Raw genomic sequence first — 71,931 nt, 5'->3', positions numbered from 1 at the left:
ACAGCTATTCGTCATAACAAAGTTAATGTAGATCATAGATCATAGTATAAAGGACGACAACGAAAAACAAATACAACCGTGGAAAACAAAATGTCACTCAGTTTGACTATTCATACCCAAATTTGGCAACCGTTGCCCCTTAGAGGAAGCTAAAGACATGTAACAAAGAAAAATTCAGAAAGCCACTGTTTACATACGGGAATGCAAAAGCATTACCTTTTATTTCAAGCAGTGAGATCCGCAGTGTTTGGTGGTAGGCCTGTCATGGTTGTATCATATTTTGTTCTGATTAGGTAGTAGTAGTAGTAGTAGTAGTAGTGGTAGTAGTAGTAGTAGTAGTAGTGGTAGTAGTAGTAGTAGTAGTAGTGGTGGTAGTCAGGGGCGTAGCCAGGGGGAGTGTTACAATGTCAGAACACTCAGCAGGTATTTTCCGAGGAGTGCATTCCCCCCTCTGTCAACTCAGCGTTTTGGCCTTCTTTTCATCCACCCTGTTCACACTCCGCATCGGTATACAGTAGAACCCCGCTGTTACTTTCCTCAGGGCTGCGTTTTCCAGGCTGTTGCGTTGTTTTTAGATGCAGAGCATCTCATTCACTCGCCTTGTCCCTCCGGCGTCGTCGGCGTTGTCCGCCCCTCCCCCATTCTCCTCGCCGTGCCAGCTGCGCTCTCCGCCGCTCACCCCCTCTCCTCTCCGATAGCGAACACTCTCTCGCGAGGGGCATTGGATTGGATTCGATTGGATTGGCTTGGACTGGCTTGGCTTGGCTTGGCTTTGGATTGGATTGGATTTGGATTGGATTAAAGTGGATTGTGTTGGATTGTGTTGCGTCATAGCCGCGGCAGACGCGCTGGCGCCGGCGCATGTGCAGTACTCTCTCTTCCGCGGTTTCCTCTCCTTCGGGCGCGCTGCGCATATAACCGGTGTGCCGTTCTCCGGTGAAGCAACATCCACGCTTGGCTCAAACACCTAGAGTCCACGCCGCTTTACAAGTACGCCAACGTCGTCATCGACTGGGACCGGCTTACGCAGTCCCCTCAACGTTATGCGCGCTATAAAACGCGTTCCCTTCGCCGTTCCGCCTATGCGTCGCATCTACACAGGGGTTCCCGCGAGGGGTGGGAGTTTTAAATGCAGAGCATTTCTTTAACTCACATGTAGCGTCCGCCGTGCGTCCGCAACAGCTCAGCGCGCAGGTGCGCCCTCTCCCCCACTCCTCCTCTTCCGCATCACGCTACCCTCCTCGCTCTCAACAACAGGTCCGCACCCCTCCCCCTACACTATATAAAAAAATAATACTTAGCGGCGCCTGGTTTCGATCCCACGACCCTGCGGGCGGAACGCAATGTACAGCGTGCTCTACCCACTGCGCCACAAAGCCGACACAGATTCAAAGGCTACGAACGCGCCTTATATCCTTGACTCATCCAAACTACGTCAAGAAGCTGCTGATACAACGCATTCACTACCTGTGGGCGGAACGCGAGGTACACGGTGCTCTTCCCACTGCGCCACAAAGCCGACACAGAATGGAAGGCTACGAACGCGCCTTATATCCTTGACTCATTCAAACTACGTCAAGAAGCTGCTGATACAACGCATTCACTACCACCAACTCCCCAAACACTAAACGTTAACGCAATACACCCACCCCCTATGCGATGCATTTACTCGAGTCCCGCTCGCGGGGAGATGGGCCCAATTTTTTTTATCTAGTCCCGGCGCAGCTCGCGTAGAGTCCCATGTATTAAAATCCTCACTGTTACGCCGTGGCTCAGGGTACGTTCCCGGATCATTCGTCGTAATCCGACACTCCGAAGTCCCCCGGGCAACATGCGTGCACCGCCATTTTCACGTTTGACCAACCTTGGCCAGGCTTGGCTACGGAGCTGACTGCATGAAGCTGCACGCCGGTGCGATTCGCTAGCACTAGGCGGCCCTATGTTACTCTACGCATCCACCATCATCCCTGCGCTTACAGCGGAAGTTTCACTTCGGAACGCCGGAAGTGCGGCTTTGCCATAAAAACACCACCGCATAAATAGCACGAGCTCCCGTCGTCATCGTGCGCTTCAAGCATTGAGAACCCCGTTGAATTTGCATCCGCGAACTTCGTCGGGCCTTGATGGCGTCGCGAAAACTGGTGGCGCTTTCCCTTCAGGAAAAGCTCGTCGTACTAAACGCAGTAGACAAGCAGCCAGCGCGGAAGAGAGTCGACATCACTGGGGACCTTGCATTGCCACGCGTAATGTTTTTCAGCGATCGCACTATGGCTAATAGGCTCGGCCAAGCGCCTAAGAGAGCCACGCATATACGCCGTTGGTGTAAATCTGCTTTGCTGATTCTGTAATTAGCGTGCTCAGATTACTCATCCACGCAGCCAGATGGCGCCCTCCTATTGCCCTGGTTATAATCTTTTTACCTGGGCGTCGTGTCCCTCTTCCCTCTGTTATTCTAAGACTGTACGGCTCGGCCAATCGTCCTTGTTCGCAGTATATACGCGCTTCTGGCACAAGCACGCTTTGCTCCTGTCTTAATTAGCATGGCCAAAATAGTTCTGTAGGCCTCAAGTTGTGCGATTGTGTCCTGTCGCAACCACCACGGAACATTTATTTTTATGTTGTTTTCGTTTTCTCTTTGGTTTTGTTCTCCTTTAATAAGCTATTTGCGAGGTACTCCGGAGGGTGATTGTTATCTCTTCTCTTTTTTCCCTCGTCATTGTAAACCTTGCATTATGGCTATTAGCATAAACGTGCTTTGATACTTCTCTAACTAGCATGCTCAAATTACTCCTGTAGGCAAGTATCAATACACACGTCTAACGCACGCTGTGAGGTCCAATGCCACAAGTATTTCATTATGTCCACCTTTTGTCAGCTAAAAGCACGGATCGATGATGGTGCAGGGTTTGACAATGCAGGAAAAAACTGATAATGCAAGGAATGCATGTTGAACTGCAGTTCTGTATACGAGCCGGGTTAGAATGCCAGACCTGTTTAATTTGCTATGCTTTGCTTTTATTCTCTTGTCGCACTGTCGGCTATTTTTCGAACTATCTTTTGGTAACGCCAGGCTCGGAAGGCCGCATTTCTGCTTAATGGTACATTTAATGCTTTCACATCCGGAACCACTGCTTTAGACTAGCGAGGGTTAATAAACAATGTTGCACGTGCGTTTTTTCGAAAAATTAAAGCAGTTCCACTCAACGTGAAAGCTCTCGAAGTGCAGAGCAATGTTTCACCAGGGGGAATTTGGCGAACTCGCCTGACTCGTTTCAGTGCCAGCCTGGCGTTGATACCGAAAGTAGTCAAGAGACAGTGCCACAGCCCCCGAAAAGGCCTAGCCACGAGGAAGCAGCTGGTCTTTCTGGCGCATTGTCTGGCGGCGGGGGTAGTGTTGTGCCCGAGCGCCCAGCCCAAACCGCCCGCGGCAGACGTGCCCCAACCTGAAGGCGCCGCAAAGTCGCCTTCACAACGTTCCCCTACGCAATGGCTACGGTCGAATTAAGCCTCGGACGAACGGCCCGCGGAAGACACGCAACAACACGCCTGGAGACGGCGCCGCTGAGTCGCCCCCCCCCTTTCCGCGTCGTGGCGGCTCGGCTGACGCAATCGCTTCGCCTCCATTCGTCGAATTAAAACTACGGCCAATGAGAGACCTGATTGCAGGGATTCGAACCGCTCGCGGCCGCAACGGACCCCCCGAGGGTATAAAACAGCCCGGAAGAACAGCGAGTGCGGCGCTTTTCGGTGGTACCGAACTGAGACGTGCCGTCGCCTTTGTGCGAGCCATGCAAAGCTTTTGTTACCGTTGTACATACTGTATATAAATGTTGCTTCAACTCTTCCTCGGCTCGAGAACTTCATCGCTCTGCTATGCGCCGCGTCCATAGCGGACGGACGATTCTAAGGTCGCAGCACAGGTGACTCAGCTGAGATGGCCCAGTCCCAACAACCTGGAGGAGCTGCAACAACAAGCCGGGCGCCTGAAGTGCTTCGCACTTAAGCAACGTTGCACTTAAGTGCAGTCTGATAGAGCAGCCTGAGTTCACACCCGACGAACTCTCCGTGCTGCCGAAGGAAAATCCATGCAAGACAACTCGGTAATAGTTCGGGCCCGTTGGTTGTACATGGGAAAGAATGGAAGCGCTAACAGAGCAAGGACACGGGCATAGACACCCACAAGGCGCTAATGTGTTTACGGACTTTTTCTTGTTGTGTTAGGGCTTCATTCTTTGTTAAGAGAAGAGGCTCTAGTTTTTTTTCAGAGAAAAAGGGATAGTGGCTTTCAGACTCCCCCAGACAGTCTGAACGGAAAATTCCGTCTTTTTGCCCCAGTTACAGTATTACTCTGTTACCAGTGGTCAGTCGTGTTAAATTATTGCCGGCAGCATTGCAGAGAACAAGTCTGAGACTCTAATTTCAATCACAAAGTATTTTGTTTCATGGATGTCTGAAATAATTTGTGGAGAAGAAGGTGTCTTGAAGGAAAGAACCCTTGCGCTCCAGAACGTGCGTCTTTCATACGTCGATCTTACACGGTCGCTTCCTGGCAGTGCTCTTGGCGCGCAGCAAAAGAGCTCTAAAGCAGGGTCTTAAAAATAGCCGTCTTACGAGAGGCTGTTCTTCATTTTTTTTTTGAAGTCACGGCATCACTCAGGTCAAACGCCAGGAATAGCGGCACTTAAAGCCATTCAAATGTTTTTCGCTCTTTGTACGCCGATGTTTTGCGAATGCAAGCTCTGTTGAGAAATTTGTTGCAGTGACTTACGCATTTTTTTCGAGGTCGAATAGCATTTATTGTAACTAGCGAATTCAATAACAAGGGCATTCTATGAGTAGAAAAGCGCGCAACACTTGCCGTATGATTTAGGGTACACTTTTTTTTGCTGTGAAGAGTTCGAGTAATTCCTACACATAATTATATGTTTCTTGCACTAAGAAAGAAAAGAAATGCGAGCACTAATCAAATTTAATAGCATGTTAGAGTGCTCAAAAAATCAGCCAGTTCTCAAACCAGAAGCTTGGGTAGTGCATAAAAAACAACAACGGCACACTATTTGCTCTGTTTTGCCTTGTGCTCAGGGGCGGATAACGCCAACCCGCGTTGCGCACCAAACTATCGGTTGGATGCTGTTTGACTGCCCAATTCGTTCCCTGAATGCGACACCCCTTGCACAAGCTGCAGGTGGTGCTGGGTAGCTCGCACCGCGTCCCTACAAACTGGATACGACCTTGGATGTCTTGCGACCACACTGATCACAGTCACTTTGATTTTTTTCACCTCTGAACGTCGACAGACTGTACACTGTGCGGTATTTTTTATACTGCGCTGAGCAGGCACGGCCAGTGTTTGAGCGAACGCGGCAAAGCGTTGAGTGCTTCGAAGTTCGCCACCGCCGGCGCAGCGCGAAGCACTGCATAACCATAGCAGGCGAAAGGCAGTTAACTCCACCTCTGGTGATGGTTGCGCACTGTCGCAAAATTCCCGCGGCGCTCGTCGGGGCTACTCGTGGCAGAAGTTGTGGCACTACTCGGAACTGTTACCCCTAACAGTGGCCGCACCTGTACAATAGGATGGTTGCGGTAATGAAAATATCCATAGTATATCCTGCCGCACGTCAGACGCTCGATTGAGAGGAGCTTGGCAATCAGCGTGTGCAGTGCGTACCGAGGTACGTTCCATGGATTTGCATCGGAGATTGGGGCTTAGGGCCGCGGGCGCCCTGGGAATAATGGGATAAGACAGTGGGAATAAAAGATTAAGATAAACTTACCTTTGACGGGGAGCCATACCTGGGGAACATTGCCAGTTGCTGACACCCCAAAGTTAAGACCTTTATGTTAAGACCTAGTTAAGACCTAGATGGTAATAGTTTCCGTTGACCCTAAATGATGCTGGATTATGACGACACTTGACCAGTGAGGAACTTAGTTGAGCAGTGCCATGCAATGCTGCTCGACGCTGCCAAGAAAGAGTGGCACTGAAACAGGTGGCGGGAACACACGGTTTGGCCTTTTGCGTAGAGCACGAGCTTCCGTAAAGAAAGGTGAGCAGGGAAGAAGGCGAAATGACGATAATATGTTTAGCAGTGTTCTTATATATAGTATGTGCTCACCTAAATATTATGTTTGAGTGGTTTGGGTCAGCTCAGAAGTAAGCCTTTTGGTACCTTACGTATACGTTTCGAATAGCAAATGTTAGAAGCAGAGCATTAACCGTAAGATCTTGGACAATGCTGACCGGTTGATCCGTATAAAGGCAGATGTTACCTGGTGGGAAATGAGAGTTTTGAGTTGGTCAACTGGTCTGGTGGTTCTTTCAAGGTGGACTAGTCACATCATGGACCAGTCACATCACAAGGCGGATACATTTAGCGCGCATGGTCTATTATCAGGGAGGAAAATGTTTAAATTCTATCCTGCGTACTTATAGGCGGCAAGCTACTCAATGGCAGTGAATAAAGAACGCGTAAAGCATAAGCACTTAAATTTATTGCATGCGTAGTGACATCCCTATTTGAGCGTTTACTACTTAAACTCAAAGTTCAGGAACCTTGAGTTGTTCCGCAAAAAAATGAAGGAAGATCACACTAAGGCGTTTGAAGGTATCGAAGCTGTACGAAACAGCAGCGCTTTTCCTCTTTTTCGCCTCACGGCTTTGTTAAAGCCTCGCCGCTGTACGAGGGACTACAGCTAGATGTTCGTCTTGCTCTGTCGCACACGGTTCTGAGCCGTACGTGGCCTCATCGCCTTCATTCGTGGCGCGCGCTCTTCGCGGCAGTGGCGGCCTTCTCGCCTTCCTCCACCACGTCCCGCGCACGGGTCCCGCGCATGTCTCCTTTCCCTCCTCGCCTATACTTCCCCTGTCACTTGTCTCTTCCCGCAATCGGGCCGCTGCTCCGTGCCGGGCACTTGCGGAAGGAGGTGTGGTTTGACCTGTAGTGGTCAAGGGGCAAAACTGGTCACCCCGCAAAGACTGCCCGAGGTACCGTAGCGCATAGAGTTTCACACTTATATACACTAGAGGGGAACCTGGCGCCACTGTGTAGGGGCGCCGCGCTTCGGCGAGCGTTCCGTCATGTACCGGGCAGGCGCGTTCCACTTGTTCTTGGCATGGCTCATGAACCGGCTGAAAAGTTGGCTCTGGCTGCAAAAAAGCAACAATATTACTGTAGAAGGTTCATCAAATTTGTGTTGTTATTGTAAAATTGAACCTCCAAGAAGATTAATTTGTCAGCGATTATGTCGGAGCTTCAGGCACGATGACCAAGAAAAACAATGTTGCCCGTTTTTGTTGATTTTGGCTTCGAGACAAAAAACAAGCCTTTGTGGCTAGCTAAGCCAAGTAGGCGAGGAACATCGCTAGCGGCAATGGCGCCGCCCAAGGCGGCCCGCGACTGCAGCGACAGATTTCCCTCTAGTATATATTAGTATGAAACTATGCCGTAGTGCACCCTGCGCTACAAAAAAAAGGATCCAACCTTTTATTGCCTGCCGTCAACACTCAACTTAGCACCGGCAACTGGAAAGAAACTCGCAAGAGGTCAGAGGATAAAAGTACTGAATTTTTGTGATGCCGAAAATCATGTGAACCAATGTTTAAATATAACAGCTGAATGGAAAAAGAGGGCCTGCTGAGATTGCATGACTGCTAAAATTAAAATTATATAGCGTAATTTTATAACATCAGTGATGTGACTACCATCTCCTTTCAATTTGCACTGTGACTAAAGGTGGGCATTACCAAGGCTCATAATCACCATGCACTCTATGCAGCTCTGGTGTATTGTACTAGAAAAGCACCAAGAAAGACATGTCTCTTCAACAATTCCGAACGTATTTTATTCAAAACATGTTAAAGATGTAACGCGTGGTAACCAGCAGTTCATGCGATAGACCTAGTAGTGCCTAGAAGAAGAGAAAAAGTCGTTGTTGCACTGTCACTGTGAGGCTGATAATGAAAGCATTTAGGAACAGCGCTGTGCCACAAAGTCCAGCTTAAAGGCAGCCCTATCTAGGCGAGGGACCATCACCTAAATAGTGGAATTGCGCCGGTCGAAGGCTCAGCTAAGCGAAAATTCGCGAGTGATTAAGATACAGATGGGTCCTTGATGCGTAGCTTTGTAAAGCGAGGAACTGTAAAGATAAAGCCCTGTAAAATCTAAGCACTCTCAGAACCATAGGGCAATATCTCTTCGTGCCTCAATCTGTAGAAGATTATGGTCCGTTTGTTAAGAATTCCTGAAGTTGTGTCTGTAAACGCTGTTTTATTGTTTATAGTGTAGATTAAGCTCTCCTATACTTTTTGTTTGCTCGGTGACGGTTTATTAAAGATAAATCTTTCTGACAACCACACGTCGAGCCCTTTAAGTGAGATGAATATCTGAATGTTTTGGCGGTGTTTAAATGAACGTTCCACCATCAGTTGCGCTTTAGGACACTACACATTTGCAAACACTAAAGTGCTCAGAATACGTTACCTTACCTTTTGTAACCAGACTAACAATTTTACAAAGTGATACGATATGCTTTTATGTACAAGCTGCATTCATGAACGAATTAACATCGACAAAGCGAATGTTAGTGGCTAAAAGAGAGGTCTATGTACAGAAATGGCGAAGTATTTTACAAGTTTAATGTCCGCCCGTGCTCACCCGCTACTCTTAACACTATCCGTACGTTTCTCAATTTTCTCAATTCGTAGCCAGCCCGAGAATACGTGCATGACAACGTGTATGACATAAACAGTGTGAAAAAGCGACAACTAAAGACAAAATATTCCGGATGTGGAATATGGAGCGAAAAACGAAAGCGCATGTTTCTAAAATCAAGACCTGCCCTGGTCTACGCAAGTACGCTGAAAATAAGCCATGTGCTAGCTGCTTTGAAGTGTTTCTTTCTCTTTGGGTTTACAGCTTAAACAAAGACGTCCGGGTTGCCATGGCTACTTCTTTTTCGTATGACCTACCTTTTAAATTTACTGTCATTACAAGAGTAAAAAGAGGTCAAATAAGGTTCATTTTCTCATCCCACAGAAGACCTTTTTCGATACACTGAACATTTTTGTTCGGTCAATCGAAGGCTCCAGGTTGCATACTGACAAAAAGCCTGCGTCCCCTCACTCATTCATTCAACGTGGCCGATACTTAAGACGAAAAGTCGATCTCTTGCAGCATCAAGCACCATTTACTGCTAAGAGCATAGTGCGGAATCAATTGGATACAAGGTGATTTCCATCAATATTGAAAACTTGCGCGCAGAAAGTAGCTATAGTGCTCATATTCTAAGCATCTGTTAACTTTCTGTTATCTAGGTTTCAATATCGACGATTGTAGGCGATGCACTGAATGATTGCATGCTTTTATGACATTAAAATTACTGAGTGACATTTGTTCGCACGCTATATCATTTTGCATGTAGGAACTGGTGCAAAGTGACACTTCAGTCATACTTTCCAGATGAAGGGTGTGCGAAGCAACAACAATACCAATTGAGCGGGTACTGCGTTTTCGAAGTTTCCTTAATGCTGAAAAAGATTGTTTACCTTGGAATTCCCGCAAAAATAAATATTTTGTGCCCAAGAAGGTTGTTCAAGACAAATATCCCTTCTCGCACTATCCCTTGTTCAGCTCTCAGACGAAAAAAAAAACACTTTTCTTTGCTTGCCGTTACCTCAACTGGGTTGTCACGCCGCTAGTCCCAATAAGCCACAACGTGTGGGTACAAGCGAGTTGGTAATCCATTATAACTCCGTTAAGCGCAGTAAAGAAAACAGAAAAACACAAGACCAGGGAGACAAGGACGAGTGCGACAAGTGCGAGCCTATATACGATGCGTGCTCCGTCATTTTTCGAGGCGCGGATCAGCGCACGCGAGAGATTGTTGAGGTCGCGCAAATGCAGCGTATAGGTGACTGTGTCAGTACGACTTCCATATCTTTGAGCTCGAAAGAGCTGGCCTTCTTGGATACGCATTTACCTCACGTGCGTGCTTAACGGGTGCGTGGGGGGCTGTGTAGTGACGTGATAAACTTCGTAGTCATTTTAGCGTGTTGTACTTCTTTTCCATTTAAATGTGCCATGGTTGTTATTAGAATTCAGTTGTAAGAGCGCTCGTCCTTGTCTCCCTGGTCCTGTGTTTTCTTCACTGCGCTTAACGGAGTTATAACCAATGAATTGCGTTCCTCGATTCCTTGTCGAATTGCTTTCGTTCCTAGTCTTCAAGTCAGCTGAACCGCGGCTCAGTCTAGTGAATTAATGCACAAGTTTACTGGTCATTCACTCCACCACGCCGAATGGATAGATGGTACAACTGTGGGTTTGGTGGACAACAGGAACCTCGTCTGACATGCCAGCATATCCTGAAATTAGGGGTTTTTCTCAGGAACATATAAGTAATTTTACGAGTTCAATATTTAGCAGACAGCAAAGTAACTTTGCAGGAATCGCCAGTAGTTTTGTGTAATTCCTCGTGATCATGTACCACCTACAGGATTGCGCCTAATACTGGTAGAACCATGTGTCAAACGTGTTTAACTCGATGCAAAATTTCGTCTTGAATTCTAGCTGTGCATGACAATTTTGCAGGAAATTTCATAAATTTTGCAGTATTAAAACTAATGTGATGGTTAAAAATCTGTACGTCTTGCAAGAACAAGATGTTTTCTTGGGCTTCAAAGGTTCGGGAAAAGTGCGCAGGTTTCATCTGTGTGCGTGTGCTTTCGATTGAATGATGCTGTCATCCAGTGGAGCGCGCCTCACTCACGCAGTGAGTCATGCGCAATTTTCTTTGGTTCTGGCTTGAAGGGAAGAAAAAATAAAGACATAAATATTTCAGGGCCTGATACGTGTCGCATAAACGTACGGACATTGTTAAGAGCTTGCACGTGGAAAGAACTATGCATGTTTTACGACGATGAAATGGCACGTCGATACTCTGCTAATGCTCGGAATATTAGCATTGCAGAACACGAGACGCATATAATGTCTGGTACCTGTCATGCGGTGGACATCGCTGACCGCGCAGGTGGTTCCAATTCTGCGGCACAACTCATTCAACTTTAGTGATTGCGTGATCAAACCAGTGCGTGATTTCCTTCATCGCAAGTCAAGAGTTGCGCGCAATATTTAAACGTTTAGTTCTATGCCATAGAGTATGTTTTCTATGAAGAGGGTCGGTGAATTGAGATGGAAAGTGTGAGTACCTGAGCGCACTGTAAACGCAAGGAAGCTCATACTGCTGCTCTACGACATCTGCAGAAAACCCGTCAAATATACCTATACCTAAAACTGTGTTCGCACAGGATCTTGCTCTAGCGGTAGGAAAAATTATTTAAAATTACAGAGATGCACTTACAAACGCGGCAGATCCTCCTCTTTCAGAGATCTCAAGAATCTGTCGCAAAGTCACTGAAAGATAATTAGGCTTCCCGTCATCCCCTGCAAAGACGACTGTTAGGTCCACAGGAACTTCCTGCGCACTTATACGAGGCCAGAATCCTGAAAAGTTTGAATAGCGACTGAAACTGAAATGTGGAGAGATGCACAACAGGATCATTTCCACTTTGACGAACGATGCTTCGTAGGCACGTCGGTTCCACCGCGTCTGATCACACCTCGGCAGCGCCCAGCTATACACAAGCGCACCAACACACACACTTTCGCACACACGCGCACACATCAACATCTGTTGCATCCGTGGCTGCCACACTTGTAAGGACGGGTTTCCACTGGGGCTCTGGCGCAGTGGTCGGTGATGGTGCCCTTCGAAGATGTTATGGTGGGAGGCGTTGTTTGGTGGTCTTCTCTGCGCCTGCAACATCAAGGTAAGTTTTGTGATTACATAAAAATGCCCTCTTGGCTTTCATGCAAGCCACTATTTTGGAAAGAATTTACTTCAGATCGGTCCGATTGACTGTCATGCGGGATCGCGTTGACGGCTGTATTGGTGCGTTCGAAAATAATTAGGTTGAAACCACTGCAGACTACGATATCACACAGGAATATCATGGCCAAATTCAGAAAGTAGTTTGGAACACCTTGTGTCGTGCCGGATGATGGTAGCATTTCGTAATGGGGGGCCAAAGCACGTAGTAAATATGATTTCTGATTTCCAGTTTACTGTATAGAGCACCGGCTGATGGTAGCCTTTCATAAGGTGGGGCCAAATCATGTTGTGAATACGACTCCTAATTTTGATTTGCCGGATGCCAAGTTACTGTATAGGTAACTTCTACAAACATACTTTCTTAAACATAGCTGTTGAACTGGAAACTACTTCTGGGATGACTTCGGGGATCTATACTCCCGTGCGTGACTCTTTTTCTAGTATGAAACAGAATTTCTGACTATTCTTAAAAAAAAAATACTGTGCGCCGGTACTTTTTGTTCACATTCACATTTTGTTCACAAAGTCGAAGGTGAAGACACTTTATCTCTCTGATGTTGCAATGCTTTTGTTAGCGCTGCTTTCTAACCGATTGTCTGTGGCCTGTGAAAGCCACGTGCCACCACCATCTTGATTGAGTCAACATGCACTTACCTTTCGTAATGCTATACTGTTGAACCTATTGACGGACTCTTAGGCAGTTACGTATTGGGTTTACATTTGCTTTCATACGGAATTTCGTGATACAGAAAGTAGACTGATAGCTCCATAACATTTTAGTCATTTCCAGTAACTTTATTTGTATCGAAAATTCGTTTTCATTTAAAGTGACAGTTTCCCCTTCAGGAAGTGTAGCGAAAAACTAACGTTTGTCTGCCTGGGGGAAATACTGCCGGTCGAGTCGATAATACTGTGTAACGCCCTGAAATGTGGCCAATGGTATGGACTGCGCTTGTCCTCCAGGGGCCTGGGAGGAGAGTGCGGAGGCTCTTGTCATTAAATCCACAGTATATGCCCCTCATGCACGTGTTGCTGTGTCATCACCAACAGGAAATCTTTCGCCTAGACGTATCTTGAATGCCTCAATAACGTATAGAGCATACGCAGCATTGGATACTTTAGAATCTTTTGCAGTATTTCTTATGCGAAAATTGTATCCGGTCATTCAACACCAGAGTGTTCGTCGAAGTGTACCGTTGAAAGACCTTCATTTGGGTACAGTTCCTGAGTCAAACGTTGCGTGGCTCAAGCTCCAGTGGCGTCCTGTCCTCGCCCAGGGGCTCTTCGCACACTGGTCTGACCTGCGCCATGGGCAGGTGCTCCGCAGCTGCTGAGGACCCATCACTGTGAATTCCTTCGACAGTTTAGAAAAGGTACAGGCGAAATAATGCATCACGCCAGGTTGTGGTGAGGCAGCACTCATCCGTTTACATAGGAGCATCTCCAGTATGTATGGGTTTACGTACCTAGCTTAGCATCACTATATCGGAAGGACCCGGCACTTCAAATGAGGTCAACTAACACTAACCTTCGGTGTTCCCTCATCGCTTTCTTTTATATGTGATAATCACACGGGTTGCGGCTAAAAGCTTGCAAGCATATTACAATCAAGGCAACGTTATACCCTCATTTAGTCCAACGCTAAACAGTCTACGTACTCTTACTGTTCTGGGGTCACATGCATAAACCTAACACAGCCGAGTAATAGTGACTTTTCTATGGATGTTGAAATAGGCTGGCGGTAAGAATAATACAATTTTCAAAGTAACAAATCTAGCTTATCTTTACTTTGCCAGTTGTTAGCACTCGCTGGTTAAGTTTGTTGGTGAAGCAGTGTCTTTCTTAGTGGCCGTATGAGCGTTCGTAAATATGTAATCAGGCAAGGGGAGGAACAGGATGCTAATAACGGAAAGCTTGCTGAAAGCCAGAAATGTGCAGGGTCAAAATTGAGGATCCTCTTGCAAGTACGTGATTGCAATTACGTTAAGGTGTACGCTCTGGCATCAACCTTAACCCGCCGCAGTCTAACCTGAACCGGGCTTTGCTTTTACGCTTTGTTAGCACTGCCTCCCCGCTCCAGATGGGCGAGGTATTCGCTGAGAGGAGTGACGAGCTATGGACTCGCCTTGGTTGATGAGGACCTAGTGATGGGGGGCGCGTCACTTGAGGATGAACTTCTTCCAGAAGCGGCAGTGGTCGGCGTGCAGACCCTTGCCTAGCCGGAACCTCCTGGGACTCAGCTCCATGTGCACCGGATTGAGATCCGAGTAGCGCGGCCACTCCGTGCCGTTCATGGAGGGCGGCTTCCTGAAAGGCGGTCAGACTGCGCGTCAGCGAAGGCGACGGGAAGGATGAAACGTGAGCCGGAAAAATTGGGGGCAGCCCAACTGCACAAGGAGAGCATCATTTTAGTGCCAAAGCACCGCACGACTCGTGAATAGTCGATGGTTCGACGAAAGCTCAACTCGACAAGTCTCAGTGAACAAGGAACCCGTATTGGGTTCGGAAACATCGAATGCTTTTCACACTTGTCAGCGTCCGCTTGGTTTCTTCGTTTCTTCACGACTCGTGAATGAATGAATGAATGAATGAATGAATGAATGAATGAATGAATGAATCAGGTTTTTTGTTGTTGCTGATGGATGGAGTGCCTATTCAGTTCATGGCACCACTGAGTCTGGCCTACACTTTGATCTTAGCCAAAAGGCCACTCGCTCTATTTTATTCATTTACTTAACTTTATTTCGAGTTTTTTTCCTTGAATTTCATTGCGTGCCATTTTTATTTAACTTTTTTTCTCTCTATTGCTGCTTTCCCGATCTCTCACATTCACTTCACTGCATTGTAATCACCCCCATCTGGCGTAGCAAGCACTGCCGGTAGCAGAGCTGACCTCTCCAGTCTACATTAAAGAGTTCTCTCTCCCGCTCTCTCTCTCTCTCTCTCTCTCTCTCTCTCTCTCTCTCTGAGTCTGGCCTCGTGAGTAAAACCCAAAGGCATCGTTGTTCATCGTGCACAGCGGTGCTACCACCCACCATTACAAATAAAAAAAAATACGACGTAGCAAAATATAAAAATACGTCAAAGAAGCTCGGATTGACACTTCAAATATCCCAAGTATGCTCCTGCAGACAATGTAAATTAGTGGCGTTGAGAAAAAATGTCTACATTTCTGTCTGAGTGAGATCCGCTCGAAAACAGACGAGCGCCCTATTACGCCACGACGGATCTGAAACTTTTAAATCGTCGGCTACGCATAACGGCAATTGAAAACCTTTATTTTGATCAAGCTAAGTACTACAGCTAACTTGCTATAATAGTATGGGTAATAGAAAAAAATCTTTTTCCATTCATCGGTACTTATAAACCCCTCTCGGCGATTTTTCCGGTGAGTCCTGCCAAAAATGACTTTGCTCCACGAAACTAAGCGCACTGCGTCACCTCTGAGTACATTAGAGCCCTGAATACCCGGGGTATATCTTAGGCTTAGAGCCGACTCGGCGCTGTTCAACATTTTTTTTTTAATATTCAGGGGCTTCAAGTGTGGTAAACAGATTGCCTGGATGGCTTTCAAGGCTATGTTGTAGTATAGTGTAGTATGCCGATGTTGTAAAGCTCGTCTGACCTCATCAAAAGCTGAATTCTGTGAGGCCGTGGTGCGAAAGGGGATGAACGGCGGCTGTGATGTGTACATACATCTACGTTAGTTGAAAATTGGGGCCATACATTTTTTGCACCGCGTACGGCCGATACATCAATTTATAGCGTGCAAAACGTCCCAACAGCAGTAAGTGTTTACCCGGGGTCCTGTGTTCTTTACGCAAAATCCAGGTTGAAACAGCATTGATTGGAGTCAATAAACACACAATACAAAAAAAAACCCCATGTTCGTTTTCTTAATACTAAGGCGCACTTTAAATAAATAAATAAATAAATAAATAAATAAATGAAACTTTACTGACACAAGGATAGGGACTCGGCCTATGTGGGAGTGGGTGGGGAGGGTGGTGTCAATTCGGGAAAACTTTACATTTTCAGATGAACGCCAGATGAATAAATAAATAAATAAACTTTTATTCGACAAGAAACGCGTTAGACATGTTAGAAGAGCTGGAGGAAGGGGGATAGATTGTGTTTTCACTCAGTCTTCACGGCCAGATGCCTTCAAGAACGTGTCGTGGCACTTAATGGATAGTAAGAGTAGCCAGTGACAAATTAACTAAAACTTAAATTTGGGGACTTTGTATAAATTTGCGCTACTGCTGCCCATAAAAATCGAGTGATGGCTAAAATGTATGTCGCTCACGACGTGAACGTCGTGTAGGGAAACAAGCCGACGACGTGGATCGCCTCCGAGGTGCACGATCACGCCAATTGTTGCCCCTTGGATGTCTGTTGCATGCCTTAATCTTTCATGTTCCAGTCGGGTATTTCCCGCTAGGATTCGAGCAGATCAACATAGTCAGTTTTTCTTCCTGAAGAACCAATTTAAATAAACTATTGTAAGACCCTCCGTTATACATCTTGTTGTAAGTGCTCCCGTTATACATCTTTTCTTCGGTATTTTTGTGTGAAATTTTGTTTACATTCAGTTCCTCGGAACAATATCTTCGTTTCTTGCACCATCTAGCTTTTCTTACGGCCATTTTAGAGAGGGAGAGATAGAGACAGAGAGTCGGAAAAGTAGGAGGAAGCAGTGTAGAAGGTAAGGGACGTTAGGAGTCTGGAATACTGGGGTGAGTTGGAACCTTAGCAGTGATCCATGATGTGTAGGCGCTACGAGCCTTGTAAGTCGGGGTGAGGTGAACGAAGCAGTCGGACGGCTCCATACTGCTCGCGAGAAACCGATTTGATTAGAGTAGCATGCAAGGGAAAATATCAAGGAGGAGGGGGAATTCAAGTTATGGAGTTTTACGCGGCCAAGCTGCACCTGCGCTATGAGACGCATCGTTGTGGAAGGCTAGGAATTCATTTTTACCAGATCAGAATTTTCAACATGCACCGAAATCTCGTCAAGGCGGCGTTTTCGCTTGTCGCCCCCTACACAAAAGTAGCCGTGGGGGGGGGGGGGGGGGGGAGGTTAGATTGAGTGGGGCTGATGCATGATGAGGCCCTGAGGGGGCATTTGTTCTTTTACCGATTATTTTATTTACCAATTATTCAGCCAGTGAGTTAAAACAATCGGCATCAAATAAACGCACAAGCGAAAATAAGGCACTAAACAGTTTACGTCTTGCGTAAGCATCTTTTAAGCCTTAAAGACGACAGCGTAGAGCTGTTTTCAGATGAATGAACCAATCGATAAGCTGACCAATGAATCAGCTGAAATTTTTTACCAATCGCAGTGGGGATTTTCACACGCCTCTGCTGGCATTTGAGCGAACTTCAGGCGACGCGCTTCGCCGCAGCGCCTGAGACAACGCCTATCCCTGTTACGCCGCGGCCTCTAGAGCGGCGGCGCCGGCTATCACGTGGGCGTCTCGGTTATATAACCGCCTGGGAAACAAGGCCGCCGTCTTGCGAGCCCGATCGAGTAACCTTGCCGCGCCGGGGAGGACCAAAACAGAGAAAGCAGCATCGAGCGGCTATGTAGAACGGGTGGCGGCCAGCCGGACGCCTACTTCCTCGATCCCTTCCGGTGGAGAGGAGGCAATCGGGATCGAGTGGCCGCTTGGCCCCTATTGCGTGCGCCCACGGTAAACGCAGTGCAACCGCTGGCCTCCAAGTGCTCGCGACGCGTGGGGAAGCACTGCCTCCCGGGGCTTCTTTCAGCCTCGTTTCCTTCACGCGTGAGGCCTCGGGCGTCGGTGCGCTTCAGTTTTGTCTGTGGAGTGTGTTGCTACGATGAAGCTCAGTGGGAGCGAAGTAGAAAAACTGCACGAACACCAAAGTTGCAATTGTTGGATGAATGCTTAGGGCGCTATTCTATGCGTCGAGATCCTTTAGGTCTGACTTCACTCGCCTATACAAATGCATCGCCGGGAAAAAGTTTTAGCGGCGATGCTGTTTAAGCTGGTGGTTGGGCCAGCGAATGTGCGCTGGAAAACCTCGCCGAGCGATGACATCATTGTGCGCGCTGGCAGCACAGCTTTAAGGTAGCTTCGCCTCGCCGCGCTCGGGCGGGACGTGTATCGCCTTCTTTCGGCTGCGCTATGCAACATGGTACAAGCCCGGCTTTGGAAACGCGTCGCGGGATGGCTCGCTCTATCGCTTGTTGCGGCGAGTGGTGCAGTTTTGACAGTGGAAAGAGATGAATGAGAAGAGAATTTATTATAAAACCACATATCAGCTCGCAGCGACTAGTGGTAACAGCGCTGCCCGAAAAAACAGAAACAAAAATCTAATCAGTTTCCAAGTACTCCGGGCAGCCTACACTTTGCACAACAATTGTCTATGGTGGTGAAACAATTGGGCTTCTCTGAAATCAATGCACAAAAAGTTCACATGTGTTCAAAGAAAGAGTTCAGAAACTCGTTGAAAGTCAGTACGGCACAATTGGGATGCTCAGGATGTTATTCCTGACCGCTATGAAACGCGTGGACCAGCGTAACAGGAAGGCTTCTTCACCTAGAACTGCCAAATCACTGTCTAAGTGAGTCATAAGCATTGACCGCACACGCCACAGCAGTGGAAACATCGCCCGTTGCGGTCGGGCACGAAGACACGCGCCACCACGATTTCGCCATAATACAAATGCACCAGCACACATCAGGAAGTTCACCAACGTATCATTTGAACAATGCCAAAATAAAAGAAGGCAAAAAGCCGAGAAGCAATGACGTTAATCAACTTCTTGATTAGCGTCCCACACGCCAGACCACACTAGCCGAACGGTGGCCACCGAACGAGTTCAAAAATTCTGACTAAACGCTCGTCCCTCTGCTCCCTCCGCTACTGTTGGAGCTTCACCGCAAAGACAGTGAGTACGCGTATATTGTACAAAAGGCGAAGAACCAAGAATAAGCTAGGTGGGGCTCCTAGCTTCGCTGTTTTCAGTCTTCGCGGTGTAAGTGCGAAGCTGCACCAAATTATTATTTTTTTTTGGGGGGGGGGGGATATAATAATTTTCGATATGAAAGTGTGAAGGCCCTAGGACCTTGAATAAACACCTCCACAACACCTAGTGCTCCCCAAAATATCGCTGTACAAAGAGCGGGCCGGAAGATAGGCTTTACCACTCAACACAAGTTTATTGCTAGAAGTACACTTCTCAGGGGTCGTACAAACGACCCCTGAGAAGCGTATTTCGGCGATATCAGCGCTGTATCGCTTAATCTGATTTTTTTGTGCGCGTGTCTGTCTGTGCGGAGAAAGTCCGGCATATCAGGCGTTGCAGGAATGGTTCCCTCTTCACGAGAATCCATGAGCTGCCTTAGCACCGGCTTCCCTCTAGGTGAGCAGGAGCTAGTCCAAGAGGCAGGAGCTGGACAGCAGTGTCTCCCACTGCTCTTGAGGATTTGAGATGCGGGGAAGGGGTGGTGGGTGCTTGTTTTTTTCTACACCCTAGATTAATATGTCTGAGTGTACCAGGTTGTTGGTAGTATTTGCATTCTGCTGGATATTGAGCGGGCAGGTGTTTGTTTGTAGGAGTCTGAGTGTTGTTTCCCGAGATTTCGTGAGGTTTGGTTGAGGTAGCGGGAAAGTTCGTCGATTAAGCTTGTAATGCTGTGTTATTTCGTGGTATGTTGAAAGAGGTTTAGGTTTTTCCACATCCTCCAAGGCCTGGTCGGCAAGTTATCGGGCCTTTTGGTGGACAACTTCGTCGCCCTCCGTGGAGGCATGTGCAGGCGTCCACAGAGTCCTTACTCTTCTATTGGGCAATTTGGTTGAGAGCATGCGGTGCGTTTCTGTTGCCCCCAACCCGACCTGAAGCTCCTGCACGCATCCTGGCAGTCCGTTACGACCGCCGTGGCTTTCGTCTGTCTGAGGGCCAGCGCCACAGCTAGCTCCTTGTGGCTGTGCGGTCTGAAAGAAAGTCTACAAAGTAGGTGTATGCTCTCTCCCTGCATCCTGTATTGTTAAGGTTTCGTAGAATTGCCTCGTGCGACACGTTATTAAAAGCCCCTTTGAGGTCGAGCGCTAGTATATTGCTCGCGGGGAGTGTCGAGTGGCGGGGGCGAAGATTTCTTCTTTTAGCTGAATCGGCACGCCCTGAGTTCCGAGATGCTTTCTTAATCCAAACATGGTGTCTGCAATTTGCTGGGTTTCATCCAGATATTGCGGCATACAGTTGAGCATCACGTTTCCCACGCATGATGTGTGGGATATTGGCCGCAAATTATCCATGTGCGAGGATTTGCCTGGCTTGGGAATAAATCTTATCGGTGCTGTTTTCCACTGCTGCGCGACCTTGCCTTTAGTCCAAAAGTCGTCAAAATACTCCAACATGGTCTCGAGAGCCTCATCTTCAAGGTTGGCTAATAGTTTTTAGGAGATGTGGTCGGGTCCTGGAGCGCTGTTGCGCCTGTTTTCGGCAATTACAGCTTGGAGTTCGTACAGTTTGAACGGTATGTCGAGGCCTTCATTCGACTTAGTAGTGCGTGGTAGCTCTTTTCGGTTGGGTGGTACTTGGTTTCTAGATCCTTAAGGAGTTGGTTCGATTCTCCTTGATATGAATTGATTGTGCGGATGATATTGTAATTGATCTCCACTTTGCTGGGTTAAAGGGTCGAACAGGTGACGGAGGAGCAACCAAGTCTTTCTGATTTGATTGCTTGTAGGGTTTACCGCGCCGCCGCAACGCAGGCGATGAGGCGCTCCGGAATAATTTTGACCGCCTGGGGACCTTTAACGTGCGCCGAAATCTCGTACACACAGGCGTTTTTGCTTTTCGCCTCCATCAGAAAAGCGGCCGCCGCGACCTGGAATCGAACCCGCGTCCTCGTGCTCAGCAGCACAACGCCTTAGCCACTGAGTCATCGCGGCGGGTAACCAAGTCTTTCTGGTGGATAAGGTTCCCTGCAGGCCGCCGCATAGTTGAAGCCAGTTTTCCTTGCATAAGGACAAGGCGCTTTCAGCCGCTTGTTTGTTGATTTGAGCGATATTTTTGCGGAGTCTTTTGTTGTGCCTTTGTCTTTTCCATCTCCTTGCAAGGCTTCGTCTGGCTTCCCACAGGTGGAGGGGTCTCGTATCCACGTGGGGTGTTAAATACGTTGTAGCAATCGTTTGGGGGTGGGTTTTGCAATCCTTCATAATTTCATCGGCCCAATAACCGTAGGAGGACCTCATGCTCTTTTCTCTACTTGCTCGAGTCTTCCGGACCATGTGCCAAATGAGTTTCCTCATTCCAAATATGTACGGCTAAGGAAACGAAAAATTCTGCAGCCCCAGTGGAGGCACGGCTCCTCGGGACGGTGATTGTTCGTTGCCTTTATGGGCGCCTCCAGGCTTATGGGGCTGCCCATGGGCTGCCCATGGACTCAAGGCGAGCTTCTTTTCAAAGAGCGTGGCGTTGTATACCGCTGAGAAGTGTTTCATTCTTCCTCGGCATGACGCTTTCTGTGCTCTTCGCCCCTCCGGCGGTTATTTTCGCCATGATCTACGAACTCACCAACGAAAACACACTGCCTAATCATGCTTAATACCAAAATGTAAAAAGTATACGGAGTTTCCGTATACACTTTACATCTGCACGTACGTCCTTTGATGTCTGTTTCAGGAAACTGCTCATGCAAGCTCCACGAATTCTGTTTCACCATTCACGATTTGCAGCTTCACAATTCGTGCGGGATAAAGCGTATGGAGCTGCGATACCAGTTTTCTCGCTCCTGATATTTTTTTTTTGCATTTATATTGAAATGAAGTCAAATATTTATTGTTTTCTATCCAAGGAGAGAGGGAGGAAACGGGAAAAATCTGCGCATTTTCACGAAGCCCGAACCGCTATTGCCGCAAGTGATACATTGCAATCTAACCATAGAAACGAACTTGTTTCAATACTGACGTGCCCTTTTAACGCCCGCTGAAATCAGTTTCTGGGCATGCCTGCTGTCAATACAGCCGCGCGGTGAAACGGCGACGGATGAAGATTATGATGAGTGTGATGTTATGTTATCACTGTTTGGAGATAACATGACATCGCAATGCGGCCAGCGCACAAGTGGAGCGCAATAACAGAGGTGTGCATTGCATAGCGCACACGGCAATTGCTTCCACGGAAGCCGGGGGCCATATACCAGGCGGCCGCAGCACCACGTGCTTCAGCCGCATGTGCCCCGCGTTGGCACAGAAAAGAACGCCGTGACCTCCACGAACGTGTATTATGCGGCAGCCAAGCCGGAAGTAATCGCGCCGGCGTATGCGTGCGGGGGGGCATGCAGACGACCCCTTAGTTCCGTTCCCACTTCCCGGTCGGCGAGGCGCCCCAACCCGCCGTCAGCACACGCACGCCCGCTAGCACGTGCTCGGGGTTTCCCTTATCGCTGTCGACGGGGCCTTTTTGCCGTCATTGACCAGTCGACGCCCCCAGGCCGGCGAGTGTTGACCCTACCTAGTTCGCACATATTTCTTTGTTTTGTCTCGATTTTTTGTTGCGTCGCTCTTGTTTTTGTAGCGTGAGCTACACTGGCCGAGGTTGAGCAGTTTCGCGTGGCTTCTGGAGAGCCGTGCTGCGCAAGCGCGGCACGTGGTGGTCCAGCCCACTTGATGATCCTGCGAGGGGTGGCTGGTTGTGGAACCGATGGCTCGTGCGTCGCAGCACCACTGGCGTGAGACTGTGGAACCACACCCCACGCGTCCAGCGTCTTCGCCGACCTCCGTTCCGCACGTGGCAGTCCGGTCCACTTGATGATCATGCGAGGGGTGGCCGGGTGGGGAACCGATGGATCGTTGGATCGTTCGTCGCAGCAATATCGCGGGCTGTTTGCCAGTGTGGTATAGCCATGGAGAAAAAGAGCGAAATGGCGCACAGCTGCCACGTCTTAGCTGCCGCCGCCGCCGCGACTGGACTGGACTGGACTGGACTGGACTGGACTGGACTGGACTGGACTGGATTGGACTGGATTGGATTGGATTGGATTGGATTGGATTGGAGTGGATTGAATTGAATTGGATTGGATTGGAAATCGTTTTAGCAGCACTAAGCATGATAATCAGCTAATACTACACTGCCAGGAAACCTAAGAATAACCAGCTCAACCTTCGCTCATGCTACGCATATCCTGGCATAGCCGAGCTAAGTCACTGCTAATTTTTCCCTTGAGTGTTTCTGCTTTTGTGTCTTCTAGTTCCCGCCGCGAGATGAGGGACTGCCTGTGCAAGAACGCAGCTGTGTTTATAATGACTTCGCTTTCACTTCGTGAAGAAAAAACAAAAAAAAAAAACACCCCGCTTTAACACACGATTTCAGCAGTCCCGGGCACTTACGCGCTGTAACACGGCCAGTCGATGGAAGCGCTATCAAGAAGATGCCGTGCCACCAGTATCTTCGAATGTTTTCACAGCCACCATGTAGAACGAGAATGGCCACCATCGCAGGTGCGTACCAAAAAAAATTCCAGAAACTCTAGAGCAGGAATTGCTGGATAAAAGCGTGGGCAGTTCCGGTATACACCGAGGGCCTCTGAGCTTGTCTTCACTATTAAAAACATGTACATTGCTGGTGAGACACTTCACTAGGCTAGTATGAGAAGTTCCATATCAAAGTTTTATGGCTAAAAACACTTTTATTAAAGACTACCGTAAGACCCCATAAAGCAATAGGCACCAAGTCCCTCTAAAGGCGGCTTCACTGCTGTACAATAATGCTGCATTAAGAAAACATTCTTAAGATCAACATAAGGTGCCTGACGTCAAAAACTGAAGACCCCAGGACTCAATACCCCGAAGACCTTAAGTCTTCCAGTGAAGCACTGCACCCCGAAAGCGTTAAGGTCGCCTTCGCTACAGTACACTAAAAATTGTTGGAAATAAGCTTCGTTTTAGGGGCACTATGGCTACTCATTTGAAAATATGAAGGCACCGGGGCTTTATATAGAATACGTTCATAAAACGCCATGCTTCACTATGTAACGCTCCGCACCGACCGCATTGTACGGCGGCTTCATTACTACGCATGAATGCATTGCAAAGAAGCAAACGTTGTCTTTTTTCTTTCTGGAAAAATATTGATTTCATAAAGCGAAGCTTTAAAGGCCTAACTGATGATTTCTGGTGCACAGCAATACGCACACAGGAAAGCCAACTTTACACAGGTGATTCAAGAAAAAAAAAAAAAACCGCTTCCGGTGGTTGGAATAGAACCTCGGTCCCCCGCGTTATGAAGCTGACGTCCATTCAATCGCTGAATTCCCGCGCAGTCGAAGCAGTGCGAATTTTAAAGCGAAGCTTTCTTTGCCTCACTGATGGTTACCCCGCAAGAAAGTCACCTTTCCCTGACGATGATGATGATGATGATGATGATTGTGCGTGAAGTGAAGGATGAAACGCCAAGTTTTTACTGTTTGAAAGCCAATGACTTTAAGGACCAAAGTCGAGGACCAAAATTTAAATCGTTACGCCCGAAAGTCACTGCCAGAAAGCCAACTTATACAATGGGTTTCCACTAGGACACATCAAAGGCAGATGCACAGTCAACGCCATCCCTGGCCGATCCACCTTGTTACGTCTCACACACTTCAAGGACATCATCAGCATCATCGAAATCCAAGCTCAGACGACAACGAACGAATCCCTCAGGAGATTGGACTTTGATTTGCATCGGTATGCGGTGGAAGACAGCTTCGCGTTTTGACTTGCGACTACCTTTGACGTTAGAGGAATGGGCTTTGATTTTTTTATTTGTTTGTGGAACCCGCCGCGGTGGCTCAGTGGCTAAGGCGTTGCGCTGCTTAGCAAAGAGGTCGCGGGTTTGATTCCCGGCCGCGGCGGCTGCTTTTCTGATGGAGGAGAAAAGCAAAAACGCGCGTGTGTACAAGATTTCGGCGCACGTTAAAGAGCAGGTGGTCAAAATAATCCGGAGTCCTCCACTACGGCGCGCCCCATCGCCTGCGTTGCGTCGGCGCGTTAAACCCTACAATCAATCAATCAATATTTCTTTGTAGATTCTTAGCGGTCCCATATTGAAATATGAAGGGGCGAGGGCCTTTTGTTGTTAGCCCTTTTTTACGCGGTGTGAATGCGACGATACATCAAACGCCGCAGGCGGACTGTCCACATAGAGGTTTGGTTCAGTCCACATAGATATGCATAAGCATTTTAAAAAAGAATTCTTAAAAATTCGACGAAATACCTCATTTTAAACCGGAAACAGGTGCAGGGATTTCATTGTTCTCATAAAAACCAATACAAAGTCTATTGAAATATCGTAAAACCATTAACATCGATTATGTACTTCTGTATTGCCTCAAATACTCTCAAGACTACCATTGCAGTAAATAATAGTCACGCGCAGTTGGGAAACGCGTTTGCCGGTAAGCAATTGTCATTTGTTGCCTCGACAGTGATGCCAAAAAGCCAGACGTTAGAGGCCAGCAAGTGCATCTGTAGGTGGCAAAAGAAAGAAAACGCCGAGTTTACAAATCCCAGCGGTCAAAGTTCGCACACGTACTAGCAAACCGCACAAACTAGGAAGAGACAATGTGTCGTGGCATCGTTAAATACCGTAAATCTCCCGTTACGCAACGCGCAATTTCCTTTCATCTCACTTCTGCTTTCGTTGCCTCTTTTCACGCTTCACAGGAGCGCATCATTGTTGTGCCTTTTCCTTTCTTTCTTTCTTTCTTTCTTTCTTTCTTTCTTTCTTTCTTTCTTTCTTTCTTTCTTTCTTTCTTTCTTTCTTTCTTTCTTTCCTTCTTTCTTTCTTTCTCCTTCTCTCTACTCCTGCTACAGAAACCCGCCTAAGCACAACGTTTGTTTCTCCCCGCCGTTGATTGAGGTCTCGATGCCGGGTAGCTCGCCTTGAGCTGCGCGCTCCTTCTATTGTCTGACCTCAAATCGCGGGGCTCTCCTGGCACTGCCCCTCAACCTCCCCGTGGCGAGCTGTCTTCGCCAGAAAGAAAAAAAAACGTATTTAAGAAAAAACGAGAGAGGCGCATAATCCACGCCGTCTCGTCGCGCATCCAGGAAGACTCGTCTTTGATCCTTCTCAGTTCTACCGACGACTTGTCGGCTCATCGTAGTCGCCGTTCTTCTTGTTGTTCGCCGCAGTGACGTTCGTTTCGTGTACGCATATAAACGAGCCTATTGAGGCTGAACGACGTGAATATCAACTTGGCGGCATCCGCTTCCGCGATCGAGGGGCTACCGTGACTCGTGACGAGGCCTAACAAGACATGTGACGGCGGGTTTGAGAGAAAGTCGGAAGCGTTTATGAAATGGCCCACTCGCAACGCTGGTCGATGTTCGATATGAAAGGAGATATAACGGTGCGTATAACGGTCGGGACGCAAAAGTGATTTCTTTATAGGCGGTACTTCGTTGAAAGGGGTAATACGATTTATTGTCCCTGCGCTTAAGTTGAGGCCGTCAAAGAATTCCAATAAAGCGAGACTTCGAATAAAGCGACTTTGGTGTAAAGAGGATTGTCTGTGTTTTTTCCCCTTCTTTGGCTCAGAAAGATACTGCGATTCTACTGATCAAGAAAAAAACTGGTTACACTATGTAAGAGCACCAAGATAATCGAAACAGCACCGACGAGAGAACAAGACTGTTAGCTTGTTGTTCGCGCTACAGTTTTTATTTGTGAATATCTGCAATGAGCTGTCGCCAAGGTATTTTGGTAACATCTAATCGCAAACGTGTAATTGTGCCCATTAATATCATTGTGGCGTAGAAGAACCAGACCGGCATCGGTTGGCTGGTGTACACCAATTTGTCGTTACGCGGCAGCAGGACATAAGTGACCGGAACCCTGGTTAAGGACGGTGATCCATCTATTTGCATCATGGCCATGAGAGCGTCCGCGGAATCTTCACGCGAGACACTCCCTCGTCGTCGTTTACATGAGTGGCTCAGCTAGACAGGAACGAGACAGCACGTCGCTGGCATTCGTTGTCTTGCCACCGCTGATTTAAAAAGACTGCGCGTGGCCCATGGCTCGCGTGCTGAAGAGTCTTCGTCGTCGTCTTCGGTCTGGACCACCGTGGCAAACTCCACGAGCACGGCTCACATGCTCAAAAGCTTCGTTGTCGTCTTCGGTTGGAACAACTTGACAGACAGGGGCAGGAGGCGGTCTCAGCCTTCAACCCAGCGTCCGGGCTATTTCTGATACTAGCGCCATATTCTCCCCTGGTGAGCCTGAAGAAACATTATTGGATTTATTTGCCATAGCACACGCACCACACAAGTTCTATCCTTCAGCTCAGCTTAACGGCATACGAACGAGGCTCTCACCTTTCGCTAACAGCACTCAAACAACTTCTTGTTTCGATTCATCCTGGTGTACTTGGCGTCCCTTCTGCAGCACCATAATGTCGGAGAGAGCACACACGAGAAATTTTCTACTACATGATACACGCGTCGGCCTCGCCGTGCGGCACGGCAGCAGCGGTGACCGTTTTCGCGCATGCGCGCTATCAGTCGCACCGGGGAGAAGCGGGGAAAAAAAAAAAAATGACAGGAGGAGTGTTTCCCCAGGCCCGCTACCTCTAGGAGCGCAACAATTGAACCGAAACTAGAAAAAGTGACATCGGCCTGACAGGGACGCGTTACGCGTCATCAAACAGTTCTCCGTAAAAATGAATGGCAGAGTTCGTCTGTCCTCGCCTCAGAGTTACTACACTTTGGTTGGTGCTCTAACTGCTCTGTGTTATTGGGCGCCTCCGACAAATTTAGATAAACAAGTACCCTCGTTGGCTTTGCGCCACGAAACCCGTAATCATCGAAATAAACAAAGTAGCGAAGTGAAAACCAAGGAAGGAACGCCGCAGTGCATAGTGCAAGCATACTGAATTTTGCTGAAGTATCTTCTAGCGCACCGAAATAGGTAGAGTCTGATTGGCTACCGCCCGCAGTGCGAAATGACCTATGAAGAGTCAACTGCTTTGAAAGAAAATCGAAAACGTCTTTCACGATTTGTTAATTCAAAACATCATGGTACAAGCCGAGGACAGAGTTTGCTTTTATATCTCTAAGAAAAGCGCAAGCCGCAAATATGCAGCCCTGAAAGGTTGTTACTTTATTCATATCATTTTCTCCAGATGTTTTTACCCGCCCTGTTGGCGTAGTAACCAAAATGCTCTGCGGCAACGCGGAAGGTCGTGGGTCCTATTACGTGCTCACCAACGAAATTATGTTCTACGAGCTCACAATCGAAGTTTTGTGTTGTAGTCCCCATCACTTATATTGAAAGACCACTCATAAGGAATTATTCTTTCATCCCACTTGTCTAATAAGGAGCATTTGCTGCTGCTTGTTTGTAGTAACGTGAGTTTATGGTGTAGATTCAAAATTCCTGTGTGTGGGTCAGTGTGTCAGGATATAGCGAAGTAACAAAACAAAACACTAGAAGTTCACGAGGAAAAATGGAAAAGGAAGACAACAAATTGCATAAAATGCCTGGAAATGGATGTGCTTTTTGCCGGATCTTGCAGGAAGAATTTGATGCGCTGTGGCACGAAAGCGTGTTACTAAGGTTCGCTTCGCACAAGAAAAAAGGTGAAAGCATCGACACGAGTGCGCAATCTGCGAGTGATTCCGACAGCGGCACCAAATCCTCTCTACCGCAGTGAAATCACACGCACGGCTTTTCTGGAGTTCCACCCTCCTTTGCTTCTTTTAACCCTTCTGCGTTACTTTGACGGATCCCCTCCTTCCTTCTGCAGCGTTTTTTGTAGTCTTTTACTCCTCCCCGACGACATCCGGCAAACGCGCACGCCTTCCGCCGGAATCCCCGCTCACGCGCCGCAATGCGCGAACTCCGCGTTGAAATGTAAATTTACCGGAACGCAAGCAGAAGCTCTACCGCGGCGGAAGAGGAAAAAGCTCGAAAGAGGTGGCGAGGTCTTTCCTCGGCGACACTCGTCTGTTGAATAAGCGGCCAGACGCTCCCGACGCGCGGCCCCCGCTTCTCGCGCTGTGGTGAGGAGCGCTTAGGAACATTTAGACAGGACGGGTGCCTCCCCACCCCAATGATAAGTTAATGACAAGTTCTGAAGTCTCTTGTAAAGACAAAACAAACGCCAAAATCTTTGTCTGTCTGTCTGTCTGTCTGTCTGTCTGTCTCTCTGTCTGTCTGTCTGTATGTCTGTCCTCCGGCCCGTCCGGGCGTCCCTGAATCCAAATGGCCGGCGAAAAAAAAAAAAAAAAAGGCGAAGGAATGCTTGAACACGAAGTGTATTGGCAACAGCCTTCTAAACTACTGAAACTGCTGCCATCGCTGGTGCATATCCACATCATTCAGCGGAAGGGAAACTTTTAGCATACTTGAGGCAAAGTGTAAGTACATAATCGATAGTACTAGCGCTCTTTTAATTCGGAATACAAGTTGGCTTGGCTTTTTTTTACGACAGCAACTAAGGGAAACAACGCGCTAAAAATGGTGTCCAAGAGGAGGGAGGAGCTGCTCTAAGCACAAGAGAAACAAAAGGTGCACACAGATGGCGCGGGAAAAGTTCGAACTGGGGAAAGTTGTATGGTAATTAGCAAAGTCCGGTTGCGCTCATCTTGCAATGAGCGTAGGGAGCGGGAGGTGGAGGGAGAGAAGGGCGTTGCGCGGAAAGGCGTGGCAGAAGACTATCGCCACGAACTATGCCTCGGGATTCATTTGGCTATGCGTAAGGCCTGTCGACAGCCCACGCACGCGAGAAAACCCATGTAGGAATGAAGCACCATACACCGAACGCTTTTAAAGTTGGCTTCGCTACTCCGCGAAAATGCGTTGCTGGGAAGAAATTATTCGGGGGAAATTTAAACAGTAAATGAGAAAATATCGAGGTTACAGGGCCTTTTATTAATATAATTTTCATATGCACAGAAAGTGTGACACATGAAGCATTTCAGGCCAATAAATTGGCTGCCTCATTGAGAGGACATAGAAAAGACCAGGAATTTAAAATTTTAAACAAATTTAACGGTGAATTTTCCTTCAGAAAGAATTGCAGACGGTACCTTGAGTCATGAGCGCCATAAAAGGGCCTTGCTCAAGAACGTGTGCGCTATTGGGGCAGATGGAAGGTCGAGAAACTTGCGTTGCAACGAAAGACACCGACAGTGTGCTGTTTATTTCTACGCTAGCAAATTTGTTTGCTGCGCTTTGTGTGCTATTTATTTTTTACTCTAGTAGATGTCTATCGCAGGAGAGAAAGTAGTGGCGGGGAGACATTGTGACGTACGTGAGGCATTTTTAGTTGGAGAAAGGCACGTACTTAATTCTACAAAATATCTTTCCTCAAGACCCGCGTAATGGGACGCGTTCCCGAGGTTCATAACAAACTTGTGCACCAGAATTAATAGTTTTGTTGCGTAAGCACCCCGTACCTCGCGGCGCCAACGGTGTAATGGCCTTTATCAGCACAAAAAACGCCCAATTTCAGAAGTTAACACTTAATATGCATGACAGTTTAAATGCGGACTGTTCGTCTAAGAAAATTTGAAAGCAAAAATAAAAGCTAAGATTAAGACGAAATACATAAACGTAAAGTGATCCCATAGTCTATGTAATCCGCCGCCCTCACGCGACTGCGACAGAAGAAAACTAGAAAAGTAAGCAGAAAATTTTTACAAAATAGTTACAGGCACCATCCTTGCGCGCATTGTATCTCCCCAAAAATGCCAATTAGGAAAGGTTAACACACTTAACAGTTACAATCGTGAAAGTGTAATTACTATTCAACTGATATCTCAAAAACAGAAATAAAACCCTCAAATGAAATATAAAAATGAAAAGAAAAAACAAGCCTATCCAATCCACTACCCTCAGGCCACCAGGACAGAAATAAAAGACAAAATAAAATTGGTGCAGCTGGCACTAGCAAGGCTGGAGAAACAGAAGAGCTGGCAGCGCCTCTCCTTTCGTCGGAGACCCGGCTGTTGCACCTGACATGGATTTCCGAACTTTCCGCCGGAAGGTCTCCATGACTGCCAGGCCCGGGTCATTTTGTCCGCAGTCTTTCACGTCTCTCCCAACGTGGAGCACGTTAGCACGCGCTAGAACCGGTGGCAACCGGCTTCGCGAACTCGGCGTCCCTGCTCTCCACTTCAGGCGCGAACGCACGTGAATTGGCGAGAACAGCACGCGAGAGATCACGCCACGAACGCTGGGCAAAGTGCTCGCGAAGGTCGAGTTGGACGATGCCAGGCGCTCCTTGAGAAGCGCACACTGACGCGCGCTCGGCTGGGCCGAGTTTTCGGGCAACGCTCGACGACGGAACTAAAGGCTTAGGCCAGGTTCAGACTGTTGCCGCAACTGTCGTAATAACTTTAAAGAATAACGTCATTTCACGTCTCAGCCTACCGAACTGCGTGACACACTTTTTTTTCCGTCCATAGACCACGATATGGCTTTTGCGTCGGTAGTCTGAACATAGGCTTAAACAGCTCCGTTGTTAAAAAAAAAAAAAAGAAATACCAACGAAATCCAAAATAGCGTCAACCGTGTAACGTGTTGTATTCAGACAAAGTAGGTAATTGGCGAAGATCAGGCATTTATTCGGTATAACAATATAAGCTAGACTGTTGGTTGAAAATGAAAAACGAAGACAGAAAAGGAAAATATTAACCAACGACACGAAAATTCGCGCAGTGTAGCCCTACATAGCTCAACGCAGACTAAAAACGGCGAACAGTAGCCCAATTTAAGTGTTCATAGTTAAGTATGGCTGTAAAAAATTCAGAATGAAGAGAAGCGACGTATAGGATTGCATACGCATTTGGCTAAGTACTTGACTCGCACTTAAATGGCGAGGTAAAGAAAATTAATTCACCACGCGTGTGCGTACCAGGTGTTTGTAACGCCTCGCCTCATGTAGACAATGGCGAGACTGAATTACTCATCTTAGCCGACGGACTAATCAACTAACCTTGGTCAAAAGCACTATAAGCGACACCTTACGATCTCTTGAGCGTGGTCAAAAATTTGCACCCTAATATCCGGACTGCATAGCCAAAAATATTTTTTGATCGGTGGAATACTGTTGCTCGCTAAACAGAGTACTTCTCGTTATCCGGTATATTATTAAAAGCGAAGCTCTTTAGCGAGCCGTAATGTTTTGTGTCCGCAGTTAAAAATACGAAGAAATTGCCCAACGCTCATGTGTGCTTGCCTCGCAGCGACCGCCCAGCGCCCCCAAGCGCACGTTTGTCAAGTCAAGCATACCCACTTAAGGAGATTGGCCAAAATTTTCAAAAAACGAAAAACAAAAAGAACAAAAACTCCAGCGTTCACCGTAATCAGGGCAACACTTGGGCGGAAGGAGAAAGACACGTCATAGTTTGCGCCTCTTCAAGGTTAATTGCAATGATTATCGCTTCCCCCCCCAAAATCAAAGTAGCTCACATCTAGACCAACAATGGTGGAGTGAAGGTCGTTGCGGCAGTGAAGGTGAAGCACATCGTCAGCAATCATGGACTTTAACAGTCGTGATGGCCGTAAAGGTTGGGTACAGCTTCGCTACCTTCAAGTCTTACCCGTTAGTGTGAGCTTCCTTCATTTTTTATGCAAGATGCAACATTTTATAAGTTTGAAAAAGGAATCTACTGTCAAGATGAAAAGATGGAAGTGCTGACATGCAGGAGAGGTATATCGCATAAAAACAGGCGGAGGTACGGGGCAGGTAGGACATACTTTTCGTACTTTCGCCTTTCCGTGCTCCGTCCTAGCCACCTTGCGATATGTGGAACGAATGGAAGGACACGAAGCTATAGTCCGAGCCACAAATGCATTCATGTAAACGTTTAACCGAAGTCTGTCAGGTTAGGAAGGTACAACAGAGACAGAAAAATTGGCGCAGGCTCCCCTAGTGGTTTCAAGGCTGGAGAAACAGCAGAGCTTGTTGCGCAGTGACGTTACGGCTTGACGGGCTCCGGTAAGGCTCGGCGGACTCATGCCTAGGTTTGCGAAGCGGTCGCGAAGCTGTGCACAGCCGCGCCAGGTGTTCCTAAGCAACGCAAGGTTACGACATCGCTCTGCTAGGTTTTTTGGTGCGACGGAAGGGTATCGGTCGGCTTAACCAGCTCTGCTGTTGAAATAACAAACACCAACAAACAGTGCAAGTGCCGGGTTCTTCGTTGGTACTTTTGTTTCGAGTGTGGCATTATCTTACAAACACATACGCGCATAAAACGTCAGCCGTAGGGCGCCTGATGGCCTTAAAGCATCATTACAAGTTCAACCTTCTTCGTTTAAAAAGGATGATAGTCATCTGGGCTACTTGCTGCCAAATGTGGGTGACCAGAGCGTGGAACAGAACGGTTTAAATATCGTATTCCAAGTCGCACTTCTTCGTAGTAAGTTCATTTAACGCCGTTTTTCCACGCAGCAACCCTGCGTCGGTCCTTCCCTGTTACAGGCGCTGTGCAGCGTTCTGCACTAAACGTTCCCTGGCCCCGTTTGCGCGTTTCGCGCGTCTTATCGACTGCTTGGCCGAGAATGCCGGCGATCCAAAGATACATAGGCACGTAGCGATTACGCCGGGGAAAGGGACGGCCTGCTTTGTTTTGGAGTGCAAGTAAGAATTGGCTGCGAAAATGTACGCTTGCTCGGTAAGCCAATCGCGGTGGCCGAACAGGAAATGCCGGCTGCGTGTTGCGAACAAGGCCAATTTTGTTGGAACAAGAAGGTCACTTTCTGTAATCTCATTCTTAATGAATTTATCGGAGGCGCGAAGGTGGCTCCGTGCGTGTGGTGATTACAAATTGGCATATTTATTTTCGATAATGAAACGCTTAATTACTTACATGAATCTATGGATTTCCTGCCTTTTTTAAGGTATACCACTTAAACCAATATTCGCAAATCCTTTGGCCATACTGCCAGGTAATTGGTAACGTAATATCCGCATATAAGAATTTGGAATTACGGGTGTAGTGTCAAGCGGGCCGTGTATCGCAGAATAATAAGTGGAGGGCGTGAACAGAAAGAAAAAACTTTCCTTACCTAATCGCTGTGCTTGTGATGAACTTAAGTTATGCACATAAACGAAACGACATCAAAATCAAAAACTAAAAGAATAAAACTTTGAGAAGGCCGAAGCCAGCTGAACAGTGTCACGGCCACGTAGCGGGAAGGTCGCTAATGCCTGCGCTACACGGCTCTTTCAAAGGCCTTCTGAAGGCCGTTGAACCAATTGTCTATCGAGTGCCCCATGGTAAATACATAGGGCGAAGTTGTGGGCGAGAGACCGATTGTCATTTGAAAGTTACCGTGTAGCACGGGCATAAGTATCGTTGTAGTTAGATAACTGCGCTGTCAAGTAACAACAAACGCAAGACCACACAACAGCCCCGAAACCCCAAAATAAGAGCGTCTTGAATTAAGAACGTGAAAAGACATGTCGGCGCACTCACCCTTCCTTGGCGAAGGTCAGCCAGATATCCATTATGTGGCGCGAGAACACGACCTCTTCTTCTGTGAACTGCTCGGGGAACCTTAAGGGAACACCGAACACGAACTCCACCTCGTCGAAATGCGCCGTTCCCAACCACTCCGGCCAGTAGCTGTTGCTCGGCCTGTGCGTGAAGTGGTAGAAGTAGACGCTGTTGTTGAACTCCGAGTACACCTCGCCGTAGTAGACAGTCGGGCAGATCTGCAGGTAGTCCCCGATGGCCTCGATGAAGGCGTTCCGCACGCCCGGGTAGTCCCTGTCCTTGATGTTCTTGAAGTAGTGGTCCCGGATGTCCCGAGTACCCGTCCTGATGATGTACTGGAAGAAGAAGATGAGGTAGAACGCCGCCTCGTCCTTGGTGATGTTCGGTGCGAGCCCGTTGAGGAAGATGTAAGGAAGAGTGTTGGCAACGAAGATGCTCCCTTCGTCCTTGTTCACTCCCAGGAGCACGTCCGAGTCCTTGAAGAGTCCCTTCCTCAGTGCCTCGTGCGCGTTGATGGGCATGAAGTCGTCACCGTGCCGAGGGTGATAGGTGAGCACCCGCTTGCCAAGCGCCTTCTCCGCCGTGCGGAACAGCGTGTCAGCGTCGATGTCGCGGAGGCAGCGGACCACGTCGTCTCCGGCGTCATTATCCAGGAAGTTGTGCGTGGCGTTGGAGCACTTGAAGATCTCGGCAAACTCCGTGGCCTTCTTGATGCCGTCCGCCGTGTTGTCGGGCGTGTCCCACAACGGGCTGCCACTCTGCAGAATCACACGCTTCACCATTGAGCGGCTCATGGGCGATATGAGGTGAAGGCCTGCGGACACGGCGCCAGCACTCTCGCCCATCAGAACCAGCTGTCCGGGGTCGGCGCCGAACGAGCGCGCATTCTCGTACAGCCACTGGATGGCGAGATGCTGGTCGTACAGGCCCATGTTGCCTGGGATATCCTCACTGTCGGCGTTGAGGAATCCTAGCGCACCGAGCCGATAGTTGAACGATGCCACGATGACGTCGCCGTAAGAAGCGAGAACACTGCCATCGTAGAACTCCCAGTCTGTGGATCCAATGTTGAAGCCTCCGCCGTAAATGAAGACGATGATGGGCTTCAAAACGTTGGTGCCTTTCGTACCGTTCCCGCCAGAAATCTCCGGAGCCCAAATATTTAGATGAAGGCAATCTTCACTCTCGGGCTTCTTGCTGGCAGCCCAGTCCCAGTCGGACGTGTAAGAGATGTGGAAGCAGGGCGGCCCCATTTGCCTGGCTTCCAGAACGCCTTCCCAGGAGCGGACGGGCAGCGGTCTCTTGAACCTGAGCTGCCCGACCGGCGGCGTGGCGAAAGGAATTCCGAGAAACACGTCTAATTTCCGCCCCAACACTTCCGTCTTGAAGCCCGCCACACTCCCGGTAGACGTTTGGACCAGCGGCCGACCATCTTCTGTGATTTCCGGAATCCGAGGCTGCGGAGTCGATTGCACCGGTGGTGATGTTTCCCCGTCCACGGAGATGCTAATATCCGTCACACTGAGCACTCCTCCAATGTTTGTTTCCAGGTCGTTGTTGCCACCTCCCCGGGACGGAGCGTCAGGAGCTCTGCCGCTGGAAGGGACCAGGTACGAATCGGGTAACGAGCTCGGAGGCACGAGCAGCGGTTGGGGCGGCGGCCTGCCTGCAGCAGCCTCGCCTTCGACGTTGGAAGCGTCGTCGTCGGCTCCCCCTGAAACATCGTTCCCGGGCACCAGGAGCGTCAGGTCTCCCTTGCGTTTCTCGGGTCTCGGCTGAGGTCGGCCATGGTCCGAGTCCTTGTCGGAGCCGGAGGTGGCCAGGAGCTCGGGTGGGAGCTGAAGCACCAGGGTGGCGATGGAGATGGCGATCAGGCAGACTAGCCCGAGCAGCAGGCACAGCACCCATGTCCGCATTGCGTCTCCCGGTGTCCGCTCTGCGCCCAGGAGGAGAGGCGAGAGCGACGCGTTTTGCACAACTGCCTGCTGCACTTTCATCGAGCAACTAAGGAAAGGGGTTGGCAGGAAGGTGACGGCGGTAAGAAGCGGGCCTCGACCCCCTTCCGGTAGGTTCGGCGACAAATGGGAAACGCAATGCAGGAGAGAGTAAGAAAAAAGAGAGAGAGAGACAGCGCGAAAGCGATGATGCCGATGTAACGGGGCTGATTTGCGATTCAGATAGCACTACTCTGCCACTTACATGCGCGTTTTATTTTTTCTCTTTCGCGAGCGCGAAGCAGCGGCCGCGTCGGCGCTCGCCTCAATGAGTTCTTCGCTTTCGCTGCTCCTTGCGAATCCGCGCTTAAAACAGCTTTTCTCTCGTTCGACACCCGAGACTAGAGACGGGAGAAGGTGAAGGAACGAAGTGCTAGTGCGGGACGGCGATGCATTATAAATAGCAACGAAGGGTTATCTTTGGCCTCTGTCGCCGTTTTTTACGGAGGTTACGAATCGCTCCTCTTTGTTTTGTTCTTTGTAAGCCTCAGTTAACCGAATGTCACCGTAACCCAATAGCCCAGAGTACCGCGTACTACATCGCGTCTGAAGAACGCAATCATTCTTGCTCTTTGTCGTTGTTGAGCGAAAGGAAAAGCCGGTAGGAAACGAGTTTTCTTCTTCAGTTTCATCCACTTCTCAGCGAGATCCTAACAAATAAAGCGACACCTGACATTCACGTAGCGCTGAAAATTTTTCAGGTTAAGACGAAGCAACAAAACCAAGTATTTATACTGGTTTCGGGGCTGAAACAAATTATTTGCTTCTTGAAGTCCATGTCTTGTACGCGGATCGGAACTACCTTTCCAAAGACCTAGCTATATATGCTCCACCTCATCAAGCAGAGTACGTGACGACATAGTACGCATTTTGCGGGACCCCATGCATTGCCGTGCAGCAATTCTTATTCCTATTTTCCCAGTGCTCACATTCTCCTATCCGGCCATCTTTAGTTCTTCCTTTAACACACATGTTTTCTTGCTGCCAGGGGCAATTTCAGAAATTTTAAATCGTCGTTATGCATAGTTTACGATTCGCAGTTTGTAAAAGGTTCCGGCTTAAAATATTGTTCAACTAGTTTTGGGAAGGAAAACCGCCTTAAATATAGTACTCCTTTTTCTTCTCCCGAAAAAAAAACTTTAAGGAACGAAAATCAACACGCATTTTTCCCGAGGAGAATAATGTGGAGCATAAAAAAAGATGCATTTCTCAAACAAAACTTGCCTCGGAGGGGCGACCGATTTGACATAGTAATTGTAAACGCAGTTCTTTACATTAATTTAAAATAGAATCACGGAGCAGTGCATGAGTGAGCATCATGGGTTCGGGTCCCCTTCGAGGAAAATATTTTCTTTTTGTTTATTTCTTTCTTTCTCTCTTTCTTTCTTTCTTTCGTTCCTTCTTTCTTTCCTTTCTTTCCTTCTTCCTTTCTTTCTTTCTTTCTTTCTTTCTTTCCTTTGTTTGTTTCCTCCTTTCTGTTTGTTTCTCTCTGTCTTCCTTTTTTATTTCTTTCCTTTTTCTTTCTTTCGTTCTGTCTTGCTTTCTTTCTTTCTTCAAACATTATAAAAGGTATATATCCATTTTGAAACGATGAAATGATCAAATACTTCCGCTGCACCCTTCTTGGAGTTCTTGCTTGCTAACTTTTGATAAATAGCTCTACCCAACGTCTTGCCCATACCTCGTTGTACATATCATGACACAAGTGCTACGTTCTGAACTACTCGTCGAAGAAATACGTTTGGCCTTCATGTCATAGGTGTTTTGAATTGATTACATACCTACAAAGATAAGTGAAGTCACTTCTTGCTGAGGGGAGCGTGCGTTCTCCGAATACCTGTCAGTAATGGAACCATAATTTGTTTGTATTCATAATACCCTCAATACGAAATTTTTTTGCGCCGACAGAGACGTTCCCGCCGTACCTTGACAGTGCGGCGGCGTGCAAAGACTACGTGATACAACAGATGGCCGTCCAGCAAGTGTCGGACGCCCTCGAGCTTCAACACCCGAAAGTGTCACCCCCACTCGGGAGTAAGGCATGAGTAGGTGACGGAAGCCGAGTGGCCGGCTGACACGACGTGAGGCCGCGTCGCGTTTGCAGGACAAATAAAGATGTTTTCTCTCTCTCTCTCTTGCGCCGACTGTGAGTACGGGTATTTGAAACAATTGCTTTCAAGACCTAAAATATAACTCATTCGGCTCTTGCAGTTGCTGGCAATCCGAGAACACTTCCAAATACAATCTATGTACGCTCATGGTTCGGCAAGCGGAGACGGCTGCGCGACGAGGAGCTTGGTAAGTGCTACGAGGGGTTTGACAAGAGGGCGAAGAGGATAACTTTAACGAGATTTCACGAAGGGATGTCCTTACCGAGACGTGTGACTGGGGTTGTGACGAGTGGACGAGTAGTTGTACCGGGAATGGGCCGAACGGTTGGACGACCTGGAGTGTAACAGTACAAAAGAGAATAAAAGTGAGCGAGCATGAGATGCGAGCGGGGTCGACAAGAGCAACAAGGGTACTAACTAGGAAGTCTACTAGGTGGGCAGAAGGATGAGCTGCAATTTTATCCTGCGCCCTTACAACCTCCTGGGATCCCTATCCCCTCGCCATTAATACGAGGTTACTTCATTGTCCTGCTAGGCATCAACAAAAAGCCATTAGAAAGTACGCGGAATTACGGATCGGTTAAAATGTGGATATTCGTACCGGCTTTCATTAGGCTACCTCCAATGCACTGATACCTTTTACACCAGAGCGGCTGGCCTTGAAAGCATACCGAAGCTAACACCTTCCAAACAAAGATGAGGGCCATGGTTTGTAATCAAATTTTTGACGAACACCAACTTCCCTGTGGTTCATGCGCGAAGAATGATTTTACCATGGAGCACTACAAACGCACCCACCCGCTCAACCTCACAGATACTTCTGATGTCCATTTGACGAGCAAGGTATTTTTATTGATCCCCAGATTCGGCGTTGCTTCGTTAAAAAAAAGAAATTATTTTATTTGGATTAACTGTGGTTGAGTACGGGTTCTCAGTTCAAATTTGTGGTTGCCGGAACATCCCAAACTGTGGAAGTTCGTACGATAGTGCGACGCTATCTTTATATATGAGAATGAGGCGTGGTAGCGGGATGTACTTTCTAAATAAGACAGTCCCAGTCGCATCGGAATGCCGGCTCACATAGCCTGCATACCGGAACCAAGAAAAGCTGCAACATTTGTGACCCCTGTGGTCCCCTTTTTGGGGGTTGTGCAAAGCGGTACTCGCCCGGACACGTGCAAAGACACACGGACTCTCTCACATATGTTATGGCGACAATAGCTGGTGACAGTTGCCATGATTTCACGACCCGCCGGCCATACCGTACTGGCCCTGTAAAATCCAGCAAACTGTACTTTTGACTCCACAATTCACTCCGACTGTCACAAGCCCCACACGAACGAGACAGTTATGATTTTTTAAACTATAGATTTTATGTGACCCTTTCGGCCACACAAATAGGAGCCCCTGCAGTTATGATGCGTTGCTCGCCCGGTGAGACCCAGTGGGCCTATAGAACCGCGCTTAAGTGATCCTTAATAAAACTGCCACCGCCTCCCTCCTTTATTCGAACAAATTTCTGCATATTCTCTATCTTTCTCTTTCTGAACGCCGCAAATGACCGCAGCAAAGTGCACGGAACGAGAGATAGGAAAGTTTTCACTCCGGCTTGTTCTACAGACCGGCGTGTTGCCGCAATGGTCTATGCCCCTTTGTGATGTAACACACGCTTCATTCGCTCGTCGTATCTTCTGGAAGGATCGCGCCCCACTGCGAGTGCCGATGGCCACGCAATCGGCTCGTTTGCTCTGCTCAGAACCGGCAGGAAGTGAAGAGGCAGGGTGAGGGGAAGGGGAAACGTATCGAGAGGATGGCGCGACTACGAATGCGGGCCCCTGTCCTGGTCAAGGCCGCAAGACAACCCCCTTGGAGTGTGCGCCCGTGGAGTCTGTCACGCAGTAGGAACCGAGACTTCGAACACGCTATATATCAGATCAGTGGAGGAACTGAGCAGTCAGTTGTAGTTGCGAATGTGTACTGTAGATTTTCGCGTCTCGAGTCCAAGGTATAGGGCTTTTTACTGGCAACCGTTTTTTTTTCTAAGAGGAGGTAAATGCGCGGAGTTGGTACTTCACCGAAACCCGTGTCTGTTTTGTTTAGACGCGACTATGACGAAACCCTCACTAGATGATAGTTATAAACATTTGTTTGAAATCGCGTTAGAGACGGCAGTCGGCCATCTGGCACAGCAAGCACTGCCGCTAGCAGAGCTGACCCCCCCCCCCCCCTCTCTCTCTCTCTCTCTCTCTCTCTCTCTCTCTCTCTCTCTCTCTCTCTCTCTCTCTCTCTCTCTCTCTCTCTCTCTCTCTCTCTCTCTCTCTCTCTCTCTCTCTCTCTCTCTCTCTCTCTCTCTCTCTCTATGCCGAAATGCACAGGCCCCAAAAAGCAGGCACAGTTCTCTAGATAGAGATGCTATTGAAACCCCCTATAGGGGCGAATATTTTTTTCTTTGTATCGGCTATTCGCAAAGCATGGTATTAAAGTAGACGCATGTGTTCGTGGGTGGACCTTCGTTCGTGTCTTCTTTTTAATAAATCTAAATTGGGCACTCATTTGGTTTATATCCTGTATTCGCTATGAATACACGATGCCATCCTCCATGCGCGTTTACAAATCGTAGAGCAATTAATCCAGAGTTTACAGGTGTCCCCCGCGTTCATGCCCTGCGAATCTTTCTCAAGCGCACGGCCCAGGCGCGAATAGTAGACGTTGTCACATACCAACGTTGGAATCCCGGATGGGACGACTTGCATTCTCATGCCCCTGAATGATGAGTTGGGGCGAGAGCAACGTTTCGCTCTCCATCCACATTGACATGATTTTGCTGCGCGTTCCACTGAATACCGAACCAATGTCCACTTATGAACGTAGCGTAATGGTCTCGATACTAAAGAAAAAGCAATGGCCGTTGTTCTACCGTATACGTGTACATGGAGGGACATTTTTTTTATTCGAGCTGGCCTTAAATCACACTCTGCTACAAAAAAAAAAAAATGCCGGTGTATAACCTTGCTTCGCTGCAAGTGTCGTTGCAACACGATGCGTTTTGGCTACTTCTACAATTATTTCTTAATTCAGCTGTTCATTTCGTTATGGCAAGCCATCTGTGGATAGTCTCGATTCCGAAATCTGAGCTGAAAGAGTTCAGATTTAGTGTCAACTTGTTTCCACACTGGACACGAGTGAACTCGGTGAGGTACAGCTGCACAGGCTGGGCGGTCGTTGTTCGGACTTCTGTACAGCGTTCACCGGTGTCCCACACTCGGACGCCGGTACTACTGTACAGCGGACTTCTTCTGAACTACTCATCGGACCGGACTTCTGTACAGCGTTCACCGGTTATCTGCGGGTACGACACCATTTTGTGACTCGAAACTGAGCAGTGTGGGTGCAATCCCAAACTTCCAGCTCTCCGATCCCCTCTTCCCACCCCTGAGCTATGGGAGAACCTGGTGACCAGCGACCATCTGGACGTACAGCAGCTCCTGGCATCCAGACCGAAGGCTCTGTGCTCATCTCGTGGATTCCCGGACTAGGGAACCACTCCCACTTTAGAAAGCTCGAATAAACGTATCTCTCTCTCTCTCTCTCTCTCTCTCTCTCTCTCTCTCTCTCTCTCTCTCTCTCTCTCTCTCTCTCTCTCTCTCTCTCTGACCAGTGACCCAAAAGTAACCGGCGAATTTTATTTTATTTGTTTATTTTATTACACATACATACAGAGACAGACAGACAGACAGACAGACAGACAGACAGACAGAAATAGAGACAGACCAAAATTTTACCCTTTACTTAGCCCGAGAAAGATTATCGTCTTTGAAAAAAAAAAGAGAAACTAAACCAAGACATCTTGTCCTTGAGAAAAAGCTCCCCGTATAAGACACGAAATGATATTTATTTGGTTAATCCACGTCGCCAATGCCAGAGAATGCTTCAGAATGTCCATAAGAGCCCCCACCATTCAGAGAAATGACTACAGGCACTCAGAAAAAGTGAGCCTTCCTTACTTGTCACGAGCCTCGACGTGCTTTAGTGTTTGCGTGTCAGTAGGTCATCCCCGAATCATAACTCGCGCGTGATACGATCTGCCACCCTAGCACGATATGGAGCCACTCATGCTGAGTTCCCTTCTCGCTTTCACCGCGATTGCAGTCACCTCAGTTCGCATTGTTATGCTAAAACAATGCAAAACTACGCGGAAGAAAAACGCTATCACGGTAGCATTGTCCGCGCCGGCTTGCTAGGCGCGTCCTGGATACGCCCTGGGAAGGATGCACGTGAAAAGCCCCTTGGAAACGGGGCTCGCACTAATTGGTGCAACGCGGCTCTTTTGTGACCAAGGCACGGGCTGAGGCTTCATCATGGCTGGCTTGTGCAGATAACCCGTCATGATACGGGAAACACCCGCGGTAAAAGAAGTCTACAATGCCTCGAGCTGGCTCTTCCCCCAGTTATCGCAATTGCGCACTGCAGCAGCGCTACTTTGCTTTTCGCTTGTGCGCCGCTCCGTATTCGAACGGCGTATCGCGCGACAGGTGCACGTGATAGTACGTGAGTACAACAGGTGCACGCAAGAGTGGTGGGGGAGATCTCATTTAGAGGAGACTGTAGCTCGAAGTGTCGGCCGCCTGGTTGTCGAAGTAATTCGCCCCAAAAGCTACAGAAACCAGAGCCAGGAAAAGTGGCCGCCATCATGCCCTGTGAAAGTAGATGTCCAGCGAAGCTGTTGTAATGAAATGTTCCTCGTCGTCTCGGCGGCTTGTCGCCTGCACTCGGCTTCTCTGGCGGCAAATGCTGGGTCCTGATGCATGCTCTCGGCGTCTTGGGCAAGAGCTGCTGGGCCCTGCCTATAGCCTGACGCATGTGGCTAGCCCTCGAATGACGTCAACCCCCTCCCCTTTCCAGAGCAACTGCAAACCTAATCTTTACCCCAGACTGCATTGGGGGGGGAGGGGGGGCGTTCCACTGTACACAGGCGCCTTATCATCCATCATGCGGTTTCATAGCTCTTGGGAGAGAATTGCTGGGTCCTGCGCGGGTTTTTTGTTTACAACACGAAATTTTCCGACCAACCAGAGGCTAACAGTTTTCGCTGTAAAACACACGAAAACACGATGTAGCAGTATCGCTAGTGGAAACCACGATGTTCTCTCCTACGAATCCCGTAGGCAAAGTGCCCAAAGAATTTTCCCTACAGTTAGGCGATCCCCCTCAAAACGCTCCCTTTCTTTTAAATTAAGTAGAAATTTCCTTCGTTTCGCTCCACTTAGAACCTCATAACCGTTACCCAGAATAAATTGTCAGGAGCTGCTTAACACACGCAAGCTTTTCATGTCGCAAAAACGTCGCGTGGTTCCCCTCATTTCAAGGGACAACTCGTGCTCGCGTGAGCATCGCGTCGCTGCATGCGATACCGGCTGTCTTGCATCAACGGTTCGTGCTCCGCGCGCACTACCGTATACATTGGGCGGCCACCGCGATGCCGTTATTCTGGTTCACGGACGCCGGCTCTACGTAATAACCCGCTCCGCGTGGCGCAATTCCGTTCTTCTAACGGAATGTTGTCGAGGAGCCACGTCGCGTTGATTTGTGAAATCGAAGCGCTCGGTTATGTAAGCAAGCGAACAAGGTGGGAGGGGTGGAGAGGGAGCCGTAGCTTGACTGACTGCACACGACAAATTGTTTGGAGAAGGGCGCACGCGAAGCACGAGAGAGCCGCGCCTTCGGAGAGGTCAAGGGAATCACCTACACCCCGCAAAGTAGGACCGCTATCGCGTTGACCGCCTACGGTCGCCCGAACCATTTCTCCAATAACGTCTCGCTTTCAAAAGCGTAGGTCAGCTGCTTGCAAAGCAGTGAGCCTACCACGGTTCGCAAGATAAGCCAGCCTTAGCCCCCCCCTCACCGCTGCTTGCGGCTGGGTTCGTTGCTTAATTTTTCGCATCGCTCGGAAGTCGACTTGGGGGTTTTATGTCCCAAGTCTGGCGAATTGTATTAGCGGTGCCCCAGCGGAGGAAAGTGCGTGTGACGCGTATCCAAGGCTAGATGGGTATCGGAGTGGGGTCTTGTGAATCGAGTTGCTTTCAATGCTCGAAGAAGTAGAGGAAATTTCGGTGTAATCTAAACCCAGACTGAGGAGTAGAGTCTCCTTGTGGAGTATTGCGGTGCAAAATATGGGGTGGGGCTACGATCGGTGTACTAACACTGCTACTTGCGCATCAAGCTCTTGTTATAAAGGCAGGGCAGATGGAAAGTTTAAGGAGGAGGAAAAATTAGTGTCTTTCTATTCTGTGAAGATGGATGACTTGATAAGCTGGGTGCAGTCAACTGAGTGCGCGAAGCAAACCGCACTTGTTTGTAATTTGCGACTGAGCATACTTCCTAGCCGTTTAACTGAATAAAACTTGTAAAGACTCGAGCTTTATTCTAGCGAACAAACATGGGACCGTCTGTTTCCCTCCCTCGTCGTAGGCATCTTATAACTGTCTGTGTAACACACAACCTAATTCGCTCGACCAGTGAAGACACCAGACAGGTCGTATTCGGCTGTTTGACGCCCACGAGTAGGCCTCGCGCCAGCACAACGGAGATGTCATCAGTGAGGGCACAAAACCTACAGCTTTGCGTGCACGCCCCCCACCCTCCCTTCATCCGTCAACTCTCCGCGCGTGCACACGTAAACCGGAAACCTCTTACTTGCGGGTGCTTAAACGTGAAAGACACCGGAAAATCCGCGAAGCAAACACGTTCCTGTTCATTTGATCAACTTCCCTCATCATCGCCTCATACTCCCTCATCTCTGCCCTGTGGCAAAAAAAAAATCGTTATAAAAAACAACGCCAAATAACAGTTGTGAAAGAGGGGTCGGCCGTGGCGAAAAGGAACGCCGGAGCGGCGCTGAGTAAAGCGCATCACCGGAATGAAAACTAGAGGGTTAGACATATACTGGTTCGCAGTAATAAGCTTTGAATGCGCTCTAGGTTACGAGCACCTGGGCGGCCTCCTGAGTCCGGGTAGCCGCGTGCTTTCGCTGCTGGGTGCCCCGCTGGATCAGGCTATGTATATGTCCTGCAGATCCGAGCTAGTCAGCGCGCATTACCACAACTCGGCAAAGGGCAGCGTCACTAAATAAAAAAAACTGTAGTTGATTCCTCTGTTATAGGAATTAGTTAAACATGAAAGTGAAATGTACAGCGAAATCTGCAGCTGAGCATGATTTGCGGGTCGGCGGCTGCCTTGTGGGTGTGCTTGGCGAGCGACGTCCTGCCGGCGGGTCGCTTCGGCAAATGTGTACTGGCGTCATTTCCGTGACGGATACGACGTCAGTGAAATCTTGGGGTGTCGCTGCATAAATCCCTTGCGCGTTAAAATATAAAACCCGAAAACGAAGAACCGGCCAAGTAAACGTACTCTTTATTACTAGACGTTGCTTCCCCGCATGACGACCCTGCTTTCAGGGGTGCACCCTTTACATGCCGCTTGCTTCGTTGTACACTTTAGTATTAAAATATTTCGTGAAATGCGGCCGGATTGGTGCGGGCAGGGAGAGACGATGACAGGGTTAGTGGGTGGGGTATTGCAGTCCCGGCACTTGTAAGTGAAATGGGGGGGGAGATGGGGGATGGTATGGCAGTGATAGTACGTGTTTGTGCGGAGACGGTGTCATCATTCTAACCGCAAATACTCCGGGTAAGGAGTAAATGGGTTGTCCGTTAGTGCACTCCCTATACGAAGTTTTATTTACTCTGCTTAGAGGGAGTATTTGTCAACTCCCCTAAGCAATAGTGTTTTTTTTTTTCAGGCACTTGGCGGAGTATTTTTGCAGTCCATTATTCCGCTGACGAAGGGAGTTTTTGCGATTCCTTGCTAGGGGGTAGAGGAGAGTATTGTTGGTGTTGCGTCAGTAGTGGGATACGGTATCAGTGGGTGGCTTGTAAAGGATGTAACGTGTCGTCGTGGTGGCCAAGTCGTCCGACCTCGTCGGGAGCGCCCGGTAATGGAACTCGCGTGCCGTACCATGGGCTGCTTCGTTGTGGTGGAAGGAAGCGGGAAGGGCATATATACGGGGGATATCTTATCGAGCTCCAAAGACCTTTCAGCACTGTTTTTTGAAGCCTATTTCAGCATGCCGAGGGCGTTCCGGTTACAAGAACACTTCTGCCGTAACATTATGAATTACCACGGCCGGTCTGGACGCTTTCCCTTTCGCCGGTCTGGACACTTTGCGCTCGCTCGAGCGAGCGCAAAGCGAGCGAGCGCGTCCGCACCGGCCGTGGTCTTACCAGTAGTGTGTATTACCAAATATATTAGTTTAGTTACACACACCAAAAAAGTGGGTATTGCAAAACAGTGTGTATTCCCAAAAATCCTCCCCAACTAGTATCACTGGTGTCGCGTTCTATTGATGTCGACAATATTCAGCGCAAATGAAAACTTGAGCAACGTTGAGGAGAATTGTAGATACGCAACCGCAGTAGCACTGTTCTATTAATAAAAGTACGCATTGGGTTGGTTTGGTGAAAACAAGGTAAAACCACCAAATTTAGCTTAAAAATTACGTCTGAAAGGGGTATAACTGCTCATAGAAAGCTTCACCTTAGCCAAAAAGCTCGACATTCGCCAAAAGATGCGTTCGCACTCTTTTTGGATACCTAGGTGCCATCAGACCCCCGTCTTCTCCTATGTCACGGCTGACTTACAATTAAAAAAAAAAACGAAGACTAAGATGATCTCTGTCGTACCTCCCGCTTAAACCACACAGCTGTCGCCTCTGTCAGAGCTATCACACCATCGCAACCAATCACTACGTCACAGTACGCCGCTTTCGGTAGCCCAGCTCCGGTCGCACCTAAAATATATTCTACTTCAAAGGAAAGTGTGTGGTTATAAATTTGTCGCAGTTAGCACAGGACCAGGATAATTGAAGATCCGTGGGAGAGGCCTTTGCCATGTAGTGGGCGTAGATAGGCTGGTGGTGATGCTGACTTGTAATAGCCCTACTTGGCTTGGTTGGTCCACGGATGCCTCGGTGTGAGTGGAGTCTCGCGGAAATAAATCGTACTATACAGATGCGTTTAGTCTAACAAGACTTCAAGTCACTAACGCCGAGTACCTTACCCGAGTACCTCCCCAGTGTCACCCTTGGATCTGTTCTGAGTTTCTCATCTAGGTTTGTTCCCAGTTCAGTATTGCATTGTTGTGCGTCAATTGGATGGGCGAAATTTCTATGCCACATTTCGATCAGTGATTAAGAATGTAGTACTCGTAAGCATGGTGTCGTACGCTGTCATGGCTGGTTCATGTAATGCGCGTAATAGGAACGTGAATTTACATCTATGGCTCCTATAGGTTCGCCCGCCCAGGCATATATAATAACAAGCCAATTGAGACATCACCGAAGAATAGGAAGCTCTGAAGCACAGCATAGAATGGAAAGACGTCGTCATCTCACCGTCACGCAAGTTTTTATTTGCAGTCGTTTTTATGTGCAGTCTTATATTGGCACCACTGTACTCCCTCGACAGCAAGAAATTTTTTCGCTATTATCGTCAAAGTACAACAGTAATCTTTCTCTGTCAGACTGTTGTGTAAAGAAAGACACTTGAAAAGGGGATCAACGGGGACGGCGAAGGAGGGTTGATGAGAAAAGCTGTTTGACGAGGTCCTGTTCGACGAGTTGATTGATTGATTGATTGATTGATTGATTGATTGATTGATTGATTGATTGATTGATCGATTGATTGATTGATTGATTGATTGATTGATTGATTGATTGATTGATTGATTGATTGATTGATTGATTGATTGATTGATTGATTGATTGATTGATTGATTGAAGGGTTTAACGCGCCGACGCAACGAAGGCGATGAGGCGCGCCGTATAGTGGAGGGCTCCGGATTAATTTTGACCACCTGGGGATCTTTAACATGCGCCGAAATCTCGTTCACACGGGCGTTTTTGCTTTTCGCCTCCATCAGAAAAGCGGCCGCCCCGGCCGGGAATCAAACCCGCGACCTCGTGCTCAGCAGCGCAACGCCTTAGCCCCTGAGCCCCCGCGGCGGGTAGCCCGGGTATTTCACCCGAGCTCGGCCATTGTAATCGTGACTTCAGCATTCAACACCGCGACCGACATCTGTAGTGTCAGGGCCACTGCAGGAGGAACAACAGCGCGGAGTGTCAAGAGGAGTTCAGTCGGAAGAACCTGGTGTTGTTGTCTTCATATCAGCAGTCAAGTATACGTTCGTGCTACTCCACGGCTAATTTTCTTTGTTCTGGATCGTGACCACGAAAGGCAGCCGCTTTCATGGCATTTACGATCACACGCATGGTTTGCTCCGAATTGTTTTCGCACACAAACTACATGGCCGCGAAACATTGCGCCCAAAATCGCCCTATCAGCTTCGCCAAGAAAAAGAAATGCCGTGGTTGAAAGCGGTAAAACCACATTTGTCCAGCGATAGCGCGGATTTCGCGCCGAAAGAGCGCAGACAACACGCGCACGATTACATTACAAGCTAAAACACGGACTAATCGACGCAGTCGCCGTTCTATAGACGCGTACGCGGCAGTGAACTTGGATGTGTCTAATGCCTCCGTGTACCATTATCTGATAGCACACGGTCTTCCCTTTCCCCTTGTACCGCCATTCGCACCCCTACCATTGGAACAAACGAGAGAGAGAGAGAGAATAGTCTTTAATGATACTCGTGAGGTTAGCCTGGCCAAGGCGCCTAGCTTGCTACACCAGATGTCTAAAAAAATGAAATCGATGAAGAGGTGATGATAATGACTGTGATGAAGATGATGCGTTCATTCATAGAGTCCTGTTTAAAGAGTCTGGGACAAAAATTCTTCGTTTTTTGCGAGATTCAGGACTAGACAAAACTTTGGAATTCTTCCATTGTGGCATGGCTACGTCTGTACGCGTTTGCGTCGTCGTGTACACTTTGACTCCTTTTTCTTGTTAGGCGCTCTGCGGTGCCTGGGCTCCATTCGCTCAATTTTTTTTTTCTTTTCCTTAACTTTATTTCGAGTTTTTTTCCTTGCACTACATTGCGTGTCATGTCTATTTTACTGCTGGAGGCGAAAAGCAAAAATGCCCGTGTGTACGAGATTTCGGCGCACGTTAAAGATCCCCAGGTGGTCAAAATTAATCCGGAGCCCTCCACTACGGTGCGCCTCATCGCCTGAGTTGCGTCGGCGCGTTAAACCCTACAATCCATCAATCAAATCAATTTCTATTTAACTTTTTTTTCTCTCTATTGCTGTTTTCCCGATCTCTCACATTTACTTGAATGCATTGTAATCATCCCTATCTGGCGTAGCAAGCACTGCCGCTAGCAGAGCTGACCTCTCCAGCCCACATTAAAGAGTTCTCTCTCTCTCTCTCTCTCTCTGGTCAAGTCCTGTGCTTAAGACAATAGAGCTTTTGCCGCTCGAGATGCTCGTTTAGAGTTCGACCAAGGGCCTAGCACGTCACTTAGAGTTAGTCCTATAGAGAGCGGAAGGCCCAAGGACAACGAGAGGTTAGACGCTTTCACTGTGCAAACGCGCGCGGCACTGGATTCACCTTCGCTAAGCTTGAATGTCAGATTGACTCTACAAGAAACGAGCTGCTCTTATGTTACAGGTTTAGGCAAATTCACTTTAGAGGTCCTCAAGTTTGGTGCATTCCTTTCCAGGCGTCATGACTGAAGATGCAATTTGCCTCCCACCGTGAGAGTGTGCGCCTCTCCTGGACACCCGTGTATATTTGCACAAGTGTCATAAAGTCCGAAGAAGGTAACACGACCCCAATAGGACATAGCCGCACATGCCCATCAGTATAGCGCAACGAGCACATATGACGTCAAAGGTGAAGATACGTTTCTGGGCCTAAATAAACACGTGTGTTTTGCAAAGTCTTGCTGTCATCTGCACAAAGAGGGTAGGCTGACAGACTGAAATATGCCAACCGAATGTAGGTCACGCAAGAATTTTCTTTCATCATTATTTGCGTTGTTCTCCCTCTGTTAAAGTTTCTTTCAGCAATCAAACACTTCCGAGACACGCCGCAAGGAAATGGCACAGGCGCGGAGTTCACGCTTCTTGAGTTGCTTCGTCTAAGAAAGCATCCATCGCGGCTGTTGCGCTTGACAGGTCGTTCCCGAGGCGTTCTCCGGACGCCGCGCCGCCCGACCCCAATAAGCCGGGTGACGCAAGAGCTCCAAGGTCATAACGTAACCTGGTGGAACAAACCCACTCAGAGGCCAGCGTTGAAAAAAACAAAAACAAATTACACTAGAGGACAGGGCGTGTCAGGTATCTAGGATCGATGACACTTGTCTCGAACAAGCCTTTTGTCTTGAAGAATTCTACCCGAGAAGCTAAGACGCAACCCCATGGCGTCGAGGGAAGCCGTTTCTATGTCGGCTGACGTGGAGCGATTAGCAACGTGGTTTCTGTACCTAGTGTTTTTTTTTCTTTTAAGAAGCCGTTTTGTTTATGTGAAAAGATGGGTAACACGGTACGAATCAACTAAAATGGCTGAAATTTATTTACTCAATTTAAAGCTGGCTGTAACCCCACGAGATCGACCGCAAGTTCAAATTTACCACAACGTCGCCATGTGAGGCGAGGTGAAGTGACGTGAAGAGCTAATATCTGCTGTGGAGGTGAAGCCAGAAGTTTTGTTCGCAGCTCCAGCAAAAGAGTTCGAGGTTGAGAGAGGTAGTGGTTGTACAGGAGGCAAAACTTGGGACTACAATTGAGCGCGCCTACATCGACACGTGGTTATTTAGCCCTCTGGCTATTATGCGGTTCTTATGAATCACGACGAAATTAATACTTGCCGGAAGCTGTTGATTCATACATTGCTTTTGGTTTGTTAGTGAGTTTATATGTACTTAAAAAGTACAAAAAGTAAACACAAAATATACGCAGGGGGATCCTCCTAAAGACTTCTACGTTTACACGTAGAAGTCTGGTGCCACGGCTCACGTCGCCTTAGTGTTAGAACCGAAGTCTACGTGAATAAAGCTTCCACTTCGCCCACTGAAAGTGTAGTACGCTTTCTAAAACAGCACGGAACTACCTTCAGGTTTGCTAATACAACAAAATTGATCTGCTCGAGGCTCGGGCTCTCATTTGAGGCGTAGTTTAAGGGGTTCAAGTGATGTAGAGACGGGTCGAATCCCAGGCGGACACTAAACCGCAAGGGCAAGGTTGACGTCAATTAAACGGAATTAAATTGAAGGTATAATCAAACGCAGCGTAGTCAGTTGAGGAACTCCGCTTGTAACTGATCCATTAACGTGTGTCTGTTATTTCCAACGTCTTAATAAAGAATATTTATATTGCTTTTAGTTGGAATGATGTTTTATAGTTTGATGCACATCGGTTAAAAGGAATTACCGCTCAAGAGGTACAGCAGGTTTATGCTAAAGGTTAGTTAAATAAGCCCCACTTTCATCGAAAAGTCTACTTACACGATACTCCTGATCTATAGAACATCATTTAGTGGTACCTTCAGTTTGCGCCCGAAGGATCCAGCTTGCGCTTGAAGGATACATGAGGTAGATATTCTGCTTTCAGAATCCCTAGGATTTAAGGGTACCAGAGATGGAGTTAACTTCAAAGCTGTCGAGGCTACGAAAAGAAGATTAGAATGCTGGTGAACGAAAGGCAGAGAGGGGAATATTGCCTAGGACAGTTACCACCTGTAGCAGGAAAAAAAGTATTTTGAGCCTGCCCTAAGAGCAGCGCTAGAATTAAACGAAGAGTGTAAAAGATTAAGAAATATTAGTTTACTTGGTGAGATGACCCGTCATTACCCCGTTACAAAGGGTATACCATTAGCAATCATCATCATCAGCTTAACAGTAATTGACTGTGTAACTCATAGCGCGCACATTGCAAACTACTGAGTACAGATCACTTTATCTTTATCTTTATCTTCAGCCCGGTTGTGTTCACTGCAGGACGAACGCCTCTCCCAAAGATCTGCAGCCACGCCCATCGAGTGCCTGGAGGACGATAGTGTGATTGCATAATCATTGGGAGCCTTTTTAGCAATTGTGTACTCAACCAGGGTTGCGAAATTCTTGCATTGTGAGGAGTCAGCTCAAATTCTTAATTCAACAGCCTTTGTAGAATGTCGGTAACAGGGATGGCGGGCTACAGATGTGAGTGCGCGAGTAAACGCTGTCTTGTTAACTCGCGGACTGTACAGCTCACTATGTATATGTTTTCCGTTGCAACGTGCTCAGTCTTTTTTAACTGCTTTCCTCATAATTCCCATAGGATCCAAATTATGCAATTAAGCAAGGCAGCTTAGGAAATTCGAAATTATGCAAATTACATCCCATATGACAGGCAACCAATTTTGACGCACGCAAGAACCTATAAAATAAGGAGACATTGTCGGTTGTTATTTTCGTTTAGCTCATGACTATCTGTGGGTAGGAAATGCACTAATTTGAATCGCGACACAATTACCTAACACGCGACAACGCCGCTTCACCCACTGTGGCACAGTCTGGCCCTTCCGACCACGCACCCACACAAGAACAAAGTTGCCGACGAACAGGCGCTAGCCCGTCAATCACCCTTTTCAACGTACGAGCGATGAACAAACATTTAACAAACACTGCAAGGCGAGGGATGACCTCTCACACAACGGTCCGGCGCCATTTGTTGACTCGATACACACCTGACCTAGATTCGGCAGCCCGCAAAGGGGCAAGCACGGGTAAAGTAGACTGACAGCTTTCCGCGCCGACACGTCATTCCGCGGCCCTAATCACACCGGATCAGCAGCGAGAGCGCGGCAATGTAGTTCTCTAGGTGCGAGTTTTCGCTCGAGAAAACCCGCTCGCCGAGCTTCCGGACTTCCTGTCGCTTCGCATTTTGCGACGTGCTACGAAGGAGGTGCTCGTAAAACGCTCGAGGGACGGTCGCTGTCACCTCGCAAACCGAAGTAGTGGAAGTGGGTGCCTTCCGGAAGCGCGGCCAAAGCCACGTGTATACGCACGTTCTTTTGATCGAGAAGCTAAGGTTGCCGGAGTAAGTGTTTTGTGTCCGCTTCGTGCACCCGCTTCGCTCTGCCTTCCCTTCGTTCGAGAAGGGAAGGCAGAGTGAAGCGGGTCCTGCCTTCCCTTCGTTCGAGACGGGAAGGCAAGACACATAAACACAAGAAAACGCACGCACACACGCACGCAAGTACATACACACATACACATAAGTACACACGCACGCACGCTGTCGACTTACAAACAGAGGCAAATTTAAGGCTTTTATTTCTCTTTGAATAGCCAACTTGTGCTGTTTGATGCTGTTTTATTTCTTTTTCATTGACTGCTTGCGCCCCATTGAAATGAAAAAAAGTAACGAACCAAAGCTTGTTTAATAAGCTAGCAGTAAGAGAAGGCGAAGTGACCAGAAAATATTGTGAGCATACATATTGATGAAATTCGGTTCTCTTTCAGCAGAGGTCGCGAAAAAAAAAAAAAAACCTTCGCAAAGAGCCCAAAAGCTAAGAACTGTATGTACACATCTACCCTCAAGGGAAATAGAAATCGGAATGAACTACTGCTCCTGGTGACCGATGTCCCTTCAGGTTTTGTAGTCCGGGCCACGTAAGAAAGGAGCCGACGAGGAGTACCGCGAATAAAGTAAAGCTTACCAAGAATAGTGAGGGTGAAGTCGGTGAGAGTGGCGACAAAGGGCGCCACGAGAAGACGAGTAACGAAATTTTCAACGATGACGGTAACCAGGCCTTCGATGTGCTGCACGATGCTCAGTTCGACGAGAACATTAGCCAGGAGCCAGGAATCGCAAGAGCGATATTGAGTGAAAGGGGTTTGGAAACGAACATTCCTCGATGCTAGACTTCACCGCTCTTTGACGTGGTCGAGTGGCCTGACAACGCGATGAGTGCAGAATTAATGTCGTTGGTTCTGTTTCGAAAAGTACGTCGGGAATTTGCGTGCGCGCGTTGTAGTGTTTAATATTACGAAATATTTTAGACATCTTAGACAGAACTGTCTGGTTGTGTTAAACTTGAGGAAGAGGCAAAGACTCCGATCAGGGGCGTTTATTAAAAGCGGCCACAACGTTTCGGAGCCTACTCTGCTCCTTCATCAGGGGTGACTATGTTCGACCACAAGAAGTTATTTAATGTGGCTTCTTTTATTTCTGATTCGTTTCCAGCCCTTGCGCGTCGGATGCCGTGGGCGTAAATGGCGGGAAAGGAACCTAGGGATCGATTCAGGATCCGACGAGGAGTACACTATGTCGACTGGTGAGAAGCTTTCCGCAATAATGTAACACGCGGAGGCGCCGGGGAGCCTGTCAGACGTGCTTTGCCGGTGCGAACTTTATATAAAATGACCGTCAAATTTACCAATGGTAAGAGAACCGCAGCCAAAAAATATTTTCGCGGGTAGAAATAACAGGAATAAAATAAAGCAAGCGTCCCTTCGAAACAGCGAGGAATAATCATCGTTCGGGATCCTGCAGGTCGACGGAATATATTTACAGTTAAACCAGGATGTAACGAACGTCAATTTCACGAATACCTGGGTTTAACGAAGTGTTTCGATTCCCCATAGTCAGCCCCATTGAAACCCATGATATTACGACTTATATGTAACGAAGGTGCTGCGGCGGTTAACCTCGATGAAACGAATTCGCTACGCTGTTGATACAATGTTTTTTGCCCTTTTTCTAAAAAATCGGTTGGAGAAATGCACTAATTCGGCGAATTTTGCCCGCACCGCACACTACCGTGGGCTTCCACGTGTGGTAGCAGTGTCGGTTAGGTGCTAGGCCTGCTGCTTGTCGGCGTGTAGTCGGGCGTCTGCACTGCGATGCGGGATATCGGTTCTTCGGTGATGATTTCTGCTGCCACTAAACGAAAAACTTTGTCTTCTCAGGACAAGCTCGCAATTTTAAATGCCATCTCCGCTGGCGTGAAAGAATAACGTCGCCACCCTGTACATTATCCCCAGCAAGTACCCTCTCAGCAAATGTGGGTGCGGCAAAGAGCATTAAATACGCAGAAAGGCGTTCTTTCAGCACGAGATTCGTCCCTGAAACGCGTTAAGGCACAGAAAAGTGTCTAAAGCAAAAGTGATACTTATGTTCGCGAATACGGGGGTAAATGACCGTACTTCTATGGGGGGCCGTCTAGTGACCAAGCTCATGGGAACGCAGCGGCGGAAAACACGCAGTTTTTCCCAGTGAAATAAATCCTTGAAGGATGAGTTCACCCAGGCTGATGTCAAGCACTTTAGTTTCGTTTCTACGTCATTCACGCGAGCCTTTACTCGAAACCTGATTGTAACGAAAACCTGCATGTAACGAGAAATTATGAATTTTCGTCAACTTCGTTATATTCATTTTTGACTTATTCCAATATCGCAACCTATTGACTGTATAACAATATATATGCTATGGAATATATTTAATTATATAATTATTAATTAATTAATCATGCTCTTAACGTTTCCCATATCATCCCCGCACGGCCACGTTTAAAAATAGCTTCTTTCCACGAACAATTAAGCAGTGGAATTCGTTTCCTGGCCCCGGGCGCTCCCTTGACGCGGCTGCATTTCTTAGCAAAATTTAAGCGTTGTAAGTTATCCAAATGTACCACAAAGTTTTTCTTTTTTTGTTTTGTTTTTGTACGAGTGTACTTTGGTGTGTCATCATCATCATCATCATCATCACCATCATTACCGCCCCCACCACCACCACCAGCCTATCTACGCCCACTGCAGGGCAAAGGCCTCTCCCATTAATCCCCAATTACCTCGGTCCCGTGCCAACTGTGACCAATTTATCCCCGCAAACTGCTTGATCTCATCTGCCCATCTAACTTTCTGCCTCCCCCTGCAACGCTTGCCTTCTCTAGGGATCCACTCTGTTACTCTTAATGACCAACGGTTATCTTGCCTTCGCATTACATGCCCTGCCCACGTCCAATTCTTTTTCTTAATCTCTACTAATATGTCCTTAACATGTGTTTGTTCCCTGACCCACTCCGCTCTCTTCTTGTCCCTTAATGTTACACCTATCATTTGGCGGCTCCATTGCCCGCTGAGTCGTCCTCAATTTAAGTTGAACCCTCTTAGTGAGCATCCAAGTTTCTGCCCCGTAGGTGAGTACCGGTAAGATGCAGCTGTCGTACACTTTCTTCTTCAGGGATAAAAATAGGCTGTCATTCATTATCTGAGAATGCCTGCCGAATGCACTCCAGCCCATTCTTACCCATCTAATTGTCTCTGCCTCATGGTTTGGATCCGGGGTCACAACTTGGCCAAAGTAGATATATTCGCTTACCACTTCCGCTGCCTCGCCACCTATCTCAAATCGGTGTGCTGTCCCGAGGTTATTGATGATTACTTAGATGCGCATACTGATTCTTTAAATTGGAGTTAGATTTGTGTTCTTCCTTCTGTGGTGGTGCTCGAATGCCGTGTTGTATCTTTACCTTTCTTGAGTCTTTCTTTTTTTTTTTTTACCAACTGCCTTCACTTGTTCAATGTGCATTGTTCTTTTTGCGCCATGTGTCCCACTCCTGCTATAGCCCAAAGACGGGCTGCAGTATGTTTCAACAAACAAACAAACAAACAAACAAACAAACAAACAAACAAACAAACAAACAAACAAACAAACAAACAAACAAACAAACAAACAAATAAATAAATAAATAAATAAAATATACGGGTGACTTGTGACTATTATAAAAATTCAACGTACTTAATTTGCCTTAATTTGCTGTATGTTATAAGGCAGCACCTACTAACGCGCTTTCCCAGGTCTAGCTTAAATTCAGTGTACCGCGATCAAATGAGATTTTAAAGAACTTGAGGCAGCGGGAGGCAATGTTGTGCGTGTTCTCAATCGACGAAGTTGGCGCTGCTGAACAATCTCCTGATAGAATTGCTAAAAAATAAAAATCACGACGAAATTAAGTCTTCAAATTAAAGAAAACCTTCGCAACAGAAGAGGAAGAACACTAATGGCGAACCAGAAAAAATAACAACAAAGTGGTATGCTGTCCCCGAATGGCACAAAGTTTTGTCAACGACAACTCCAATGTTTTTACATTTCGCTTCATAATAGTTATAATGACTTACAATATCTTCTTCACACTATTTATATAAGCTGCAATAAATGAGACATAAAATATGGGAAAGTACGGCTGCTAAAAAGAGAACATTTCTGCTCCAAGATGAGATTACTGACACGAAATTTTTATGTTACGTTTTTTTCGCCTCTATGCGTGCCTACCAGCCCACTAATCATAGACTGACAGATTAGACGGTCGAGCGCAGCGTAAACATTCATTTACGGCGTCGTTTATTCGTGCCAGTTTCGATTTCGACAAAAAAACGCCGAGCGGCCGCCATGACAGCATGTATGACATGGCGTCACCATTCTTGCCGTATCGCTGCCTCTCTGGAAGCGCGCGTGCGAGCGAGCGCACGCGCGCGCCCAGACCGGCCGAGGTTTTCGCCGTCCCCACAGGCCCGGGCAGCATGACGTCAGTCCCAAAACCATGACGTGTACACACGCCCGAGCAGCGCGTGCCAACCACAGCCAGCGCGTCGGCTTCGTCACGGGAGCCCCGACGTCGGCAGTTTGGGGCACGTAGCATATGATGTCACGTCGGCCCGCTCTGGTCTTTCTCGTGCGGGCGAAGATTAAAACGGATTTTAAATACGTTTCGCTGAACGGTTGCTGTTGAAACTTGCTGGGAGATATCTCCTGATGAAAAGGAAGCGTTTTACATAGTTATCTCAGCTTTGAAATTTCGTGTCAGTACTCCTTTAAGCTGCCCCTTAAGGCCAAACAAGAATCAAACGCTCTGGAGCGCTGTCAGTAAAAGTTACTGAATTAGCGTCTCGACCGGGGCCAGTTGGTTCATTCTGATCTTAAACAACAGCGCAAAAGACAAGGACTAGCGCTTGTCTGTGTCTGTGCTTGTCTGCGCTTGTCTGTGCTTGTCAGCGCTTGTCTGCGCTTGTCCGCGCTTGACAGCGCTTGTCTGTGCTTCTTTCCTAGTCCTTGTCTTTTGCGCTGTTGTTTAAGGTCAGTAAAAGTACAGCGCACAGTATAAGCAATGAAACAACTTCGACGAGCTACAGTGGTATTTTAGAATGTATAGCCTTGGCCTACCCGCATGCTAACAAAAAGCGCAAAGGAAGCTTTCTAATAAATTTAGGCACCCCTATCGGCACGGCGCGTCTCCGTTACGTATATTCGCTGAAGATGTGGCGAAAGGTGGCCAGACAAAGATTCAAAACCACAGCTGCAAACAAACAAACAAACAAACAAACAAACAAACAAACAAACAAACAAACAAACAAACAAACAAACAAACAAACAAACGAACGAACGAATAAACAAATAAACAAATAAACAAATAAACAAACAAACAAGCAAGCGAAGAAACAAACAAACGAACGAACGAACAGGCAAACAAACAAACAAACAAACAAACAAACAAACAAACAAACAAACAGACGAACGAGCGAATGAACAAACACGCAGACAGACGGACAAACAAACAAACAAGCAAACTGACAAACAGACAGACAGACAAAGAAAACTATCACAATATACGCCATTAATTCGAAGTACACCCAAATTCCATTCCAATGTCACCCCTTCCCTCCTGCTCACATTTGTTGGCTTCTACATTTGCAGAACCCAGTTGTGGTAATTAAAAGTGGCGAAAAGTGTCGTAGCGACCTTGGCAATTCCTCTTCAAACCCTCTTGACATTTTAGGGTGACCCGTTGCAATTCCTTTTGGGGTTGGCCCCTCGCGCTTACCGCTGCGTTTTACCCATGGAACCAGCGAGTGGCACTACAGTTTTCCCGTCTCGCATTTGGAGTAATTCTGGAGACCGCCGAGTTTCCCTAGGGTGTATAAACTTAAATTCTATCGAGCCTATACTGGGTTGAGCGCTGCAAATCTATTATGAAAGCGTTACGAGCTCCCGGAAAGCTGTCCTGTCAGCCCGCCGACAGGGGCGATTACGCTACTTAGCGATCACGTTGTGAAGAGAGCGGACGTGCTTACGATAAGAATAACGCCTCGTAGTGATAGCTGTCACCGTGAAAAACCTAATACATTTAACCATCGGTATATACCACATATTCGGAATGGATGCAGAAATCATCGACAGGTCAAACACCTAAAGTATACGTACTACAACCATCCCTAAAGGAATTCAATGCGAAAATATACGCGGGCTTGAATGACGGCTAGCGGATGTTGTGGGAAGTCGGAGGAAAAGTGCGACTTGGGAAACACTTCCTCTTCGCGGAATGGTGGTATTATTCTCCGTTCTTCCCGGCATCCTCCTCCTCCTCCTCCCCCTCCACCTCTGCGACCACTGTCTGCTCCACATTCTCCACCCAACCGAAACAGCAAAGACAATACGGATTCGGCATCGGGTCACGAGGCTGACAATGGACTGTTAATGTAGGAACAGATATTATTAAGTCGTGCCTGTCGTTGCACAAATTTAAGCTGTCCCAAATTTCCTTTTCCGGAGCAACAAGCGGTGTCCCCAATCACTTGTGTTGAAGCTCCACTCACCAATAAAGCTGGTAGCTTAGAACTCTGCCTAGGAGACCTGAAGCATTTAGTCCAATAGTGCTCTTGACGACAATACCTTAGGCCTGGACATCCCGTTAAGGCGGAAGAGAAAACGGCAAATACACAGAGGTGGAAATGCTTTTTGTTCACTTTGATTTCTTGCTTGCTTTTCTGTGTTTTCCTGCATCTTCGGGCACTATTGACACGTGCCTAGAAGGCCCGGAACTAAACGAAGGTGTGAAAATGGCCCCCGTCCCAAATGTCGTTTATATGCCCATCGGTACTGTACCGAGCTTGAAAGGGGGGTCGGGGAGAGATAGCACACTCATTGCAGCTGCTAAGTCTACAAAACTGACTTCGTCGCTTCCGGAAGTGTCTTCCCAGTAAAGGGAAGTCTTCCGAATCGTCACGTTTGCAACATCCGGAAGTGTACAATATTCTCACGCAAACGTGGTGTGCATAATGGGGAGACCTCAAGCTACTAGCATGCATATTTTACAACTGTGCTTGGCCGGGAGGTGTGCCTCGGTCCTCTTCAACAAGGAAGGCAGGCCCCTGGTGGAATGCGAAAGTTTACGTTGCAATAACTCTTTATTGCAACGGTCTTTATGCAGCAGTCTCCTCGATCGCCTCCTCCAGCCCGCGCCAGCGGTCGCTCAGCGTAGGCGCGTCGCCCTATATCCAGGTTGCTGGGATAAAAGCGATTCAACCGATCCACCAGTAATTCCGGGATGTTGAGTGTGGGTACACGCAAAACGCCATGTTGATTAAACGGCTTTACTTCAGCACATCGAGGCTGACGCGAAGAGCTAGCGCTGCGTCATAGCAGCACCGTCTAGGTAATGAAGCCTCACACTTAATCCCTTCTTCTTATCCCCACCACGTGATTAAATAAACGCCCTTGTTTCATACATCGCATGATAACGTGTCCTGAGTTCAGTTTTCTTTGAATGTTTTGAACTTCGCGGCTCGCCTCAACAGAGCAGCCTCAGGGGCTTCGGGTGGGGACTGCACATACAGCCTACCTTTACCTACGAGGTGTATAAAGCAAAATGTCAGGTGTGGAGCGCAAGCTGGGAGGCGTTATTCGCGTAAAATGTCTAAATTATCGAGATTAGCTAAACATTGTCTAAATTGGCTAGTTGTTACGTATCGTGTAATGGTAAGCCAAGGTCATGAGCTGCGCAACGATAAATGGCCTTGTGTGTGCGCTGTTTCTCGTTGGCCATACCGCTGGTTTTCCGCATAACGGGTCTTGAAGCCTGGGAATGCACAGTTATTGCGAGAACGTAGTGTGCACAAAAGGTTTCCGGTGCGCTTAAGTCCCGCACTTAAGACCAACTTGCTGGTCGTGTTCCATTTGGAGACCGCTGCGGTGAGTGCTCTTCGTGGTTCATCCTATGTATACGTAAACAAATTAGTTTCCCTGTATTATATGTCCAAGATTGCCCGCGATGCTTTATTATTTTGTCTTTAATGTACCGTAATTTCAGCTGTTCAAATGCATCGGGGTGTTCCCATCTCGATAAACACCCAAAGAAGTTTTTAGATGCGGCGCATCTCTTGCTCTGAGGCATGTCCCTCCTGCGTCGTCATCGGCGGCGGCGGCGGCATCCGTCCGCAGCCCTCCTCCGTTCGCCTCTCCCACAGCTGTGTGCAACACTCTCACTGCGGCGCATTAGCATAACGACAGCTGGCGCACTTGGTTGGCGCGCGCTTCGCTGCGTTAACGCTTCGCTAACAGCTGCTCCGGTGCGCATGTGCGCGCATGCGCGACTCTGCTCCGCGGTCTCCTCTCCTTCAAGCGCTGTGAATATAAAGCGGGTATCGCGCTGGGCCGCTAAAACACGTGTACTCTCTCATTTAGCGTATGCATGTGCATGAAAATGTAAAATTGCCTCCATCGCACCGTGTATGAGAACATCCGTATGTGATGGAAGGCATCCTACGCGTTCATAATACGTTTCACGCGATGTAGAGAATCAACCCAATGGAAACGCCAATTGAACCCCCAGATGCGCCGCATCACACAGGGTTCCCTTGCGGGGAGAAGGAGGCAATTTTTTTTTCTTTCCTGGTACTGCACACAAATTCCTTGTCAGCACTTTACTACACACTGCGTACGCTACCCAGGAACTTGTACGTTCTGAGATAAACCGCATACGTTGTTCCACACTGCGTGGGAGTGCTCTAAAACCTCACACCAAACCAGTAACCTGAGCATTGGGCGGCCTGGTTGATTAGTTCCGACTCTCTCACCAGCCACGACTACTGACCAGGCCACGGACTCCCACCGAGGCCGCTGGTTCCCGGACTTCAAAGACACGCCCCCAAACCCCCTCTCGTCCTCCTCAGCAGGTTCTCCTACCGTCTGGTTGCAGTGGCTCCTTCAATAAACGTTTATTCATTTCACCAAATTCGTGTCAAATAAATGAGGCATCGACAAGGCCTTGGGTGATTTGTGTCCGCGCGTAGAGCTTGAGTCGTTTGCTTGCATCCCCATGACATCTGTTACCCCAAGCCCGGTTTAAAAAAACTGAGTGACCTTGAAATATCCGACCGTTCGCTTAGCAAGCACAACTCCAGCTGCCCTCAAAATGCGGGAAGAACCTACGAGGCATGCCCACAGCAGCGTACACCGGGGCAATCTTCCGGAGGCAGCGTCACGTCTTCCGCGCTTACTTCCGGGAGGGCGCGCGGAAACGAGCGGTTGGCTCCCGTGAGCGGCTGACCCCGTGGGCCGAGCCAACGCTACTCGATAGCTAACCCAGTAACGTTGGGCCGAGCGGCAGTGTGGTGTCTGCCGGAAGGAAAGAGTATGACCACGCGAGCACACGAAGGAGGGCGAAACCCTTTGAGCACGCCTCTCGTCGGCGCGTCGACCACGCTCCGTACAGCCGGTTTCCACGAGGCCCTTGTTTACGGCGTTCCCCGCCGGCCGACTCCGGCGCGCCCTCTCCGCCGACGCCCCTGATCTGATGTACGGATGCCGGAGACCGGGACGCTCGCCGGGGGAAAGCGCGTTATATAAGTGCCCGTCCCGACGGCTCAATCATGGCAGAGGTGTTCCGCGGATGAGAATGGGGCCACCGCAATGGGCCGTTTGGTCCGCCGGTCTTTTACGAGTCGTGTTTTGGTGGTGGGCGCAGCACTGTTGTTAGGCTAGTCTGGTTTGAATCGAAGTAGTCGAAGGGGCCCTGTAACACTTCCGGTGAACACCTTCACTCCTTCCTTCGCGTCTGAAGGCATTGTTGAAGCTATAGTTATGAACAGCATGGAGCGGCAATGTGTGATATGCTCGTCGTAGCAGAAGTATCCACCTTCCGTTTGTGCTTCGTTCGTGGCTTTTTTTTTCTAAAGTGAACATCGAATGCGTTTGTTGCTGCAACAGACAGAAAGCGGCCAATAGTCACTACGTTGCTGTAATGACGTCTTTCGAACGCTCAAAAAACGCCAGGACTCGGGAAAGAGAGGTAAATCTTTTGAGCAGGTTTCAAATTGTCTGATGGGCAATGAGCAGTAATTTTCGGCTGAGGTACTTTGTGACCCCCTATTTTAGGTACCGGATGTGTTTTTGACTACGTTCTGAATGCATTTAAGATTTAGAAAAAAAGTTGAAAAAAAAAAAAGCATTTCAGGACCCCTTTGGCGCCCACCGCTACAAATCGAGTCGGCGATAATTTGCTAGAGGCTACTGGTAAATTCTGTAGCTGACATCGTACGGGGTGCTGTCAATTTGTAGAGGGATTTACTACCAAAGAAGTCACGAGACAAGAAGCACTTTTTAAAAGGATGGATGTCCAGTTGAACGCGTGAGACGCCTCGTCCGTTCGTTCACTCGGCTGCATTCTCCCGCTCCCTTCATCTAAGGGGTACTGGGCGTGGGAGGTCACCTGTCGCTAATGCTAAATGAGCTCGCGAATGGAACGCCTCGTGCTCCCAAGCTTCCGTTTTATTGTAACAGTGCGCCGTACGCCGGCGTTTTCGCTCGCAATTAAACCTGAGGACGGTGGGACGGAGTGGTCTCCCCGTATCATGTATACGCAATGTTCGCTTATGACATGTTCAGACTAGCGACGCAAAAGCCTTATCGTGAGTTACGGTCGTAGAAAAACGGCGTGTCACGCAGTTCGTTTGGCCTAGACATGAACTAACGTCATCATTTAAAGTTTCCACGAGAGTTGCGGCAACAGTCTGAACCCGGCATTACTGGCAAGCGCAAACTAACCACGCAGTCACGACATAAAATGAAGCTAGCGGAACTTAATCCATGGAAATTTGGACCTTACGCACAGGAGCCTCATTTCTAGAGGTGCCCGAAATTAGGGTGCTTCGGATTAATTTAGAACACAAGGGATTCCCTGTATACGCCTACGTAAACACTGGTTTTTGTCATGGGCTTCTCTTTTTTTTTTGTGGGAAAGAGGAAATTATGCAAGCATTACAAATGTGCGCCCCGCAGTACTTGTGCAGTTCGGCATTAAGATCTAATCATCATCATCGTCGTCCTTTTGCGAGATAATACAAACTGGGCCCACATCACTTGTGCATGGCCATCGTCCTCCCCTGTGCCGTTGGCTCATTCCCATCGGGTACGTCAAATAAAGGCATTCGCAGAGGCAGCTTCAAAGGGGATCAATGAGCTTTGTATCCGCCATCTGCAATTATATATGTGACATTGAATTTGAGGCTCATTTCATAAATGCAGAATGGAAAATCAGCAGTTCAGGCAGCAAAGGAAAGCAGGGGGGCATTCATTTGACTATTTTCCAGGTGAAGGTAACCATTTTTTGAAAAGTGGAGAAAAAGCGCGCACCCAGTGTGGTGACCGAACCCACGGCCTTCGTATAGCGCGTGCGGTGCTATACCAACTCGACTGCCGGGGTCGCCATGTTCTCCTCCACATTCTGGGAATTTATGTTTGTGTAACCGTATTCCGTGCTTGGAGCTGGCATCGAGCGCCATTACGACAACTCAGAGTGACCGAGACCTTCTGTTGTACCACCGAGACGTTATTCGGGTGTCTACAGCGTGTCGGGGGCAGTCAACTTGCGTCAAAGTATCGTATTTTATCGTTGACACCAAGGCTACCAGAATCGAGGCTCTCGAAGCGCGTCTAATTTGTTACGCAATAAAGGGCTTGTGAATAAATACACAAAGGAAAGCAGCCCGTAGCACTTTAAGGAACGCACAGGGAAATTTGTTTGAGCAATGTTTACATTAGATAACCATTTTTAAAAACTTAGAAGGCGCAGAAAAACACATGGACGAAATGTGGGACCAAATCCACAACCTTCACGACCTTCGGTTAAGCGTCCGGTGCCATCGGACGCGTATTCACCATTTGTACCCTCCACAGAAACACTGCCATACCCGTTGGTCTTGGTTTCGAATTAAGATGATGCATGGGCGTGGGGTTGATATTGATAAGAGAGAAGGACAGCGTTTTCAGTAATGGCCCTGGTCTCATTTCGCAACGTACACTAGAACAGTAAGTGCGCGCAGCTCCATCGCTTGTTCTTTTGACTTACGCCACGTCGCAACGCGCAGCAGGTGGGTTTGGGGCATTGCGTTCAGAGAAATCAAATTAGCCGGCACTCAGGCAGCGTGACCCTATTATATCGCATCGCGGCCTGATAGCCGCTGGCGATGCCCGGACCGCTAGGCCGTAAAATGGGCGTGGTGTCTCATCGAATATGCATCCGATTAGCACGGCGAACATTACAGGAACGGTCTCCTGATAAACACACATCCAATGACAGACCGACCTGTGGCACAAAAAAGCAACGTTCTGCGTAGCCTCCAAGCTGTTCTACGAAAGCAGGATGTCGAACTACGCCTTGATAACAGGTCCATCGGGGTTGCGAAAGGGCGTATTTTATTTTCTGATTCACTCTAAGAAATGTGGGGAGTAGTTGAAGAATCGAACAGCGTTCCTATTCCTGCCAGGGTCGTTTGACACCGTCCGCACCACGCGTGGCGTTAGATGGCGTGTTCACTCTACTAGGAAACCAGAATAAAACTGCTGGCGAACTCCCCCCGCTCTTGATGGAGCTAAGCGGCGGTTGTACCCCTTTCGCGGGAGAGAATAGAACAGCGTACCGACTCTGTCTCGCATCGATGGAGTTCGTATATCCTCCGCGAGAGAGAATAGAACAGTATATCGACTCTATCAACTTCAGCTGCACGCTTTCAGGTGTGCAAAAAGGCAGACACCTCAATGGCGGACGCGAACTCTTTGAAATCGTATGAAAAAATAGTTACCTAAACAGCCACAGCGCCGGGCCATGAAACAAAGCGTACTTAAAATAAAGTGCAGCGTATTTAAAAGAGCGTGCGAGGTAGTGTTACACGTCCTCTAGGAATGGGTCATTTGTGTGTTCTAACGCAACGGTGTCCGTCGGACTACTTGAGCGTTGTACCTTTGCGCGGTCTTTTCATCGCGGCGGGGCTGGCGCACGGACGCGTCTCTCCGATGTCTCCGTCTCTTTTGTGGCATTGAAACCGCCGTAGTTATCCTGTACGTGTCTGTGAGGTGCGTTTTGGTGTCGGTGGCTGTGTTTGAAGTATACCTGACTGGTGGAATAACATCGTTTGGCTGCTGCGGCCGCCGCTGAAAACGTAAGTCACCATTTCAGTTTTTCTTGCGCAGTACGGGATCGAGCTCGCGCTCGTTCCCGCCAAAACTTCAGCTTTATTTATAACAACTGGCGGTCGTGAGTGCTGCTTAGCCTTGTTGGTTCTTGCGAAGAATTAAGTGGTCACATACATGTGCTTTCATTTGTGTGACACCAGTTCTAGCTATCCTTTTTCCGGCTTTGTGCTTTTTGAACAAGCGGCCGTGCTCCCATCGCGGGTTCACGACGTTCAGCATGCGTTGAAACAAGACTCGTGTGCAGTATAAGAGTTGCGGATTTATTAAGCTGGCTTCTTTAGGCACTGGACACATGTACGATTGGTACACGCGATTCGCATGCGACTGATCGTGACGACTGTCGCCACGAGTAGCCGTACGCGTGAATTTGAGACACATGGCCCGATGCGCGCATGCGATGTGTCGTCGGCGTCGCTCCGCCCACTGTTTTTGCTTTATGGTCAACTACGACGATCGCTGAGCTGAATTTGCAGATTCCGCGCGTTTTTTCGCAAGAAATTGATAAAGCAAGCAATCTTGAAGCGTTTTCTGCCTTCGGGAACAGTCCGCGCTCACGCCGGCCGCGCCTGCCAGCTCGACACACTCAGCGGCTCGAACCGGCGCAGACCACGGTAGCAACCGCTTGTCGCTGCTCTCCCGAATCAATCTGTTCGCTAAGAAGTTCCACATGCGAAAAAGTAGGTGTTAATGTGGTGAAAAAGTGTGCTAGGGATTGTTGTCAGGGCTTATTTTAAAAGCGGCGATCAGATATCTGCCGCTATGCAAGCCTGCGCTGACCGGCCGTGTATGCCGCGGCGCGCGGTGCGCCGAGCGATCGAGAGATGGCGATACCTGCGCGGAAGCATCCAAACAGGCTACGCAGATGTCTTGGTCACCGATCGCTCAAACGGCCGTTATAGCCCAAATAAAGTTTCACATGCGAGAAAAAGGATGATAGTGTGGTGAAAAGTTGTGTTACGGATTGTCATCCGCAGTTGCACAGATAGCGGCGATCAAATGTCCGCCAGAATGCTAAGCCTAAGGTTCCCAACACCCGAGCCGACCCGAGCAACGCAAGCCTGTTGCGGGCGGTTGGGGCTCAGCGGACTCTCGATCGCAATGATGGCACAACTGCATCTGGCTTGCCAGTCGCACGTCGTGAGCCTCCTCGGACCAGCGAACGACCCAAAACAGGCCCTAACGATCAATCGTAACGATCAGTCGCATGCGAATCGCGTGTACTAATCGTACATGTGTCCAGCGCTAGCTATAAATTGGCTTTCGTTTCATTATCTTCTTGAGCAACGTAAATATATTGTCGAGCGACAAGGTAATTACACTGCCGCCGGGCTTATCCGTCGGTTCCGTTCCCATCTGGCGCGTCTGACGAGGCAGAAGTGAGCGACGGCGACAGCAACACCGTAACCAGTTTATTACCCAATCAGTTAGGTTGGTAGCGTCGCTTTATTTGGTTACCCCTTAAAATATAACGCAGTCAAAGGTCACAAGGTTTCAATTCAACCTCCAAGTTGGCATAGATGTCTTGCAAAAAAAAAGAACGTGAACGTTTGTGCGTTCCGAACCCATTGTGTAGTGCGTTGCCTTGTAGCCTCTGGTCCCGTGTTGTTAGAAAACAATACTTAACGCTAATAAAACGTTGTCCGTAGGAAATTTCATCGCGATTAATTGTTTATGTGGCTACAGTAGCCACAACAAAATTTCACGGAACCGCTGGCGTGTTGCTTTGTCTATTGGACTTTTTTCTTATTACCTTGCGCGACTGCAATAAGAGTGAAGCCCATTTTCGGTGAAATTCCGTACTGTTTTCTCAAGAAAGAGCCAAGTAACGGCTACCGTAAAACGTAGTATTGAAAAATGAATACTGCAGTACGTTTTGTTTCATAGCGAGTGTTGACAAGCTATAGAACTTTAGGCTGAATATTTTCACGCGGACATGTGGTAAAACTGCTGCTAGGTGCTGTATTTAGTAAGCAGCGTCATTTAGCATTATAGTGAACTTTTTTTTACTTATTACAGGCGCTACGACGTAAAGGTGTTTCCCGTGGATGTTTCCAGGGCTATTCTACAATAGTGCTGTTCAACAACATATTGTGATCGCCTGGCGTTCGGAAGCAGAAAGAGAGCAAAGATGCCTGGTGCGGCCGACAGCTGTAAGTAATAAACACTTCATCTTTGGTCACTTTGCCATAGTCATCTGGCAAATAAAAATGTGTCTTTTAGCCTTCATGGTGTCATTTGCATGCACTTTAGCTTTCTAGCATCGACTGACCTTAGTTGTGTTTTATTAAAAATGTCATTAGAGACATAACATAACTGCGTAACCAACTTTCTGCTTGATTAAAAATGTGTCGCTTCCACTGCAGTGCAATAATGCTGTAGCTTTTTCAAACTGCCAAACTCTGCAGTATTTTTTAACAAACTTATTTGGTCACGAGTAAGATTCGATGTGCAGCTTCAAGATTGATGGGGATTAGGAATGCGGTTGTGCGGCATTTATTTTCTGCTTGCCTCTTGTTACTCTCCATGATTCGGCCTTGTTACTGTTCACTGATCCCATGATTAATTCCAATAATGAGAGGCTGACAGCTTTGCTGTAATATTGCTTGTCTTCAAGCCATCCTTTTTTATAACACCATTGCACCAAGTACTTGCAGGTTGGCCTGAGGTTGCAGGTTCTCTTGTTGGTCTGGCTGCTTTTTCTGAAAGTGGTTGGTTGGAAAAAAAGAGGAGGAGGACCTTGTTGGTTTAAAATTTGAATAGGGGATCAGGACCCCGATGCTTTAAATTAATCCGTGCTCTCGTTCTTCTCAGATGGCTTTTCAGTTGCACTGCTGGTGAAAGAAAAGCCAGAGGCCTTGCTCTCAAAGCTGGTATGCATATTTGTCTTCTGTATGTTGAGTAAGTGAAATCCAGTGTAGTACTTGTGAATCAGGCTCAGCAATCACCATCACAGCAATTCAAATTTGCTAAAGGGAGCATTTTGCCTCATCAGTAGACAATTGTGAATGTTACATTGATGAATCGTTAGCGTAGTCACTAAATTGTTAGCTTTAAGTGTATAGACTACTAACTAGCGATTCGTTTTCCTGAGAATCGCTTTGTACAGTGGTTTGTCCACTGAGGAAGGAAGAGCAAAATACTGTTACTTGTGTTTCTTCTGGTACTTGCATTTGTGTGCTTTTTATGCAGGAACCAGGAGAGACTTCCCTTTACCCCAGGATCTTGTTCTCGGGCCAAACTGCGGAGAAATCTGGAGCCGTGACCGTGCACTTCGAAGAGCTCCAGCTGACGGCTATGGACATAGTGGACGGGTTCGCTTTGCTTTTGGCGGTCTACTGGACCTTCAACATCCAGTATGCCCCAAAGACAAAGCGGACCTGTCTGCTTTTTTAGATGATGCTCGGCCTACCACCGACAGAGCAAATGGTTTCGGTCATAAAAGCAGCAACTGCAATACAGGTGGAGCGACGTGTGTGAGGATGTCAAAATAAAGCATGAAATGCAGTGTGAAAACGATTTGTCTTTTTTTTTTCGGCTAAGCACAAACGACAGCTTTTTTTGTAAAGACGCCTGGCTATGTTTACTTGTGAAGTAATTTTACTGTATTTCAGTTTGTAAGCATGAAGTAAAGAGGGCTGACACTAATGCTGTTGTGGATGCTAAAGTGTAGTCTTGTTAAAGGTAACATCGTGCTGCCTCTGAATAGTAGAGTTCGGTAACTCGCAGGTAGTGCATAGATCCTGCTTTAAAGGAATACATTAGTTCTGACAAAGAGTAAGCTAGCCCTCCTTGAGGAGGCATTATGGGACTCTGGTTGAAAGAGTACAATGATTCTGAAAAGAGTACGCTAACCCTTCCTGGTGAAGTATTGCAAAATGCTGTTTGGTGGAATAAGGTAATTCTGAGGGGTGGCAGAGGTGTAGCAAGATTCTGGTAAAGAATTGTATAACTCCCTGACTGGAGGAATTATTCGATCCGTGGTGAGGGAATTGCCGGACGCGGTTCCCGCAACTCCGGTGAGAATACCTCGACCCCCTCTCCGCGAGAGGCCTGCGACTCCCTTGTGAAGGGTAAGGCTATTCTGCTAAAAAGGGTGTTGCCTGATGCTGGAAAAGGGAATCGTATATGGGACAAGGGTTTCTATTCCCTTTGGGAATTGGTGGGACTCCTTTAGTTCTTAGAGTGATATGAAAACATCGCCTTCGCGGTTTTTCTTTCGTATTTTCATAACGGACCATTAACTTTCCCGGCGGCAATTACCCGCTCAGTCGAGATGTACGGGTGCTGTTAACACAAGTACTACTAATGCAAAACAGAAAAAAAAAAAACGGGGGCGAACTCTCCTCACCACAATCTAACGTGTTTACAGTGTGGGTTATGTACTTGTGTAAATATGTACTGATGCTCGCTCGCCGGCACTAGTCTCCCACTTGCTCTTAATGAAGCACAGCTGTGTAAGCATGAACTACCGGAGCGAATTTCAAGTTTCCAAGCGAAGCGAAAGAAGAAAAGCGAGTTTCGGCCGGAGCGGCTGGCTACCTCGTAGACATAGCAACGCATATAGTGAAGAAAGCAAACCCACTAACACGCTTAGTAATCCGATAGACATGCCAAGCCAGCAGCCCCATAAGGCCATAACCGCCCCACGCAGACATGTGTTCCCAGGCACAGTTTTCTCTCTAGTATACTTACTAAGAAACTCTACGGCTCGGCGATAAAAAAATGGCCGCGTATCTGCTCCTTTCGTTGCAAATGTCGACGAAAGACGATAGTCGTCTGGCGCCCCTGACTAGTAAATGCCTCCCTTCCCTTTCCTGCTCCCCCCCTTATCTATTCCTCTCCCGTCTCGTTCCTGCGCAAATGCGCTACCTTGAAGTGAGCTTAAAGTACGATAAGTAATCAGCCGAACAAAAATCAAAGCCGGTGCAATCAATGTAAAAGCGTCAACGATCGAATTACGAATCGCCTGAGAGTCCCAATCCAAACTCAAACGACAGGAAACGAAGCCCTCTCGAGAAAAATGAGCAAACGAACAAAAGTAAGTTTGGGTCTTCGGGCTGTTTAACACCCGCTGAGGTCACACTACAGTGATAGTCTTACCTTGTTTCTAGATTTCTTTTTTCTGTCACCCCTTCAATAGCACAGTCATTGCGCAAATAAATAGATGTTTTTGAAACATCATTGCCGCACATCCAGGTTCATCGGTGAGATACCGTGATTCTTATCAGAG

The 71,931-nt window shown here is 48.0% G+C and overlaps 1 protein-coding gene across 1 annotated transcript; it reads right to left on the bottom strand.

The window, feature by feature from the left end:
* Positions 1–14,001: 14,001 nt before the first annotated feature.
* LOC144180484 (acetylcholinesterase-1-like) lies at positions 14,002–38,781 on the bottom strand. Its single transcript, XM_077708824.1, has 3 exons — positions 38,715–38,781; positions 34,327–36,283; positions 14,002–14,193 (listed from the first exon to the last, which is right to left on the bottom strand). The coding sequence occupies exons 2-3, from the start codon at positions 36,261–36,263 to the stop codon at positions 14,046–14,048; spliced, it is 2,085 nt and encodes a 694-aa protein (XP_077564950.1). The 5' UTR covers positions 36,264–36,283; positions 38,715–38,781; the 3' UTR covers positions 14,002–14,045.
* Between the last annotated feature and the right edge of the window lie 33,150 nt (positions 38,782–71,931).

Source organism: Haemaphysalis longicornis, unplaced genomic scaffold, assembly GCF_048455015.1.
Source record: "Haemaphysalis longicornis isolate Haplotype H1 unplaced genomic scaffold, Haemaphysalis longicornis Haplotype H1 scaffold_4, whole genome shotgun sequence".
In the NCBI taxonomy this organism is placed as follows: domain Eukaryota; kingdom Metazoa; phylum Arthropoda; class Arachnida; order Ixodida; family Ixodidae; genus Haemaphysalis; species Haemaphysalis longicornis.
Note: the sequence above shows the minus strand (reverse complement) of the source record. Positions and strands in the feature narration are given on the sequence as shown.

What these genes read in the sequence shown, in the direction of transcription:
- LOC144180484 (XM_077708824.1), bottom strand. Translation starts at nt 36,263, where the DNA reads ATGCGGACATGGGTGCTGTGCCTGCTGCTCGGGCTAGTCTGCCTGATC. An exon ending in CTGACCTTCGCCAAGGAAGG is followed by an intron (nt 14,194 to 34,326) that starts GTGAGTGCGCCG and finishes ACCGCCTTTCAG; the next exon opens with GAAGCCGCCCTCCATGAACG.